Source organism: Spinacia oleracea, chromosome 6, assembly GCF_020520425.1.
Source record: "Spinacia oleracea cultivar Varoflay chromosome 6, BTI_SOV_V1, whole genome shotgun sequence".
Taxonomy (NCBI): Eukaryota; Viridiplantae; Streptophyta; class Magnoliopsida; order Caryophyllales; family Amaranthaceae; genus Spinacia; species Spinacia oleracea.
In genome coordinates, this window is record NC_079492.1 from 32,253,886 (window position 1) to 32,325,974 (window position 72,089).

Consider the following 72,089-nt stretch of genomic DNA (forward strand, 5'->3'; position numbering starts at 1 on the left):
CAGCGCGCAGCTTAGGCCATGGCAGCCTCGTGGGCTGCGGTAGCTCGCATGGGCTTCGTGGGCGTGTGGGCTGTGCGCGGGCATGGCCTGCATGCTTGCGGGTCATGCTCGTGTGTGTGTTTGTGTCCATGCATAATTCCTAAAACTATTAGGATTTGATGTATGATTAAATTCCTATTCCTATTAGGATTATTCTAAGTTTAATAAAATCGTATCCTACTAGGATTCCAGTTCCCTTTCCAAACCTCTATAAATAAGGGCCTAGGGTCATAATTTATACATATGATTAAAGTATTCAAAGGGTAAGTTTTTGAAAGAAAATTCAGCCACACTCTTGCACAATAATAACCGAAATTCCTAAGCACCTTAAGGGCGATTCTAGTTGGTCAATCTTGAGGCAGATACGGACGTACTGTGGACTATCTACGGAGGGACGACACTTGGAGTCCTAAAGACTTGTTCTTGTTCGGTTCGGGCGCAGTTAGGGAAGGCACGCTACAAAATGTATGCATCTATACTATGCTAAATGATTATGTGTAAATAATATGCTTTCCTGGCTTTATGGTTTTTCCGCATGATTTATGTATTGTCATATGTATCATAACCTAACACAATCACCACTGAACCAACAGACAATTGGTATTGTAATTATTTTGTTGTTCTATAGAAATGTATGAAGTATATAACTCCATAAACAAGTTTAATGCTATGTAATCACTAATATAAATATTTATATTTTTAATTTAGTGCAAGCTTAATCTTTGATCATTTTAAACCGTGCAATTGTAGTCCTTTAATAAAATAAAAATGTCAATGGCATATGTGATGCCTCCAAATCTTAAATGAGAACTATTATGTGAATTCCCGCCAAAATCACCCAAATACCTACAAAATTTCAAAATTAAATAAACCAACCCTCATTGATAACTTCCCAAATAAAACCTACTTAAAAAAAATTACGTACACTCATTTTCATCAAACTGATAAAAGTAACCCTCCCCTATACAACTACCATACCCCTTATTCCTACGACATCCAAAATAAAACCTCCTTCCACCATATTCAATTCACTCTTTGTGTCTAAATATTTGGGTTGCTTCTAATCTTCTATGATTTTTCTAACCTCCTTCTTTCTCTCTGTTTAATGTATGTATTATTGCATTCACTTTAAATTTTGGCTTGCTTCAATAGTTTTAAAATTTATTATCCTAAGATATATGTTTACATGTGATGAATTGTAGTTTATGCCTCATGACACCCACCATGAGTCCCTCTCTTTGATGCGCGATCTCCTTCCTCGCTGTCGTACTATTGCCAACGGTCACCAAACACCAGCAAAATGAAGCCTAATATCGACACAACATCGTCATCCTTGAATTTAAGTACCATCAATGTTAGCATGTGGCAGATGATCAGCGTCATGTAGTATAGTTCCTTGGTAATTTGAGAAAAGAAATTCATCAAATTCCCTCATACGGATTACGGAGTACTACCTATAATTTATTTTCTTCTTTTAAATTTGTTGTATAATGTATTATTTCATTATCCCAATGTATACTACTTCAGTAATCGGATTTGTTGATCTTGTAGAGAGAAGGGATATCACGGTAGAATGGGGATGCATTGTGACCTAAACAGTTAGATTTATTGCCTAATACCTATGTCGCCAACGTCCACCATGCATGGTATGATATATTGTTATTATTCTTTTTGTTGAACGCACTCCACTAATCATCCTTCTTCTACCTTAATTAATTTATCTATCATCCTGACCCTCTATTTATGTTACAAATTTTACAATGTATATTTTCTTACATAATTTCATACTTATTGCGACCCTTAGAATAAGGGTAATTTTTTGTTAATATACATGCTGATTCAGGTTTGCCTACTTTCTACAATTACTCTCATTTCACTTTTTTTTTCAGCCTCCATTGTCGATAGTCCATTTTTTGAGCAATTGTTGGGGTAATTGACGAAGAAAGAACTAAACTATTTGACGAGAGTTTTTTTATTTGTTGGATTGGTTATGGAAATATAGAATATATAGATACTTTAATTGTAGTTCTACACCCCTTGTATATTTAGAATAGTATAAATATAACTTTTTACAACACAAGGGATAGATACAGAGATACGAGACATCCAAAAAATGATTAAATAACTTGAGGCTTTTGCCAAAATTAGCATGAAATTTTGCCTTTAGTATCTTCATTAATAGCTTGAGATGAGTATTTTCATACTCCATATTTCTTTTTCTCTTTCATCCAATATTTTCCTTTATTTAATTTTAATACCTTTGTTCTTCTATGTTTTGGGTTCCATACGTCATCTAACCAGCCCACTACGGAGTATTATTTTTTATTTTCATAATCCACGGACAGTATTATCTCAAAAATGCTGTATTTTTTTGCTTTGTATATGAACTCTCAAGTAGTTTAGCGGGTTAACTATTGACTTTTACATTAGAATGTTCAATATCTATGTTTCCTCTCCCGTTTAGTTTGTTAATTATGCTTTATTTTCTTTCTTAGTGGACGCTAATCATCACTTAGCAACCACCTTAATTACCTGTTCAACTTGCAATATTTTCTTCCTGTGTATAAAGGTAAGCTCATTTTAAAATTTACAATTCAAGTCAATAACCATTAAATTTTGTTCCCGTTGATTACGTGTAAAAATGTTTAACCTTGTTTTTTATTCTCGCTATTTCTTTTGTACCCTCTCTATATGTTGTCAATTATGTTACATTGTTACTCATGCTTAAGTTGTAGATGACATCCATGGTGTTTCAATTGCTTTCTTGGTTTCCGCTTGCGTCGAGGAGCCAGTGAAGTTGGTTCGTGAAAAGAGAATTTGATTTGGGTTTTTATGTTTTATTTGTTGTAATGCAAATAAATCTATCAATAAAATAAAATAGGGGGTTCATGGTTGTAAATTGTTGAATGAATCAATAAAACAAGGGTTGTTTGTAAGTGTTCGATTCAAACAATGGTTTAACGTTATACAAAGTATATCTTTATTCAAATGGTCTTGCGCGCACAAGGTGTACAATAAATTTATTGTACACCAAAATAACTTTTACTCATTTTTTTGTAACTTTACCATAATTTTGATTAACTTTTATATTAGGAAAAAAGAAGTTGTTAGATAAATATTTTAAAGGGTTAAATGATTAATTTTATACATTATTAGTGATTTTGAAGAAATAAGTTTTATTAAAATGATTAAAAAAAATCACTTAAAAATAAATAACTTTTACGTATATAAGCTTAACTTTTAAGCATTTTGAGTTAACTTTTATTCTGGTGTACAATATTTATTGTACAACCTTTGTAAATAAAAACTTGTGATCTTTATTTTATTTCTAACTCTACGTGTCTATACACATCCCATGCATTAACACGTATTTTATAAAAGAAATAATTGAATAATAATTTTCAAATACTCTTACATGTAAGGAATTTAGGGATCTAATCTAGTAAATAAAATAAAAATCTCGCTTTCCCAATATTGTTGTTTTTCTCAAAGAAATTAATAGTCGATGAAATTCACAATTGAGGCGTGTTATCGTGTAAACCTAATGATTTTATCTTATAAATACGATGATCACGATTGATGATGATGCTATTCACCTAACATTCCAGTCTATCACTCTTTCCTTCTCCTAAACACAGGGCTGCCGATGCCTTCCTCCGATTCTCACCGCAGCAACAATGGCGATCATTTAGAAGAAGAGGAGGAAGAAGAAGAATATGAAGAAGTCGAAGAAGAAGTCGAAGAAGAAGTCGAAGAAGAAGAGGAGGTTGAAGAATACGAAGAGGTCGAAGAAGAGGTTGAAGAAGAGGTAGAGGAAGAGGTCGAAGAAGAAGTCGAAGAATATGAAGAGGTTGAAGAAGAAGTCGAAGAATACGAAGAGGTTGAAGAAGAAGTCGAAGAAGAGGTCGAAGAAGAAGAGGTTGCGGAAGAAGTAACAATGGCGGAAGCGGACGAAGTTGTCGAGGGGCAGGAAGAGGAAGGGGACGAGGAGGAGGAAGAGGAGGTTGAAGAAGAAGAATACGAGGAGGTTGAGGAATACGAGGAAGTTGAAGAAGAGGTTACGGATGATGATGAGTATGAACCAATAGTGGATGAAGATGCGGAATTGGATGAGGGAGATGCAGCAATTGCAGTAAAAGATGTGAAATTGGGGGAAGGAGATGCAACAATGGCGGAAGAGGGTGTAAAATTGGGGGAAGGAGATGCAACAATGGCGCAAGCCGAGAACGATGGCGATGACGACGAGGGAGCAGCGGAGATGAATGATGTTGCAATGGAAATCGCGCCATCGGATTCGTCTGTCCTGATCGGTGCAGATGATCAGTGTAACGGTTTGTTCTCTCCAATTTCTTTACTTTATTGGGATTTATTATTACCGATTTTAGGTTTGGTGTATTTTAATTCTTTGTGGATCATCTCTAATTTTGCTTTGCATGCATGTTTGATGATGTTCATACATATTTGGTTAAGTAGATGAGTTTTTTGACCTTGAGTGGGTACAATTTGGGATTTTCTGGAGATCTGTTTGGCTGTCGTATTAAGTAAAGGAAGGAGCTTTCGAACCATCTCGTCAAGTAAAGGGTCCTTCTAATGTTTAGAGCAGATTATAGAAGCTACCTGAAGTGTTCTGCTTGGATCTACAATATCATGCTAAATTCTCCAATTTTAGGCATTGATCAATCTAAAGTGACTTCAGGCAGTAGATTCGCTATGAAATTTAAGAACAGATCATGGCATTTATGATTTTCTTGGCTGGTTGTTATAGGAGAAGAAGTTTTGGATAAGTGAAGCGATTGAGTATCTTAGTACCGCGAAGCTATGATGTTTACTTGTTTGGGAAGAGATGCAATTGGACCAAGTTTCCTTAAAATTGAATTTCTGTGATGGAGTTGAGTGATAAGTGGTAATGGCGTTTGGATTCAATTGAGTTTACTTGTTGTTAACAAAGTTAGGAAGATGATTGCACTTGTTTCCTTTTGAAACAACGATGTTGTGAACTAGCGAGGGGATTGGGCGTGAGAAAAAGAATCTAAATTATGTCGACAAGAGTGGCAACTCGTCATGTTGTTTCTTGGTTGTGTGATCGTCATAAATGACACCTTAAGTTTTAACACTTTTAACGGTAAAAAAGTGTCATTGAATTCTATATAGATCTCATATGTTGACGTATTTTGCCTTACCCTTTCAATTTTAGGGCATGTTGGTTTTTTATTTGGGGACACTATGCCTTTGATGTTTAGATTTTGTTCAAATTCCTAAACTTGGAGATTCATTTGGGCACCCGAAGTTAGCCAAAGTTCATTTCTTTGACCTTTGAAGGTTGAATTTGAAATATTGTTTAATTTTATAGCCAAAATTTTACTTTGATGACTTTGAAGAAGTTATCCCTCACAATTACATTTATATGTGGGAATTACAATGATGAAAAAACATAAACTTAAATTCATGGTTTCTCTGCCTTATTTCCCCTCTTTCCCAAATAGCTAACCTCCTTCTTTAGTAGCATAAGTCATCCATTGATTATCGATAATCAGAGAAATTGCAGAAATTGTAAGAGAAACAGGATGTGATGGAGATAGAATAAGTAAATAGAGAAAGTGGGGTGGATTTCACATGGGAGGCTATCAATGGTTATCTATTGTTTGTTTCTAAGGCCTCAATGGTGTATTTTTCTTGTGTTCTAGTTTTGTGCTCTATTTTAGACAAGTGGCAAGTATATTTTCGCTATCTTTTCAAGTGTACTAGAGTGCATTGTGTTCCTATTCATTATATGTCCTGCAACAATCAAGACCATTTGGTTTATATATAGAATTTGATTCAATTTTATAATTTGGATCCGTATTTTCTAATATTATGAAGGCAATGTGTTGGATGTAGTATTCTTAAATTGGTTTATACACTTGAATTACCATAATGATTACGGATTTCTTGGCTATCAATCTATGTCCCATGGTGATAAACCTTTACAAAATGCTTTTTCTTAGCCATGTTTATTTAAAAGGACTTCATGTGTAGGGGTATTGTGGTAAAAATACCTGGACATGTGGCGTGTGTGAAAGGATAGGTATATCATACATGTCCCAGTCTTTGCCATGCCATGATTACCTAATATAGGGAATCATAACTATTTTTTTGTTTTTATGGAGGGATTCACTAATTATAAACCAAGAATATAAAACAAAGAAACTAGAAACTTAAAAGAAATAAAAAAGGAAAAAGATCTTGTGATATACTTATTGTTAATTTAATGATTTTAATCATTTAACTAACGATCTAGAAACTCTCCTATGTTAAAAGATTTTGGACATTAATCTAGTCATAGTGGTAATGATACCTTCACATGTCCTTGAAATATTTGTATTTGACCCACTATGGTCAAAAGTAAAATACAAAGCACTAGAGCTTAACCAAGAAATAGGCGTGGATTGCGGAGACGGACATTAATTCTTTATAAATAAAGAGAAAAAGAAATGAATGAGAAACCGAAAAAATGAAATCAAAAGCCGAATAAGGTGCTATGAAGTATGACATAAATGTTTAATTTGATTATTTAACTAAACATAAGTCTGAAGAAGCACAAAAGAAATCAATCTTAAGATGATGAATACATAAATAGGAAAAAGATGACAACCAAAAAAAGAAATAAAAAGCCAAATAAGATACTATATAATTGTTAATTTAATTATTTAACTAACAACTACTTTTAACAATTAAAAGTTTGAAGAGGAAGAAGATAAATCAATAGGAAATAATGGATCAATCGTGTTATCAAATTATCCAATATCTTTGGGAAATAGAAAAAAATAAGTAATACATTCTTTTCTATTACTTCTTTGACCTCTTTCCATTATACCTTGCGATCAAACCAAAGAATATATGCCACAAAGAAGAAAAAAGAAAAATAGAGACGAGAAAAGAATAAATAGATTTAATCGTAAACCTTAGCCAAGTAGAAACGCATACATAGTTACCTTTCCTATTATATCTTTCTTTTTCTTCTTTATGAGGTTGTTGGAGGATCCAATGCTAATTTCATGTTTGGAATAAGCTATAGTATAACTTTTTGACCTGGATATGGCGGCAAGTTGTTGGCTAATAAGTCGAATTTGTTTTTTTTCAAGTCGAATTTGTTTTTTTTTCAACTCGACCAATTTAACTCAAGAATTTTATGAGTCAAAGTTAAGTAAAACTAAGCATGACTCTAAAAGCTTGTGAATTAGATTGAAAAATATGATGAGTTTGGTGGAATATGTAAGTTATTCACCCAGATTGCCTATAAGATATTTACATTAAAATTTATAAGGATCTCAAAATATTAGAAACTTAGTGTAGGTCGAGAACACATTAAATTAAAGATTAATGCTCGAGCTCACTAAGCTTGCGCCAATTTACAAGATACATGATCTTAGGGCATTAAATCTAGGTTGCATCAACGTGTTGTGACCACTATATCGGGTTTTTACGTAGTTTAGTCAAGAAAATTGTAACTAAAGCTTAATACTTGAGCTCAATAGGCTTGAGTCAATTTACAAGCCCAGGTGAACCTAGGGCATTAAATCTAGGTCGCAACAACGTGTTGTGGCCGCTAAAAAGATTTTCCTTACTTCTATGCTTAGCTAAGTTACGATCTGAGATGAGCTTAGGGAATCACTGTGTTGCGACCGCCCATGATAACCGCTAAGACGCAAACTTACCACATCGAGCATGAAAGCGATTCTGCAACCGTAACGTCTACCACGACTGCCGATTAAGCGTAAAGTTTTAACCTCCACAAGCACATGGTGCACGTGCTCGTGTGTAAATTTCTGAGTAGTCGGAGTGACTCGAGTTAGCTTACCCCAACCTTGACTAGTTATCACCCCTAGTCTTGCCATGGCAAACTAGGCATAACCTTAACCCTTCAAATCTTGAAGGTTGTTCCGATTTCTCTTTGATTTTATACATAATGATCGGATTCTATTCATTTTTTGTTTAGTGTATTATAATCAAAAGCCAAATATTAGTAAATTTGTGGATACACCGTAAATTGAAAAAGACCATTAGTTGCGGTGTAAAGTATGTTTGAAGTCATTGAAACATTGTGAAGATTTCGCGTCTTCGATTCTAAGAAGATCACGAGTTCTCAAGCTTGTGGTTTTGTGAAGAATGGTTCGGACTTTGGTCTTCGAGCATGTGTCGCTCTTACGATTGCACGATTGTATCGTGGATCATTTTTTAGATGAAATTTTTTCGGGAGAGGGATTTTTTTGGAGAAGAACATGCACACAAGTGCACTACAATGATTACTATCATGTTGGCTTGTCTAATTGATTTGGTTTCAAGTGATTTTAATTAGAAGTTCAGAATTGTTTTAGAAGAAGATGATTGCCTCATTCATTTTTCCTCTCGCATTCTTTCTTCATGTAGATGGTAGCCAAGATGAGGTATACTTGAGATCAGGACCTACAAGTGGTGTAAAGTCTGAAGCAAGTGCTCTACATCATACCCATGCTGCAGAAGTCCTCTGCCTTGACAGGAATGCATCACCTGTCCTACAAAATGGGAGTGGAATGGGAATCTCTTCTATTGATGTCGGGTGTTCCAAATCTCCGCAACTGTTCCAACATATAGCTGGCCCTTCTAATAATGGAATTGATGCTGTGGAAGAGAAGCAGGTCCCTGTGGAACAAACAATACTTGTTTCTGCTCCTCATGCTGTCAGTGATCAACTGAATAAGGTGGGGACCACTGATGTTGAGGAGTCTAAGCTACTCTCTAAGGAGGCAGACCTTCGTTCTCCATCAAGGACAGGCAGGGACCAAAGGGACTCAAGGTCTGCAAATTTGATTCTTAACAATAATATCTACTGGTTTTTGCTGTGTTAATTCGTTATCAGAACAGTGGCTATAACTCTCTCCAGTTAATGTGATATTGCTAATACTTCAGTTTTTCCAGATCTTGGTTTCCCCAAGTGAGGCCTAGGAGCTTGTCACCTGGGGCTGAATGTGAGGATGGAAATAAGCGACCTGCAATTATTTGTGAGTATTTTGCTAAAGGTTGGTGCATTAAAGGGAGTTCTTGTAGATTCCTTCATAAAAGAAATCATGAAGAAGATGCGATGCAAGTAGAGGGAAACATACTACTCACCAAAAGTGAGATTCGACCTGATAAAGGTATATTCAAGTCTGTAAGGAGTTTTTGTAGCTAAAACACTCCTGCAATTTGATGCTTCTAATGAGCACTTCTGTATTAGCAGGTTTTGGAGATAATGCTGCAGGAAAGAATAGTCAGAAGGAGCATGGAGAAAGCGTACGTCAGTATAAAGACATAGACAAGATTGCCTTGCTCGAGAGAAAGGGTTCATCTTCCCTTTTTTCTGCTGATTCCCAGAAATCATTTTCTGGTAAAGATGGTTCCAGGTCAATCTCCACCCCAAGGGAGGTGGAGGCAGATATTTTTAAAGATAATCACTCATCTGATAACAATGGCTTGTCAGTTGCTGAAGGCAGTTCAATGCTGCGGGCTGATTTCTTCTCTAGGTTTGGATCTTCAACGAGTGAAGTAGGAGTATCATCTGGCTCAGATTCTATCTTGAGGCTAGTGGAGGAATCGGCTGCTATGCGAAGGCGCTATTCGCTGGATGTTCAGAGTTCTTTGCCATCTTACCGTTTCTCTAGCTGGAAAAACACGTCTTTACTAAGAAACTCTCCCTTATATTCTGGAGCTGATTCAGCAAAATTTTCTGATACAAGTTATACACTTGATGAGCTTCTCTCTTTTAAGTATAAGCCGACTTTTGCTCCATATAACTGGGAGCAATCTGTTCCCTTTCAATCCTCCTATTTTAAACCCCCAGTAAATAGATCTTCAGATGTTCCATATGACCCTTTTCGTGATAGCATTGAGCAATCTGATATTGGACATGAATCCATTAGGCACTCTTCTTGTGGTCAAACTCAAGACGCGAAAAGCGTTTCTGAACAGAATTCTCTTGAGTTGCATAGAAGATTAAAGATTGATACTTGGGATAAGAATTATAGTGGCAATGACAAAGTTGTTCCTGCTGTTGAAGCAGAATCAGCTGCAACTTCAACTAGTGATGCTCAGAATAAGAATTTGACTGAAGAGGAGAATCCCATGGTTCCTGGTAGTGTCAAAGCTATACTTAAAGCAAGCAGAAGCATCAATGAAGGTAACTCTAAGGTATATAACGGAGAACTGAAGGGGGAAAAAGGCAGGCAACCTAATGAATTAGACGATGAAGAATCTAAGGTGATAAGGTACTTTCGTGCTGCTCTTATAGAGTTTGTGAAGGAGTTGATGAAACCAATATGGCATGAAGGCCGCCTGTCCAAGGATGTATATAAAGTAATAGTTCAAAAAGCAGAGGACAAGATTCTGAGCACTTTACAACCGAACCAAGTTCCAAATTCATCAGAGTCCATTAAGCAATATCTGTCTTTTTCTCGCCCTAAAATTTTAAAGCTTATTCAGGTAAGACTTTGGAATTTAGTTAGACATAATCAAGAGATAATGAGTGTCCCAAATCTAACATGCATTTACACCTTTTGCAGGCTTACGTTGACAAATATGGCAAATTTTAGAAGCTAAAGATTGGTCTTGGTTACTGTACAGTTTTCTTATTTGCTGAGAGTTATATATATGAGACTCTTGTGGAGTAGCAATATGTAACCAGAACCATAACTTATTGAATGCTAGTGTAGGTTTTTTTTTTGCCCTCTTTGGTGGCTAATAGGTTTAAGCATCTTCATGCATTAGAATTTCTTTTAGTTTGAGTAGTTACTTATGCTCCCCATAATGTTGAAGTACTTTGGTCTTTTTGGGAAAGGCCAAACTAAATTTATGAAAGCTTGTTTCCATGCATGAAAAATGTTTTGGAATGGAGGAGCATAGTATCCAACGTGCATGCACCATTAATTACTTTTTGCTTGCTTTATTGTTTCTTTTAGAAGGCAAATTCTTGCGAAAACAAACATTTCAAAGGTCATTTTAGCATATTGAGACCGGATTAACGTTTTATGAAGCAACAAATTGGAAGTAGTTAGGACAAGGATGTGAGTTTAGTTCGGGAATAAAAGGGGGGCATAAATTAGGTTCATGATGAATATGAGTTAGTAGAGGAAGAGGAAGAGGAAGAGGAAGAGGAAGAGGAAGAGAGGGAAGAATGATGATTGATGGAGTACGAGCCAACATGTTTCGAATGAGGACAAAATGACAATCATGTTCACCTCAAGAAATAATAATGGACGCGATTGGATGTTGGATATTGGATGATAATAAGAGAGGCGAAACAATACGGGTATGGGCCGACACGTCTCAGATGCGGACATAGAGTTAGAAAAATTTTCAACTCAAAAAATACATAATGGACGCAATTGGATATTCAATGATGATGCTAATGAAGTAGAAAGACGAAATCAATATGGGGTAGAATTACCATACGTAATGTTTTGACATGGTTTGGTTACTCATTTGATAACCTATCTAGAGACATAGGTTTAAAGTCAAAGAATAGCAAAGTGACTTGATTTTGACTAATTGATTACAAGGTTTACAACTCAAATATTAATGATATCATAATACTTGCTCTGTTCATAAATACTCGCAACGTTTGATATTTTTACACTATTCACATATTCCACTTTAACTATTGTTGGTGATTTATATTTCAAATAAAACATAGTAATGTGGGATCTTATTAGATTCGTCTCGATACGTATTTTCAAAATATCAACTTTTTATAATTTTTTGGAGAGAATTTAAGATATTGACGATCTAAATTGTGCATTGGCGTGTGTGAAAGTAACAAACGTTGCGGGTATTTTTGAACGGAGGAAGTATGTTATTCCTAATCTTCATTTCACCTCAAGTACTGATTTCATACTTAGACACTTCATTTGGGGAAAATATCATACAAAAATTTCATGAAATGTCAAACTGACAATTTGACATATACTCATGTCTTATACTTCTAATCGAGCCATTAAAGTAACATTATTCGCAACCATAACTACTTTGAAAGACAAGTAATCAAACTCAACAATTGATATGCTGGTATGCAAAGTTATTTCTTAATTTAAGGATTTTAGCTTAATTCTTTCAAAGACGCATTTTTCACAATAACACTTAAATAAATACAAAATCTTATAATGTCGGGCCAAATGCCCAATCACTCATCTAAGCATGATCTAACACTTAAGAAAGTGTCAAACGATTTGTTTGCTAAGTTTGTATACAATTTATTTTTATGTTTTGGGAAAAAGGAACAAAGGAAAATAATGTGCACCTTATTTCAAAATTCAGGCCATGTTCTCTTCGAAACTTAAAAAAGTAATATTAAGTAAAACAAGTTTTAATAAAATAAAAACGAGTTTAATTAGTAATATTAAGTTAAGTTCAATAAAATTCAATTTTGATCATTAAAAACAAGTTTTAATTAGTAATATTGGTTAATAGTAATTTTAGTTTAGTAATTTTCAGTTCAACACAAATAAGATGAAGAGAATGATGGTCTTAATGCAGTACTTAGTTCGCGAAAGAGGATGTTGATTGGAAAAAGAAAAAAGTTAATCACGAGCACAAATGGAAAACATATGGACAACATGAGTTCTTGGTGTCAAAATGGTTGTGGGATGTAATGGACTAAATCTAAATGGCTCTTTAAACCTCTTCGTTTCCTTTCCATGAAGTAGAAGATGGCTGTCCCTTTGTCGTCCCGTTATTGTTTTTGGGTCAATTGAAAACAAGCTCTTTGCAATTGCAGCGGTAAGGTCGAGTACGTCTGACCCCCTTACCCCGATTCTTGCGGGAGCCTCTTTGAGGCAATGGGGTAATGATAATGATGATGAATGAGTTCTTGGTGTAGGGTTTTGTAGAAAAAATGCGAGTACATTTAACTCACTTCTATTCACTGTTACCTAATTCGCTAGTATGAGACTGGGTACGGGTACGCAATTCGCTACCTAATTTGCTAATTAGACCAAAATTGTACCATTTTCATGTTATAATTCCTTTATTTGGTTCGCGGTTTGTGGGGTGATTAGAGAATTACGTAACACTGCTTCTATCCACCCTTTTCCTAGATTTAGCTTTAAGCAGAGCTGGTCTATATGTTCACTGTATGTTGTTTAAAGGCAATAAAATGAAGATTGTGCTTTTAGTTTGGGGGCGGGGGGAGTGACCTGGGTTTGTTTTTCTACATAAGTCTATTTTATGCTTCTGCAAAAATTTGTGGTCACTGATGTTTTATTTCTCTCTATTAAATGGTTTAGTTGTATGGTTTTCATGTCATTGTTATCTTTTTCCTCGCTAGCAGTATGGCATTGATTTTTTTTTTTTAAATTGTTCAACTAGTTGATTATGATTTGCTATCAATATATGCAGGTAACTCATTTCTTGGATCAAATGTCATCTTCTGTTCAGCTTCATTCTGTCTGGTATTTGTGCATATGAAATATTTTTGGAACAAGGTACATTGCATTTTTCTTTACACCCCTTTCCCCAAAAAATTCTTAGCATATTTCCTCCATCCATGTTTCTCCTTTTATGTAAATCATGCTGTCACTACTGCTAAGTTCATATGCCTTTGATTAGACAGATGATCATGTAGGTCATTGATCCCGATGTCACTTCTATGCTGGTTTTCCTTTTACAGGTTATATTTTTTAGACCTTCGTGTTGTAGATAAACAAAGTATGCCAAGATAACAAAATCTGTGTAAGTTTTGACTATAATCTTCTACAATTTTAAATCTTCAATGTTTGACACAAGTTAATGACAAACATCACTTTCAGTGTCAACACACTTGTCCAGCTCCCAGGTAACATATACTTGCAATTGGGCAATTAGGTTTTGTATCTTCTCTAGGTTTCGTAACTGAGAGCCTTAATATCATACCATACAGTTCTAACTTCTCAGCATTTAAAACAAAATAAATATTGAATCGCTTTTATAACCGGTGCTCTTCATTTGGATTCTCTTTTTTTTTTTTTTTTTGATATTTTCTGATGCTTTCGAACTTTTAGTTATTACAACTTGTATACGGAGTACTTTTATTTGCTTTCAATTAAATCCTTGAGCAAGTCTGCAAGTGACATTTCTGTTGTCTTACTTCTGTAGTTTTGTAGTGTGCTGTAGTTTTGGTGTAGTGTGCTCCAGCTATCATGCTTATGCTTGGCTTATGCTTGTGTGTCTGAGTGGTTCTTGACCAAATTATTTTTTTGCGTATACGACATATGCACTTGTAAAAAATCTTTCTATATTTTCTGTGTCGTTGTTTAATGTTGTGGAGAGGGCTATGACAATATATATTGATGCAGAGATTGTTTTCCTCTAGATATAAGATATTGATGGATTTCTCTCTCTTAAGATATTTGGAGAAGCAATATAATACTCCCTTCATCCCACATTAAAAATGGCACTTATCAACATAGTTTTGGGTGATAAATTGTTGCTTTTCACCTTGTATAACAAAATTTAGAAAAAGTATAAAAATATATTTCAACCCGAATAACAAATTTTATATAGAAGTTACAACTCCCTCTGTCTCTAAATAATAGGCCTCCTTTCTTTTTTGCATTCCCAAAATACTAGCATACTATATAAATTCAGTTTGTTAATACTTGTCCGTATCTCACTTGATAATAACTTTAAGGAAAGGCTACCTTGTGGAATGGTGAACATATTAAAACTTGCATAAAGAAGTATAAATATGATATTTTGACCCATTTCCTTAAAAATCACCTTCAATTGAATATAAAATATTATGGAGGGAAGGGGTATAAGTTTAGGTAAGAGTTAATAAGGTTACATAAGGGCAATTTAGATTTTTACTAGAGAGATTTCCTTCAATATTGTTTGAAGATCCTTAAATTCCCAAAAAATGCTACATTATCACTTATTTCCCACCCTACCGTCCACGTCAGCATTAAAATCGGTCTAATTTTTTTTAATCAATCGGCGCTAAACCGCCAACTAAACTAAAATAGCGGTTGACCCAAGTAAACCGCTATTTCAATTAGCGATTTAACGTTAAATGAACCGCCATTTCACTTGGCGGTTCACTTCCAGGCCCAAATAATCAATCCCTCCCTCTCGTATTGATTTCAAAATACGCAAAAAAAACCCCTCTGCTTCTCTCCCGTGTTACGCTGTGCCTACCTTACACGGTTGCTCCGGTCCGGCGGTGGACAACGTTGAATTTCGCCACACCACTCACCGGTCGTCATCTATTTCTCTCCCCTTGCTGTTGCCTCACACATCTGCCGCCGATCACCTCTTGCTGAACGAAGGTAAAACCTAATTATTATTTTTTTTACTTTAAATTTTATATGTTAGAAATTAATTGTTAATTTAGTAAACATTGATATTATGTTTAGATTTATTTGATGTCGTTATTATGAAGATGATCTTTAGGTTTGTTTTATGGTGTTATTATCAATATTTAATATAGCAAAAATACCATCGATAGTGAATATTTTGTTGTTGTTGTTGTTGTTAATGTATGGCAAACCGGTAATTGAGATAGCTATGTTAACTTTCATATTATTTTAAAAATAAACTTGAAATTTGTGATTGAATTGTAGATGCTAGTATGATAAACCAATTCAATTAGTCTAAAGGACTAGATTATAGAAAACTATTAGTGTCATATTTTGAATGTTGTTTGGTGGTTTTATGGTTAAATATGTTATGTTTAAGAATATGAATAATTCGTGTGTTGATTAATTGTTTGTTGTTTAGAATATGGAGTTGTCAAACTATCCTCTTTATTGTCATTGGGGAGGGAAAATTTTGCAAAGTAGCGGTGTTGTTACATATAAAGGAGGAGGGCGAAAATTTGGGTTTGTCAATTCTCAAATGAGTTATGATGAGGGTTTGAGTAAGGTTTATGATCTTATGATATGTGACTCGAGATATGTGGAGTTGAAGCTACTAATGAGGTATCCAATGATGTCCGGGTCATATGTAGCCATTCCATGATGACAATTCTTTAAAAGCAATGTTAATTGCTGTGTCACAAACACAATCAACCACAATGTAATTGTTCATCGAGCAACTTCCAAAGCAACCCGAAACCCAAACTCACTTGGAATCTTTTCTGAAATGGATTCATGGGCGAGTCAATATTCTTACTGATGAACAATATTCTAGTGAACACATTTCAGAGCTCACTTCTCCAACTCAAACACCACATGTAGAAGCTACAAATGGTGATCCATCTATGATAGCTTTCGATTCTCTAGATCAAATTTGTGTTGATTTTTTTTTGGAGATGAAGTGGTTGGGGTGGATAGTGATGTTGATGAAGATGAAGATACTGAAAACGCTAATGACAAAGCTATAAGAGAAAGCGCTTCATCACAAGTTTTCAACAATGTTGCAGAGTTGGATCCTATGTTGCTTGATTCTTGTAGGACTTGGTCCAACAACGACTTTTTCGATGGTGAATTTGCTATTGGGCAAGAGTTTGATTCGCTGGAGAAACTGAAAGACATACTCAAAGCTTATTCCATAGCTACAAATCATTCATTTAAGGTGTTGGAGGGTGAGCCCACAAAATACATAGTTAAGTGGAAAAGAAAGAGTTCATCTAAATGCTCATGGAGGTTACGTGCAATCAAGCATCCTTGTCTTGTGTCATTCAGAATCGTGAGGTATAATGGGCCTCATGCAAGTAATTGTCTGGGTGACATAAACTCAACCGATCATCATCTACTCTCCTCTGATTTTGTATGCAATGTGATGAGAGATCTTATTAGTGCCGATCCTTCTTTGAAAATCCGTGTTATTGTACAAGCGGTGAAAGACAAGTTTCAGTATACCATCACTTATAAGAGAGCTTGGTCAACGAAACAAATGGCTATTGCAAGTATTTTTTGTGATTGGGAGAAATCTTACAAAGAGTTGTCTAATTACATGCAAGCATTGAAAGAGTCTAATCCAGGAACCGTCGTGGAACCTTGTACGTTGCCTTCTAAAAATCCTTCCTTTCACATTTTTTTGATAGTGTTTTGGGCATTCAAGCCTTCCATCGATGGTTTTAAGCATTGTCGACCCCTAATCACCATAGATGGAATTCATCTATATGGTAAATACAAGGGCACGTTACTCATAGCTATGAGTATAAATGCGAATTTTCAATTGTTCCCTCTCGCTGTTGCTATTGTTGAAAATGAAAATGGTGAAAGTTGGAAATGGTTCATGAAATGCATTCGGCATTTAGTTACTCCAGAGAGAAGGTTTGTGTGTCATTTCTGATAGACATGCAAGAATTTTGCAAACAATGAATGAGGTCAATAGTGGGTGGGAGGAGCCACGTTCCCACTATTGATTTTGTACTTGTTACCTTGCCTTTAATGTCAACACACAGTTCAAGAATGCTTATGTGAAGAAACTTTTCGGAAAAGCCGCAGATGTTCGACAAAGAAAGAAGTTTGATTACTACTTGGGAAGAGTCGGTGAATTGAATGTTGAACCTCGTTAGTACTTGATGGATATTTCTTCTTATCAGTGGTCGATCCACCATGATGGTGGTTTTAGATATGGTGTGAAAACCACAAACATGGCCTAAACCTTTAATGGGTGATGAAAGGTGCTCGTTGTTTGCCAATAGTCGCCCTTGTTAGGATGACGCTTTGCCGAGTGAACTCCTACTTTGTTACAAGACAAGGTTGTGGTAAAAGGAGAATTGAAGAAGGCCATGATTCGTTGAGAAGGCCACAACAACAATTGAAATGAACATGGCAAAATCTGGTGATCACGAGGTCAAAGCCCTTTGATCATGAGATGGGGCTATTTGAGGTTACAACTGGACGAGGAGTCAGGGCTTCGGGTAAAGGTGGTATCGCACACACTGTTAACCTTGTAGCCAGAACTTGCATTTGTGAGAAATTAAAAATCTACAAGTTGCTATGCTCCCATGTGCGTGCGGTTTGTCGTTTTCACAACTTATCTTATGCTGATTTTGTTGATCCTTTCTTTACCACTGTCGAGTATAAGCAAACATAATTGAGGATCTTTCATCTACTTTCTGATGTTCCCTATTGGTCTCCTTATACGGGGGTGAGTATAGTTGCTGACTTTCGTAAACGGCGTGGTTTTGGACGCCCAAAGTCGACTCGATTCCCTAATGATATGGATTCGAGTGCTCTACGCAGTGTCAATGTAAAATCATGTAGCATTTGGCGAAAATAAGAGTATAATAAGAAAACTTGTGCAGCTAGGGGTAGTGTTGGATTATCGGTGTAAATAAACTCTGTTTATGCTCTAAGTTTAATTTTTGTGCATATATTTCTCTTTGTTAAGATTTTATTAATTCTAATAAACTTATTTTTCGGGTCTCATCGAGCAGATGATCCATCTCGGCCCACGTGATACTGCAGTTTTGACGTTGCGGGCGGAGCATAGGAGTGAGGATGTTTAGGGAGGGGGTATGGACAGACTTTTGACGTGTCTGGAGCACGTGTTTGGTTTAGGAGATTGGGTGATACATGATCGAGTTTTGCACTTTGTTAGGCTGGCAGGGTTCTACGGTGTACATAGATTGGTTGGTGGTGGATTAGAGTTAGATAAGTATTTGATCACTGCATTGATCGAGAGATGGAGACAGGAGACACACTTTTCATTTGGTGGTGAGGCTAATGTTACTCTACAGGAGGTAGATGTTTTGTTGGGGCTCAAAGTGGGATGTGGGGCAGATTTAGTCGAGGAGTTGTTAGGGATACGACTAGAGCCTGTTGATGATGCAAAACTTGTTCTCCAGGGCTCATCACTGAAGATGACTTAGTTGATGCCAATTCAGTCAAGGCCCCGCTCATGACGCTGCTGATATTGTTGTTGAGAGACTTAGCCGAGCCTATATTCTTGCACTTATGGGGTCCATTTTGTTTGTTGATAAGAGTGGTGATGTCGTGCAACTCATCTATTTGCCATTGATTCGCGACATGGGTAGAGCTGAGACATACATCTGGGGAGTGCGACCCTTGCTTATTTGTATCGACAGATGTGTCGAGCCTCTCGTAGACGAGCCCGTGACACTGGTGGTCCACTTATACTTATGCAATTATGGTCATGGGAGCATATTCACATTGGTTGTCCGAGGATTCCGAGAGTTTGCGATCCTCCACCTCACGACCCTGAGCATCCTATTTAGGACGACGACGATCCATCTATTCTTGGTACTCAACATGAGCGTGGAGTGGACCCCTTAGTATGCAGGTAACTATTTCGTTAATCAATTCATTTGTTTTCATTTGATTGTTTTATTAACCCTTTACTTGTTTTGTTTTGTTAGTTGGCTTAGGGTTTACTTTTCATCTAGCCATACAACTAGTGGACTCTCTTACTATATGAATGCACTTGACCATAAAAAAGAGACACATATATTAAATATCTTACCTTACTCAAATAATTCGTTGATTTATTAGTTTAGGAATGAATAATCTAAAATAACCTAAATTCACCTAAACCAATCATGTATCACCCAATCTCCTAAACCAAACACGTCCTCCGTACACGTCAAAAGTCTGTTCATACCCCCTCCCCAAACATCCTCACTCCTATGCTCCGCCTGCAACGTCAAAACTGAAGTATCATGTGGGCTGAGATGGATCATCTGCTCGATGAGACCTGATAATAAGTGTATTAGAATTAGTAAAAGCTTAACAAAAAGAAATATATGCACAAAAATTAAACTTAGAACATAAACAGAGTTTATTACACCGATGATCCAACACTACCCCTAGCTGCACAAGTTTTCTTAGTATGCCCTTGTTTTCGACAAATGCTACATGATTTTACATTGACACTGGGTCGAGCACTCGAATCCATCTCATTAGGGAATTGAGTCGACTTTGGGCGTCCCACACCACGCCGTTTACGAGCGTCAGCAACTCTTCTCACCCCCGTATAAGAAGACCAATAAGGAACATCAGGAAGTGGATTAAAGATCCTCGAGTATGTTTGCCTATACTCGACAGTGGTAAAGAAAAGATCAACAAAATCGGCATAAGATAAGTTGCGAAAAAGACAAACCGCAAGCATATGGGAGCATGACAACTTATAGATTATTAATTTCTCACAATTGCAAGTTCTGGCTACAAGGTTAACAGTCCTGACTCCTTGTCCAGTTGTAAACTCAAATAGCCCCATCTCATGATCAAAGGTTTGACCTCCTGATCACCAGATTTTGCCATGTTCATTTCAATTGTTGTTGTAGCTTTCTCAACGAAATCATGGCCTTCTTTAATTCTCCTTTTACCCCAACCTCGCCTTGTAACAAAGTAGGAGTTTCCTCGGTAAAACGTTATCCTAACAAGGGCGGCTATTGGCAAACAACGAGAACCTTTCATCACCCATTAAAAGCTTCAGCCATGTTTGTGGTTTTCACGTCATTTATAAAACCACCATCATGGTGGATCGACCACCTATGAGAAGAAATATCCATCAAGTATTGACATGCTTTAACATTCAATTCACCAATTTTTCCCAAGTAGTAATCAAACTTCTTTCATTGTCGAGCATCTGCGGCTTTTCCGAAAAGGTTCTTCACATAAGCATTCTTAAACTGAGTGTTGACATTAGAGGCAAGGTGACGAGTACAAAATCGATGGTGGCAACGCGGCTCCTCCCACCCACTATTGACCTCATTCATTGTTTGCAAAATTCCTACATGTCTATCAGAAATGACATACAATCCTTCAACATTCAATTCACCGACTCTTCCCAAGTAGTAATCAAACTTCTTTCTTTGTCGAACATCTGCGGCTTTTCCGAAAAGTTTCTTCACATAAGCATTCTTGAACCGTGTGTTGACATTAAAGGCAAGGTAACAAGTACAAAATCGATAGTGGGAACGTGGCTCCTCCCACCCACTATTGACCTCATTCATTGTTTGCAAAATTCTTGCTTGTCTATCAGAAATGACACACAAACCTTCTCTCTGAGTAACTAAATGCCGAATGCATTTCATGAACCATTTTCAACTTTCACCATTTTCATTTTCAACAATAGCAAAAGAAAGAGGGAACAATTGAAAATTCGCATTTGTACTCATGGTTATGAGTAACGTACCCTTGTACTTACCATATAGATGAGTTCCATCTATGGTGATTAGGGGTCGACAATGCTTAAAACCCTCGATGGAAGGCTTGAATAAAACACTCTAAAAAAATGTGAACGGAAGGATCTTCATTAGAAGGCAACGTACACCGTTCCACGACGGTTCCTGTAGACTCTTTTATTGTTTGCATGTAATTAGGCAATCTTTTGTAAGATTTCTCCCAATCACCAAAAATGCTTGCAATTGCCTTTTGTTTCGCTGACCAAGCTCTCTTGTAAGTGATGGTATACTGAAACTTGTCTTTCACCCCTTGCACAATAGTATGGATTTTCAAAGGATCGGCACGAATAAGATCTTTTATCACACTGCATACAAAATCAGAGGAGAAAAGATGATGATCGATTGAGTTTATGTCACCCACACAATTACTTGCATGAGGTCCATTATACCTCACAATTCTGAATGACGCAAGACAAGGATCCTTGATTGCACGTAACCTCCATGAGCATTTGCATGAACTCTTTCTTTTCCACTCAACTACGTATTTTGTGGGCTCAGTCTCCAACATCTTAAATGAATGATTTTTAGCTATGGTATAAGATTTGAGTATGTCATTCAATTGTGCCAACGAATCAAAAGAGTCGTTGTTGGACCAAGTCTTGTAAGAATCAAGCAAAATCAGAAGCAAAATCGGATCCAACTCTGCAACATTGTTGAAAACTTATAATGGAGCGCTGTCTCTTATAGATTTGTCATTAGCATTTGTGTATCTTCATCAACATCACTATCCACCCCAACCATTTCATCTCAAAAAAAATCAACACAAATTTGATCTAGAGAATTTTAAGCTATCATAGATGGATCTCCATTTGTAGCTTCCACATGTGGTGTTTGAGTTGGAGAAGTGAGCTCTGAAATGTGTTCACTAGCATATTGTTCATCAGTAAGCATTCTTGTGAATGAACCCGCTACCCTACTTTGATTTGTCAAGGGCAAGTAGGAAAATTGATTCGTCAATGAATCCATTTCATGAAAGGATTCCAAGTGAGTTTAAGTTTCTGGTTGCTTTGGAAGTTGCTCGATGAACAATTGCATTGTGGTTGATTGTGTTTGTGACATAGCAATCAACATTGCTTTTAAAGAATTGTCATCATCCAAAGGAATGACTACATATGACCCGGACATCACTGGATTAGTAGCTTCAACTCCACATATCTCGAGTCACATCTCATAAGATCATAAACCTTACTCAAAATCTCATCATAACTCATTTGAGAATTGACAAACCCAAATTTTCGCTCTTCTCTTTTATATGTAACATCACCGCTTCTTTGCAAAATTTCCCTCTCCAATGAAAATAAAGAGGATAGTTTGACAACTCCATATTCTAAACAAAAAAAGATTAATCAACACACGAATTGTTCATATTCTTAAACATGACATAATTAACCATAAAAACCACCAAACAACATTCAAATATGACACTAATAGTTTACTATAATCTAGTGTCTTCAACTAATTGAATTGGTTTATCATAATAGCATCTACAATTCAATCACAAATTTCACGCTTATTTTTAAAATATATGAATAGTAACATCGCTAGCGGTTTGACATACATTAACAAAAAAAAAAAATCACCATCTATGGTATTCATTGATATCTCAATTATTCATAATAACAACATGAAACAAACCTAAAGATAATCTTCATAATAACGACATCAAACAAATCCAAACATAATATCAATGCTTAATAAATTAATAATTAATTTCTAACATACTTAATTCAAATTTAAAAAAATAAAAGGTTTTACCTTCGTTCAGCCACCGCAAGAGGTGGTCGGCGGCATACGTGTGAGGCAACAGCAAGGGGAGAGAAATAGATGACGATCGGTGAGTGGTGTGGCGAAATTCAGCGTTGTTCACCGCCGGACCGAAACAACCGTGTGAGACAGGCACATGACAAGGCGGGAGAGGGAGGGATGGATTATTTGGGTCTGGAAGTGAACTGCCAAGTGAAATGACGGTTCGTTTAACGTTATATCGCTAATTGAAATAGCGGTTTACGTGGGTCAATCGCTATTTCAGTTGGCGGTTTAGCGCCGGTTGATTTAAAAAAAAAATTAGACCAGTTTTAACGCTGACGTGGACGGTAGGGTAGGAAATTAGTGATAATGTAGCGTATTTTGGGAATTTAAGGATCTTCAAGCAATATTGAAGGAAATCGCTCTGAAAAGAATGAAAGCTTTAAACAATGTAGTTTTTATTTCTATTATATAAGTGAAGAGGTGAGGTTATTTTAGTAAATCCGCTTTTGGTGTCCCCCTTGGATTATTAAAATACCCTCCACACTTATATAACAAAGAATATAATGATAACCTTTCCAATAAGAAAAGCACTTTAATCAATCTAGCCCCTTAAATAAATTCTTACCATTTTAATCAATCTGTTTATATGCGTTCGGCTCAATCTAACTTATATGTTTCTTATATTCGCACCCATCGCATTTATTTTTTAAATGTTATTTCAGGTTTAAATGTAACAACACAAATCGATTTTTTTATATTCGCACGCATCGCGTGCATATAAGACTGGTATTAACAAATTGTATTAACAGACTACGGGAGCCCAATGGATGAAGTTTTGGCTTTGTACTTTAAAACATTGGGAATGATTTGGTGAAATAAATTACTCATGCTTGATGTCTCCATGTCGCTATGTGCATATAGCATAAAATATTGGAAATGGTTTACTAATAACTGAGGGTTATGTTCACTGTTACCTGATTCGCAAGCATGAGATTGGGTACAGGTTCGCAATTTGCTACCTTGTTTGCTAAAATTAGACTGAAATTGTACCATTATGTTATAATTTGCTTAATCGGTTCATTGTCCGTAGGGTGATTAGAGAATTAGGTAACACTTATGCTTGATGCTTTAGCTACCTTGGGCATTCAAAGAGCCTAGTTTGTCTTTTAATTATTTGAAAAAGAAGCATCTACTAGTCACTCTCTCAGTTGGCTTTTCAAGCTTTCACATTGAGATTTGAGAGGGTGCAGTTTGGAGTGAGATTTAAGACTTGAGTTATCTACTCATCTGATTCCATGCTTATGTGATATGTCCACCATCTGATGGAGCTATACCAATATGAGAATGTGGACTAAAATGACATCCAGTTGGATGGCCGAAGAATTGAATTTGTTAAATTTCTATATTTGTTCTTGAGCATGAATAGTTATCTAGAACTTGTATTTGAAAGAGTATGGACATTTATGGAACAACAACAAATTGTTTCTCAAAATCCCGAGCGATTTCCGAACATAATGTTTAAAGATGTCGAAATTCCCAAAATATGTCCTTTTTTTTTTATAATTCCTAATCTACCGTCCACATCAGCAATTAGACCGACCATTTTTTTAATGACTCAGTTAGCGGTATTGGGTTTGTGCACCGCTAATTCAGTTAGCGGTTAATTGGGGGAGGATTTTAATAAGAAAAAAACAGAGCAATTTCCTTCTTCCTCAAAGGAGACAACTCTATACAATCCCTCACTGCTTCTCACCCACCTGTCCGGCAACAGCCTGCTTACCACCTCCTCTCACCAGCCACCCCTCGCCTCCGATAACAGTCTTTGTCCCGTAGATTCGCCTCTGCACCACCCAATCAATAAATTGAGCCCTATTTTCTTTCTTTTTAAAAGATGTATGATATTGTATGGAATTGCTGGTTTTTGGGGTAAAATTTGTCTATACCAGTAGGGGAGAGAATGTGGGTCAATGAAATTCTTTAAATTTCTACCTTTTTCCCTTATTTTTTCCCCATACAATTAATTGAAAATTGAACATGAAATTGGCTTGAAATCTTAGAATAGAAACTTCAAGATTTTTAATTAGTGGTAGTACTGAAATGAACAAGTAGAAGAATTTAGTAGTAGCTTTTAGGAACTAGACGAAGTTAAGAACAAGTTGGTTTGGCAAATTGACACACCTTTTATTTTTCTCTTTAACACGTATCATGATTTGCTGAGGTTAAATCCAAAATTTCTTAGTTGAATTAGGAGCTGGAGTAAGTGGTAAACCGCCATTTGAGTCGGCAGTTTGTTCTTTAACCGCAGATTCAGTTAGCGGTTTAGTATAGGACTTTGGAAAAAAATCAAAAATTATTGTCGATGTAGACGGTAAAGTGGAAAGTATATATAAAAGAGGCGTATTTTGGGAATTTCGACATCTTTAAGCAATTTTGCCGGAAATTGCTCCAAAATCCCTGGGTTCATTTTGTAGGGCTTACACCTTATGTGGTGACTTACGGGGATGCCAATAGCCCAATAGTCTAGGATAGATTGGTTTGTCGCACTTGTGGAGGTTTTGTGTTCATTTCTTACCCAATAGAAGAAAATATTGTGCATCTTAATATCAACTAGAATTGAGCTAATGGTCTAATATTGACACCCAATTGATTAAGGGGGTTTGATTTCTTACACTAGTTAAAGGTACATGGCTCTTGAGCAAATTAAATGATTCATTGTTTCTTTTTGGTCTTCCACTTTCAAGCACATCTTATTTTTCAAAGTACGAAGTCCAAGGTAAGTTCATAATTTGAACTTGGTTGTTTTTTGTTTGATTATTGGATTTCTATACTGACTATTATTGATTATGCATAGATGCAATTCAGATGCAGATTTTTTTTTACTAACTAGGATATTTTAAAATGCCAGCATAGATGGCAGTTAATCAAATATGTCCTTATGAGCGGCCCCTGGCATTAAGTCTTCCTCGTTCTTCAAAATATTGGTATTTGATTGGTTTGGCTTAAATTTTTAAATGATCTTGTGATGCCTTCGGACATGCATCTCTTTTCTTATTACATTCACCCTCAAGATTAGCCAGCTGAAATGCATGCTGTGTTGTGTATTCCTGATCTAATTTTTCCAAAATAATGTGCTTGCTGCTTCTTAAGTGATGGATATGTTGAGTTTTGGTAGTAAGGGAAGAAGCCTTGTACCCCGTTATTAGACATTAAGCAGAATTTACTATTTCATGGGATGTCCTATATTTGGTGTTATGAGAAACATTAAATTTCATGAGCGGTTGTCTGAGTTGACTCTTGATTTTATCTAAAATGTGATTAATGGAGAATCATGAGACTGGGTCTACTATTCTTTTAGATCCCCTCTCCCCTTGCCTGCTACATGCTAAAGGCGTAGTGTGTTGTTCTTTATCGATGAAGAAAACAGACTTTAGGAAAGTGGTTCAGGTAGCTCAACGGTTAGAGCAAAGGACTGAAAATTCCTGTATTCTTATTCAGCCTAGTTCGTTATCGTTCGAAAATCATGTCTTAGAGGTAGCTGCTCATCTACCTTCTCTAAATGGTAACTTATACTTTAGTCATGCTACCACTTTCAGTTTAGAAAAGCATAGTGAGTATGTCTATGGAGAAAGCATCAACCTTGGTATATCTTTGGTGTAACACTGATAACCATGGTAAATAGCTTTGGACTTTCTCCATTATTGATAGGCTGTTTTCTTGGAAAAAAGTTAGTAAGAGAAGTTACTTTCAGGAAGAAGGTTTTACTCAAAGTAGAGGCTTACTCTGGTTTCTACTATTATGGTATGGGTGACGGACTAATGGTTGGTTCCCTATTGGCTTTTTTATAACAAACTAGATAAATTGGCGGTTGTCTTTTCTTAGATGCATGGTTTGGATGTGGGTATGTATACCTTGGGCTAGCTGGATGAGAACTGTGGAACTTAGCTGGGTACGCGGTAATAACTGTGTAGGACTCTGAGTATTTAACTGAGTTCTGTTACAAATTAGGATTGTGCATCCTAGCTCTGATTTTAAGAGTGAAATATCTCAAGGCAACTTAGCTACCTACATTGAAAGTTCAGATCAACTGCTAGCTTTACTCAGAGGTGGGTTCGGTTTCTCATTCTGTTGCTGATAGAGGTTCACGGTATTGAGGATATTGTCTAATCCATTGATTAATCGAAGTTGGTTGATAAGGTCGGTTTCTTTAAACTTCAAAGTTTTCTCATGTTATTCGATGCTCCATGTGTTTCTGTGTTGGACCATTGAAAACCATGTTTTAGATATGAGATCTTGTTACGGCGTGGCAGTTGTTTAAGGATAAGATGATGTCTAAGTTATTTGATTTGTATTTGCTCATTTTATTTTCTAATATGGTGGATGAACATGAACTTATGCAGCACTTGACAGAAGACAATGTTAAATTGTTAATAGAGACTACCACGGCGAGGCACTCAATGCTTTTAACCACTTCAGTACTTTGTTCATATAAGAGGGGTTTTGGGCAGAAAAGCATGGTAGCTCTACATTTCTCTAAAGTTTGTGTCTTAGCTTTGGAAACTCTGTTATAAAAGTGTAAGTGTAAATTTGAATTTTCTTTTCCTTTTGAAAAATTCATGTTTAGTTACCAGTTTTTTGGATGGAGACACTCAGTAGTATTTCTAAAAACTTCCAGAATCCCTGTGAATTATTGAAAACGCGGGGTATCTAGAGAATTATTGAAACCGCGATAAAGGCTACTCTGTAGGTTAGTACTAGTTGTAAAGACGAGAGATTTGCTCAAGGAAATTCTATCTGAAGAGTTCTGCTGAAGTGAAGACAAAGTTCACATGACAAAGAATTTGCAATAATGCATTCAAGGAAGATAAAACATGCCGAGACAAAGACGTACCACCAACTATGGATCTTGCCTATCTGAACTTTTAACGTCTATTTTATCCTTCGCTAAAAGATTGTCTCATATACCACAAAATAAATGTTCTTATTTGTCCATATACCATAAAATAGATGTTCTTATTTGGTTTATGGTCCTCGCAGTATTTTATTTTTCTCACATGTAATTATTTTATCTAACTAAAATAAAAATTTACCTAACAATTTGCTTTTGAATATGCCAAATTCTTAATAAAGTAAACAAAAATATTTGAAGCAATCTTTTAGGGACGGAGTGAGTAATTCACTTAATCACTGAATCATCAACAAATCACATTATCTCTTTGTCACTTAATCACTGAATCATCACACAAATCACTATCAATTTGAAAGGTTAAATACTGTTAAAACAAAGAAAATATTGTCTTTTGTCAGTGTGTTACGACTTACGAGTTCCATATTATTAAAATGTGGTGTTTTCTTGACAATCTCGTTACATGATACCAGTGAGGAAGATATTTCGTAATATACATATCACCCTATAAAATATCTTTCATCAATTAGTATGAGTTTCAAACTCTTTCACATGTTAACTTTAGCAAAAGCTCATGTTTCTCAATTTATTCACCATGTTCTAAATTTTTAAGCTCATATTCTAAATTAAAGCATGTTCTTAAATTATTCAAACATGTTCTAAATTTTCAACCATATTCTAAAATTTATTCAACCATATTATAAATTTATTCAAGTAATGTAAATATTCTCCATAGATATTTATAAAATTGTACCAAATATCGACCATAGTATTAACATTAGCTAGAGTGGCAAAGCGTCGGTAAAAACAAATTAAAATTAAAAGATCAAAGAAAAATTAAATTGTGTTAATAATATGAATACAAAGGGTCGGCTGAATCAGGTCGTTTATTCCCCTTATCTGTTGGTGCGCTTGTGCTTGGACCGGTGGGCGTGCTTGTGTTTGTTCTTGTATTTGGACTTGTGCTTGTGTTCGGCTAGCAATGGTTTATTCACCGTCCACTCCGGTTCGACCGCGGATGAAACATCTTTCCACGAATGACATACATTAGAGAAGTCAATGAAGCCTTCAATTGATCTCAAGTTCAAAGCAATTTGGCGGAGAAGATTAGGGGACAACATAGACCAATCACCCATCTTGTTTTTATTCACTTCTTATCTCTATGTACTTGAAAATCGCTGCTAATTGTATCACAATCATCAATGATCAATATTTTTTTTATATTTATAGGGTTGCAATCATAATTAGAATCGTATTAGGAAACTAATAAGACTGTAAGTATGTTCTTTTACAAAATTTATCAATCCTAAACTAAAACAAATTCTCCTAATCATATCCTAAACTAAACTAAAACAAATTCTCCTAATCATATCCTAAACCAAAACAAATTCTCCTAATCAAAGGCTTTCTATGACGCAATTGAATTGGCTACTATGACCACACTTCTTGTAGCAATTCATAGCTTCTTATCACCTGTGAACCTATGATAAGGATCACGCTAATCTAAGCTAATATATATCGTAGGAAATCAAATGATTTCGTCCAATAAAAAATAAGATTTTTAATTAATTTTTGAATTGAAAAAATTGAGTGTCACGTAGATAATTAATTAGGTGCCATATATAATTTAATTATTTAATTATTATTATATACAACTCCATCCCACAATAAAAACACTCTAATAATTTAAAAATAAATCTAAGATAAAATTCATCCAAAATCAAACACTAATCTAAAATAAATTCAATCCAAAATCAAACATTAATCCAATATTAGAGCGTCACGTGAGAAATCTAATGGTTTCAGCCAATGGGCGTGTTCGGCAGTAGCGTTTGAGGTAGCGGTTACCGTTTTGACCTAGTCAAGACGCTACTTGTAAAATGTGTGAGTGTTTGGTAAGGTAGCGGTTTAGGTAGCGGTTAGCGGTAGAGGTAGCGTTTGGGTAGCTTTTGTCAAACGTTAAAATTAGTACTCCCTCCATTTCTTTTTGATGTATCCATTTGGAATCTGGTGTAGTTTTTAAGAAAATTGAAATATTGGTTTGTATGGGTATAAGTGTAATGATTGGGTGTAAGAGAAATGATTGGGTGTAAGAGAATATAATAAATAAAGGAGTGAAAAAATAATAAAGAAATAAGGTAAGAGAGAGGAGTGATAATGATGGGTGATAAAGGAGGTGAGAGAGTGGGTATATGGGGAAGGAAAAAGAATTAAATATTATAGATGGGGAAAATTAGGTGGGAATATGGGTAGAATCTTTAGGTATTTTGGTAATTAGATAGAAATGTAAGGGTATTTTAGGATAAAATGTATTTCCAAAAATAGAATAGATTCTAAATGGATACAACAATATGAAACGCTTAAAATGGAAACGGATACAACAAAAAGAAACGGAGGGAGTAGCTTTTAAGGTAGCGGGTAGCTTTTAACAAATTTATAATAAAGTTTTAAATAATATTCTACCTTTTATTTTATTTTAGAAAGTCAACCGCTACTTTTACCGACCACACATATCAGTTAACCGCTACTTTGACAGCTAACCGCTACCCGCTACCATTCACCGCTACCCGCTACTCAACCGCTAATCGCTACCCGCTACCGCTAATTTTGCCGAACAGGGCCAATGAAAAATAAGACCTCGAAATTATTTTTAAAAAAGCTAAGTGCCATGTAGATAAATAATTAGGTGCCACGTAAATTTTTATTAATTAATTATTAATATTTTGCATATACAATTTTAATCCAAAATCAAACACTTTAATAATTAAAAAAAAATCTAAAATGAAATTCAATCCAAAAAAAATAATCTAATATAATATATAAAATATAGCAGTTGGTATATATACTCCGTATGAGTTTTATTTTAATTTAATAATTTAATATAACTCGTGCATCGCACGGGCTAAAATCTAATCTTTAACTATTGCAATGGAAACTGTATCTTGTTTGTTAATAGGTTTTGTATAGTCTATAAATACATTAGTAGTTTAGAATGTACTTTGTAATCTTTTACATATTTATGCAAAGGTTAACCGATGTCAAGAAAAAAAAATGCTCATATTCCTATGAAACAAGCCTCATAGAAATACACTCTTAGAAGTAGTAGTTATTAGTTCATCGTTATCAATTATTAAAGTAAGTTATATATATACTCATTTTCTTTAAATTTTAACACTTTTAAAGTTTAGTTACCTCTGTTGCCTTCTAATTAAGACATACATATTATAATTTATAAACGTATTGAAAATTGTGATTTTAGTAATAATCCAATATTGTTTATAATTTGGAATCGAATTGACCTAACTCGATATGAACCGGGCCAATATGATTTGAATCTGTTACAACCTGTCGTGTTCCAACCCGAACCGACCTGACGCGACCCTACTATAACCCGACCCGATATGACTCGAGACTGTTACAACACGGTTAAACCCGTTTACAACCCGACTCAATCAGACCTGACCTGATTATTCCCCAACCTAATATGAATCTGACCTGATATTTACCCAAACCGATATAAACCCGTGTCTACCATCCCGAACCGAATCGAGCCGTTAATTTTTCAACCCGACCCGATGTGATCCGATAGCCAAATAAACTCGTTTCAACCATAACCGATCAACCTAACCCAAACCATTTGTCTGAATTGACACCCCTACTAATTATAAGTGAGGGATCTCAAATCATTTTACCAAAAGTCCAAAACTACTTACTGCAAAGATCATATAGTAACGCTTGCGTTGATATTGTTATACTTATATGCTATATAGTTACGCTAATAGTCATACAATAATTTTTAATAAAGAAGCGACAATCAAAATTTTGGATAAATTAAGCAAAAAATTGATGGGATTAGATTAGATTCCATTATCAAGCTAGGGGCATACTTGTCATTCTCAAAGACCGTTGGGTCCCACAAACACTAGAACAGGACAATAATTATACTCAATAATCAGTAGGAGACAAGTGGAGGGTCATCCGATAACTTTTCTCTGATCCATTCATGGATATTTTATAGTGGGTCCCACTCACTTGCTCATCATCCTTATCCTTAACATTTTTTTTTACTAATTGCACTCCTTCACTCTCTAGTCTAGTCTCTCCTGCTCAATATTTAGCAGTACGGATTACCTCGTTTTGAATTGGATAGGGTTTTCGGGCCGTGTTATTTTAGATCGAATGAACTAAATTAGACTAAATTAAATTATACAAATATTAATAAATGGTACAACGAGGCTATTTCTAATTTTTTTTATAGGTAACTTTTAATATTTTATAATAAGTTATTATATGTCCGTCTATGATGATATTTGTTGATTACTTCCCTATATCAGAAATATTGAAATAAATTAACGCAAAATTATAAAATGGATGGAGTATTATCAACATTAAATTTATTGACTCCCAAAATTAATAAAGCTTTGTCAGCCAAAAATAATTAAATTAGGCATTTTTACAATACAACCACTTCATATTACTCCCTCCGTATTTATTTAAGAGATACACTTGGTCGGGCACAGGTATTAAGAAAAAAAATTGAATGAAATAAAATAATAAAGTAAGTGGAATTAGGTAGATATTTTAATAAGTAAACAAGTGGGGAACATGTCATTTTGGTGGGGTGGGAGGTGGGGTGAGTTTATGAAATTATTTGTTTAATAGGATGGTGGGTCATATGGTAGATTATATGTATTATTTAATTAGATAGTGGGGTTGATAGTTACTAAAAATGGCAAGTGTATCTCTTAAATAAATACGGCCGGAAAAGGCAAGTGTATCCCTTAAATAAATACGGAGGGAGTAGTTAGTAAGGTCCTATTCAATTCAACTTATTTTGTCTGAATTTATGTTATCTGGAAAAAAAAACGTATTTTGTATAAAATAAACTTATATGTGTGTAAAAATATCTGAAAATAACTTATTTTTTCTGCACTTACATTACCTAAACTTATTTTTTCTAAAATAAGTCGAATAGAACAGAGCAATACAATGCTAAATAGTTCTTATGTTCTTGAATATTGCAACATTTTGACTTTTACACTTCATTATTTACACACTCCTCTTTGACCACTTATATATTATGATTTATGTTTTTCAAAAAATAGAGGTATATGAGACCTTGTTATATTTGTCTCTATATAAACTTTTAATAATTTTACTTATACATATTTAGATACTAACTAGTGTGTGCCACGGGTGATGCCCCCGGTTACAATATTGGAAAATGTATGAAATTTTTACGCATTGTTTATATGTGTTGCAAATGCGAGTTTGACATTTTTATAATAACTTTCCTGAGATCGTTTATTTTATTTAGATGTGATATATTGTATGTAGTACGTATCAATTTTAAGTAATAGTGTTCTTCCCTTTTTGGGTTGTTAATATTTGTAAGTCATTTCTAATATCTAATAAATGTTTGGTGTATATGTTAAGATCCACATATGCTAACACAATTGTTGATTAATTAATGAAAAACGTGTTCGATCTATTATATGTAGAAAATGGACAAATTAAAAATGCGATTATTCAAAACCATTTTCAATAATGGTAACAAAATTAAATTTTCTTGCAATCACTATGTGGTGAAATTAGAAAATTAATAACATAAACTATGTGAAAAAATGTATAAATATACTTACACTAATCCTATCCCACCCTAAATATATTTAAATAGAGTAAAAAGGCATAAATAATAGTATAGCTAAGATGGTAAGTTTTCAACTATATTTCTTGTTAGTTCCATGCTTGAACCCTTTTTTTTTTTTGATTCAGAGGAGGAACAAGTCCTAAAATAAAGAAAATTACAAGAAATAAAATATTAAAAATAGAATATTAGGGAATTATGGAGGTATTAAACGAGGAAATGCCAATCCCCTCATATCCTCTTCCATAATTCTCCTTAAAGCTACTGGAATATTTCTCAAAATCACAAGCCTTTCTTCCTGAGTGACACCATTGTTAGCGAGCCAATCTGCTGCTCTATTCCCTTCGCGGTATATGTGGGTAATTCAGACTTTCCATTGAGGATTCTCAATCATTTCCCTGCAGTAGTTCAGCTTATGGGTGAAAGCTCTGTTTTCTTTTCTGTTGCTTTGCAGTGCTTGTATACATGCCAGGCTATCTAGTTGCACTTCGAGTTGCTGAATGTGCATATTGTTTGCTAAATCTAGTCCTCTCATTAGAGCAAGGACTTCTGCTTTGAAGGCCACGCAATGACCAAAGTTAGCTGAAAACCAACAATGTAATTCCCACCATGGTCACGGATTAGCCTCCACCTCCTGCTGGGCCAGGAACACCTTTGGCTGCACCATCACAATTCAAAATTTACCAACCTGATTTAGGAGGTTGCCATTTGATATGAGCTTCAATCCTCTCCTGTCCCCCACTGCTCATCTCATCAGTAATTGCAGCTAGGCTTCTTCGTACTTCATTAAAACGCACCTGGAGGAATCCACTGATGTCTACTGGCAGTTCTGAATGCCTTCCAAAAATACAGCAGTTTCTCCACCTCCAGAGCCACCAAGTTGTAACAGCAAAGAGTGTTGGCCAATATTCGAGCAGAGTTGTTACATTATTATCAACATTAAACACAATCCATTCCTTCACATTACCTTGCCAGAAACGCTGATAAGTTGTGAGTCCTCCCATTTTCTTCCACACTAATCTAGCTGCGGGGCAGTCTCTTAGAATATTAGATTCACCACATGTGTAACATTTTGGGTTGTCAGTCATATTCCGTTTAAATCTATTGGAGTTACCAAGTATACGGTCGTGGCAAGACAGCCATAACAAGGCACGCACACGCTGTTGAGCAGGAGTTTTCCACACCATGTCCCAACTATGATCATCCATTACATCTGTATCATATCTCATGATAATAATAACAGACTTAATCGAGAATTTGCCACCTTTCCAGTACACTAGATCCCCCAAACTTGGGTCCTCTTTCAGCTCATATGCTTGGATCAATTTTAATATGTTAGGCTGTAGAAAGGGAGAGAAGCTGTCCCATTTCCAGCCAGCTCCGTGCTCCCACATTTCTTCCATAGTGGCTCCTGCAATATCCATAGGCAATTCCTAGTCACCAAATCACTCAAGGGAACATCAGTTACCCATTTATGATCCCAAAAGAGGGTTTGTGAGCCTGTACCAACTGCCATCTTCATCCCCTCGCAGAATACTTTAGCATTCTCAGTAATGCCCTTCCATACATGTGAACCATCCTTTTTGCTTTCGAACATGTCAATATCATAACGACCGTTGCAGTATTTGGCACGCAGAACACGGGACCATAGAGCATGAGGTTCAGTCAGTAGTCTCCATCCCAATTTCGTCAAGAAGGCAGCGTTTGATTGACGAGATTATTGTATGCCAATTCCTCCATGCTCCTTGGGTTTCTGCAGTGTTTCCCAAGCCAAGAGATGGACTGCTCGTTTGTCCTCATCCCCTCCCCATATAAATCTTCTAGTTTTCTTATCGATTTCATCACAAATTGATCGGGGGATTTTAGAGGTTTGCATTGAGTAACAGGCAATAGTAGACAAGGTTGATTTTGCTAATGTTACCCTTCCAGCTAACTAAAGATACCTTGTCTTCCATCCTGCCAATCCACGGTCGATTTTCTCACAAAGGTGGCTAAAAGTATCCCTTGTTACTCTACTGGTGATGGTTGGCATACCTAAGTACATGTCGAAGTCTGTCGTGCTCTCCATTCCAAGAGCTAGATTGATGGAAGTTTGTGTGTCTTGACTGACGTTCTTTGAGTAGTAGACTCTAGATTTTGGCAGACTGACCTTCTGTTCCAGATGCATGACAAAATCTATTCAAGCAGCTTTGAATAACCGTGGCTTGGTCAGTGTCTGCTTCAGCAAAGAGAACAATGTCATCTGCGAAAAAGAGATTGGAGAGGAGGGGGCCATTTCTACTCGCATGTATGGGTTTCCACGCCCCATTGACGATAGCCTCCTCTATGATTTGGTACAATCGTTCCATGCACATAACAAACAAATAAGGTGATAGGGGTCCCCTTGCCTTATTCCTCTTGTGGGTTTGAAGGAGTTGGAGGGATCACCATTCCATAATACTTGAAGCGATGCAGAGGAGACACACTCCATGATTACGTTGATCAATAAGATAGGTAGATACATTTGCATCAAGGTGTCCCTATAAAGGACCAACGCAAACGGTCATACGCTTTTTTGAAGTCTATCTTAATTGCCATATACCCTTTCCCACCTTGCTTTCTCTTCATTGTGTGAAGCACTTCTTGCACAATTACAATATTGTCGGTTATTTGCCTGCCCGGGACAAACCTTGCTTGGGTATTAGAGATGAGTGTAGGAAGCAGTGGTTTTATTCGATTGATAATCACCTTCGTAATTATTTTGTACGCCACATTGCATAATCCAATCGGTCTAAACTGAGATGGGAGTTCAGGTTGATCAATTTTGGGAATAAGTACTATGTGTGTGTCATTCAGATGCGCGGGTAGGCCTTTGCCTTCGAGAACTGGTAGGATCATTTCATAGACTTTATTTGCCACAATATCCCAATTCTTTTGGTAGAAGATGGCTTGGAAACCATCAGGCCCTGGGGCCTTGAGGGCACCCAAAATTTTGACCACTTCATCAATCTCTAATTTCGTAAATGGTAAAGATAAACGATCCCAATCACGTTTAGATAACTCAGGGAATACATTATACGGTACATCAAAATAATCTGGTTCACCCTCCTCCATGAATAATGTTGTAAAGTAATCCACATTTGTTGTTTAACTAGGCCTGTATCATGAATCCACTCTCCATTTGCATCCTTGATTGCAATAATTTTGTTTCGCCACCTTCGAACAATCGTGCTCAGGTGAAAAAAGGTAGTGTTTCTATCACCATTTTTAATCCATTCCACCCTGGATTTCTGATACCACAAAGTTTCTTCCTGGGCAAGGACCATCTTCCATGTCAATATAGCCAAAATACATCTTTCATGTCATTGTTGATGTGACGCCTTGTCATATTTAGAGAAGGTGACATATGACGGCGTGACATGATTTGCCTTGAAGATTTAAGAATAGTATAGATGATTTCTTCGAACTTTAGAAAACATATTTTTTTATTACGCAATATTTACGAAAAGGAGTATATAATATTTGGGTCAAACTTTTAAATGTTTGACGACAAATAATCACGAACCTATAAAAAATAACATGACAAATTACGTGAGAACTTGTTAAATTGAGTTTAATTTAATATTTAACACACGTAGAATTTATTTAGAGACGAATGGAACAAGCATCAAATATCAATATGGGATATTTAGGGAGAAAAGTTTTTACATTAAAAGCTAGTAAATTTAGAAGTGACAAGTGGCAATATATATGTAGGTGTGGAAATAGCAAATTACCCATTTGTAAATATCCAATTTAAGATATTTTGACCACCAAACTTTGTCTATATAAACAAGCCACTCTATCCCTCAAACAAAATACACACAAACAAGCCACTCTCTCTTAATTTAAGTAAAATTTAGATCAAAATAAAAATAAAAAATGGTGCTCCTAGAAAAACTATGGGACGATGTGGTCTCTGGTCCTCACTCTCAGCGTGGCCATGAGAAGAAGCTCAAGCAACTCCAAACCCAAAACCTACTAACCAACCCAATCGGTACATATTATTTATTATTTATTTATTTATTATTTGTTATCATACGGTTGATATATGTATGTATATATGTGTTGATCATTATCTTGGGTGATGTTATTGTAGACGGAGATGCGGCGAAATGTCAGCGGTCGTTGTCGATGCCGGGGGCGACGGTGGCAAGTCCCGGAACACCGACGTCACCGGTAACACCGACGACGCCGAGCTCGGCACGTAGTAATGATAACGTGTGGAGGAGTGTGTTTCACCCAGGGAGCAACCTCAACACTAGGACTATTGGAAATCAAATCTTTGATAACCCTTCCCACTCTTCCTCTCCTACTGTTTATGACTGGTAACGTTGCCTTAATTTGCTTTATTATATTTATATTACTCCTCCGTACTAGTATATTTTTGTTACTACTTGTCACACATGACAAAATTATATTTTGTTTGGTAAAATTTAATTAATAACATGTAAAAAAAAATCTAACTAATTAACCTGATTAACTAATTACTTCAAATCTTAAAGATCTGCTTAGTAATCGTTTGGTTTGGCTAATTAAGCTAAGATTTACCTTTGAGATATAAAACAAAAAAAGTTATGACACGGATCGGACAAATTGGATGGACAAATTGGATAACATTACAAAGGATCCCTTGGAAGATGGATGATTGATTGTGGACAACATATTATCCCTTGGGAATTGGGATGATGGATGATACTAATTGATCATTGATAATGATAAACTAATTGCACCAAAAAAAGAAAAAACCAAAGAAGGATAAACTAACCTATTATTTATGGTTAACAAAGAAACGTTAACACAATCAAGAATGAAATACAAAAACTTATATATGATGGTAGTGTAAGACCAACTTCAATTCTTACCAATAGTTATATCCAATAGTCGGTTTAATCAAATAGTTACACTTTATTATTGTATATTTTGTGATATCGACGGTCTTGTATGCGAGACCTGAGACCTTTATAAGACGGTCTCATGGTTGATCTACAGTGGCCGACCCATGTTGGGGCCAAGGGGGCACGTGCCACCCCAAAAAAAAAAAAAAAAAAAAAAAAACTTAAATTTACTATAAGCAGCAATAAAAACTACACGAAATATACACATCAACCTCCCTTTTAAGATACATAAACTACTCTTGTTGTAGTGGTCAGCTTACCAAATCATAGTTATGGCCGCTTGTTTTGAGGGATCTAGGTTCGAATCCTTTCAAGGCGGTCTCTTCTCTTTTTTAAAAAAAATTTCTACATAAATTAAAGAATTTGTTCTCATCTTTATATTCAGTTGGACTATATACTTTATAAAAAGTTTCACTCCGACTAGAACAAAATAAAATCTATCAATTACTATTCTATGATAATAACATTTCCTAAAGAATGTCGTTTTGATTCTTATATTTTTTTTAACTTATAGTGAGATCTTTATATAAAAACAAATCGAATTGCTTAAAGGCTCATTTTTGTTTCTTCGCAAATTTTATTTGTCAGCCTCTTCTTTTTTGAAATTTATTCCCCTTAAAAAACGTTGTTTTGATTCTTATATATATATATTTTTTAAACTTATGGTGATATACTTATAAAAAAAATTCTCAACCAATTTGAACTTTTCAATCTCCATCTATATCGATACACAATTAACACCGTGAAAAATATCTTCGTCTTGTAACTACAAGTTACCTACTTTTCGTAACTTACTCTATTCCAAAACCTACCACAACTTTTTTTTTTTTGCACGGAGTATATATATTCTATAACTACGAAGTACTTGTCTACTTTTGTGCCACCCCTGACCCAAAATCCTGGGTTCGCCACTGTTGATCTACTACGTACCCTAAACTACAAAAACTGTATGATTAATGATTTTCCTACTTTTCGTGTTCAATTGTGTTTTTTTGGGTACGAGATCCACAAAGGGGAAATTGTCTAGATAAGATTAGATCTCACATCATGCTTACCAACTACCAAGTACTAACCACATTATGTTAATAATGATAGAATAATGATAGAACAAAACTAGTTAACCTCCATTTTGTCATTTGATGATTTTGATCGATGTCCCTAGTAGACCGGATCGTTTAAAACAAGTGTGCGGTAAAATAAAAATGAGCCGGAAAATTCTAATACAACGGTTGTACGTCACCTCTAAGTGATGATTTTTTAATTTTTTTTTTGTCTTCTCGTGGGTGAATTGAAATGCAATGGTTACACCACGTTATCGGTTGCACTAGATATTTCAATCGAATATAATTTGTTCTAACAATTCTATAATGATATTGATATCGCAGGCTGTACAGTAAGGAAACGAGGAGCAAGCATGTCTGAAATTGAATGACCTGATGACAGAGTTCTAGCTACTTAGTTGCCTTATGCTGTTGTTCGTCATTCATGATGATATTCATGAAATGTAAATATATAAGTATGTAGTTTATGCTGTTGTCATCGTCTTCAGACGTGAGTTTTGCTGTTAGTGTGGTTTTCGGGGCTAGATTTCTTTTTTGTTCTATGCTGCCTTTGTTTAGCTATGTACGTTATTTTCTGACGTTGCTGCTTGTATTGAACGTATCAACTATAAAATCGACGTTTGTTGATCAGATTCCAAGTCTACTGGTGTTGTCAATCAATTCTACAAGCTTCTGAATTGCTTTCCTGAGATTTTACAGCTTCTGGTTATGGATGACAAAAATTACAAATTTCATAAGTTCTGATATTTCTGTTACAGAACAGTTTCCAGATATCACTCAAATATACATTTCTGGTCTAAATCAACTATAAAATTGACGTTCGTTGATCAGATTCAGGGTGTACTTGTATTGTCAATTCTACATGCTTTTGAATTGTTTTCCAGACATTTTACAGATTTAAAGTGATAGAATTGCAACTTGCAAGGGTTAGGGGATATGAGTCTTCTTGGAATTGAGGAGAATATGGCGTTGGATAGGATATAGTGGAAGAAGAGAATATATACATTGATGACTTCATTTGACTTACACAACTTTCATTTTGACTTTTTTTTTGTACGTATTTTAAACTTCACTTTATTTTTATCATCTCTTGTAATATTTTTTCTGTAATATATTTATATTTCTCTTATCTTACTTTCATTAATTTCACTTTATCCCTCTTCCTTGTTTATCCTTTCAACTTACCGCTCATTTCTAGGAAAACATTTTGGGAGTTATTGTTGTTGTTGTTTTACAGCTTCATGCTGCTTTTCTGGTTATGGATGACACAAGTTATAAATTTTGTAAGTTTTGATACTTCTGTTACAGGACAGTTTCTAGACATCACTCAGATTTCCATTTCTGGTCTAATTTGATGATTCTGGAGTTCATGCCACCTTTAAACACAAATGAGAGCGAAAATCATCATTTGACAGTCCACACCTCCACATTCGACTTTTTGAAATGAAATTTTATGCGCTAATCTCCGATGGTGAAATCCATAAGTTTGTTTATAAGATCATGTGGTTATCCACTTCCTTTTAAATTGCACAGAATTCATGTTAATGCCGATGCAATGTGTAACACCATACTGTAAGCAGAGTATCAAATTACTGTCTGCTTCTCGTAAGAGCTGCTATTCCATCAGAAACTATAAAACTTCATGAATATAAAACTCAAACACACACTTTGAAAAAACTTCAAATATACAACCAACGAGTTTAACAATGCTTTTTGGCCAGAAAGAACATCCCTCCTCTAGGTCAAAGAAGCTTATTATAGCTTAATACAGCTGATACAACACACGATTTTCACTTTTCTTTACCTACAAAGAGTAACAAGATGTTTCCAATTGGCAATTGTTCTTACATTATGGGCGAACCAGAGTCAGGAAAGCAAGTGACTAATATGATTGAAGATTATCACATTCATCTCACATTCCCAATTCTGGTTCGCCCATGCAAGGACAATCGACCAATGACAGCTGTGTCAATTTTCTGCAATTTCCTCACATGAAAGCTTTGACGTTTCTGTAGGATCCAAATACCACTTAGTACCTGTCATAACTTGCTTGGAATAGTATCTCGAGAAAGCTTTTGCATAGTGCTAAGATGAGGTGAGTTCCCTAACAGGTCCTGTTTCTGATTCATGAATTTTGCAAATCGGGAGCCCTTGCTTTGTTTTCCCGTATCTTTTTGCAAAGAGGGATCTGGATCAGGTGAAATTGATGGCATCATTGCCCACACTGAAGTAAGATCCTTGTTCGCTCTATCCAGTTGCTCAAGGAGTGAGGGATTCTCCATGTCTGTGGAAAGGGAGACATGCATGTTATCAGGAATGTTCTTATTGAAAACTTAAAGCTCAATAATAACCTCTATATATGTGGAGCTTGCAAGAAGATGAGTTAGAAAAGAAAATTGTTACACTTTATAAATCAAGAAACTCCAGTAAAAAGCTGTCAATTAATGCAGAAAAATGATGCCCAATCCAGTAAATTGAAGGAGACAGCCATACTTGTTTTCAGTATGGATGAAGAAAAGGACTTTTCATTGAGTTATTACTGCCACTACAAAGCAAAAAACTATGGAGCATCAATCAATATAGCAATAATTTTATCCATAAACCCCCTGTGGAGGGTAACGATTTCTATTCTGAATGCCTTATCAACATCGGGAAAGTTAAATTCTGTACTACATGCAAGCCACAAATCACGATTACCTTTAGCGAATATGAAAACTGGTTCCAGAGCTGCGGATGGTATGCTGAAATTCATGTGTGGTATAACTGTTCCTCCACCATGCTTTGCATTGCTGTACACAAATATCTCAGATCAACAAGGACACCATACCAAAACAATTGAGCAATCACCGCAAAGTGCATTCCAACTCGGGGACTATGTATCAAGAACAACAGACATCATAGTACATGGAAGAATTCTCCAGCAAGCAAATGTTAAAACTCACACACAAGTCCAAAAAGAAAAAGAAAAAAAGTCTTCCCATTTTAAATTTAGTATCTAATTATCAATTACTAGTTTATGAGAAATTAATTGATCATTTCAACAACATTAAGTAATAAAGTAAAATTGGACAACATAAAATAGATTTACTTGTGATATTAAGAAAACGTGAAATTGAAATATATGCAATATTATAAAATTTAAAGTTGTCTAAATTAAACAAATCCTTCAAATTAACCACATTTTCCCCCTTTATTTTATGTTTGAACTAAACAATTAGACATGTCAATAGTTATAGGGGTCGGAGTAGTTAATTATAGACGAATCCGTAGTTAAGTAAGGATGTTTATTTGTTTAACTACGAATCATATGTCAATAGCTATAGGGATCGGAGTAAAGTAAAAAAAATGACAGCTTTTGAGAAGATTAAAAGTAAGGATATATATTTATTATATCTGCACATTATTCTTCTAAAAATAAAATTATACGGACTAGATGAAAATATTATAAAGAAGATTAATTAAATATAGAATGAAAATATTCTAGTCAAATATACTCAAAAACTTTCCGTAAAATAATAGGATTAACATAAATAGAAAAGAAAAAAGGAAAAAAAATTAGGTGGGAAAACTTTTAACCAGGAGTTGACACGTGTCATTTCTGGTGTCTTTTTAAAATATAATACCTCCGTATCAAAATGATATTTACACTTTCCGTTTTAGTTCGTTTCAAAATGTTCTTTACACTTTGCTTTATTCTATTTTTGGACATGAAACTTTACTATCTTACCCCTATTACCCAACATCATTTATCACTTTCTCTTATTTTACATCATTTATAACTTTCTCTTATTTTATTCATTTTTTCTTACATCCACCCACATTCAAGTACGGGCTTGTGTTAGGCCCGGTGAGTTTATCACATACCTTGTCACGAGGGCAATCATGCGACCGGATGAATTGACCACGGCACCCCCACTACCACCAGGATGCACTGCGGCTGTGGTCTCCAGCATCACCGGGATCTCTTCTGCAGGACTTCCCTGCAAAGCTGATAGGTCTAGCAAAGGTTTTTTTGCCTTCACAACTTTAGCAACCACACCAGATGAGATTGTTGGTAACAAATCTGGACAAAGAGTTTTAAAGCATGCATAAGATGGAGGTCTGGACAGTAGGTAAAAAAAGGGGAAACAAGTACATTCATTGACCAAATTACACAAGACTACCCCATCTTTGCCACAAAAGAAAATGAAGAAAACCTTTTGGGGAAAATTGGAAGAATGGGGAAGCAAGGCTTTTATATGAAAGACAGACACCAAATCCTGTACCAAAGGGTGCTAGTCATAAATAAATGATATACAAGGCTACAAAGAACAGTATTTTCTGAATTTGACTTGGACAGGTCAATATTCAGTAATCACAATAACAATGGTACAAAAGGCTTTAGAAATGAGATGATAAAGAAAATTTCTGATACAAGTAATTAAAATTTGATTATCCCATTGATTGAAATGGTTCACATCGAATTAGAGGGCACTCAAGAAACATGAAAAATCTTGGCACTCTTTGGCACAACTTGGATGTTCTTATAGATATTGGTTGTTTTAGTTCCTACAGTTAGCTATTTGATTAAGCAAATGGGGGAAAGAACGTATTTGGTAAACAAATAACTGGATATTGGTAGCACATAGGATAACATATGAAAACCCTATAGAAAACACACCATGCATTTCAAGGTGTATCACAAAGCAAGCAAAGAAACAGTATATAGACTTACCACATCGAGGCCCTAGCAATCCATGTCCAATTACAAATGCCTTTGATCCTGGAGAAGGGCAAGGAAGGTCCACATGGATAGGCCTTAGCTGGTTTGGAACAGATTCAAGCTGAAGCAAGGAGATGTCTAGAGGTCCTTTAGAAATATATACTACTTTAGCATTACACCAAAGCCACGAGTTCATAAGATCAATGCGGACACTTATCTCACTATGAACTTGGTGGTTTGGGTTAAGTCCATGGTTTTTATGCTGATAGTTGAGAGGATGCAAAGAATTTGACTGGACAACTGTGTTCTTCTTCTCCCCTGCATGCCTAAGAGGCATGGAATCCTCTAACAGAAAAAATGTATTTTTAATTCTGGTTTCATCAAAGCCACTATGTATAGGAGTTCTGCCAAATCTCCATGGCTCCAATAAGTGAGCGTTTGTGAGTATCAAGCCTTGCTCGTTAAGAAGAACGCCAGATGCCCATACTCCATTGTTCAAGGTAATGAGACAAACAGAAGGCATTGCATGTTCCACAGTCAATGGTACAGAGGAGAAGCTCGCAGGATGCTTCTCAATTAAATTAAGAGAAGATCTACAATTCACACAATTCAATGTAGATGTCCTTGTGCTACAGAAGTCTTCAGCGAATTGAATTCGCTCTGCCCTTTCAGACACCCACTGAAACAAACCATTGCAAGCACCTTCTATTGCTTTCCATGGAATTATTACCTGTAATCCAATGGTAGCTCCTTATCTCAAGAACTCGTGAAGTTTCGCAACTAGAATTCAATTTGCAGAAGTTGAGTTACCGTACCTGAATTTCAGCACCCCCAGCTTGCCTTAAAGGTCTATTAAGTATGCCAACCAGGCATCCATTTTGACCAAAGATTGGACTCCCTTCCATACCTATTACATTAATAGAAGCTGAATCGATGCCTTGGAACAGTAAATACAAAAGGTAATCACCAACAAGGCAGAAAGCACAAACCCGGAAGACACCGAATATCAGCCATCAATAATGAACAATCCACTGATGTTGATGGATAGCAATTGGAAACAGAACCCACTGATATGCTGATCCATGCAGAAAAATGCATCATCCAGTCAGAAACCATAATGCGGAGAAAAAAAGAGCACATGATAGATATGGAGCTCTCTTCTTGGTATTTTACACTCAGTACTCGTAGAATTTTAGTTTCTACGCAGCAAAATACCAAGAGCAAGTGTTCTCCAACTGACAAATGGTAAAGAAGAGCCAAGCAAGTTTGAACAAGTGCAAAGACAATCAGTATGTTAATCGGACACATGTACGAGTATTGGATACAGGTACATTTCCAAAATTCTAAGTGTAACACAAGTCAAGGCTTTGGATATGGGAGCAGGAACATGGCATTCATGAAACATGTTGCTAAACTTACACTTTTTCCATGTGCTTTTTACATACAAACATACTAGATACTAAACACATATTTTACATTGACTTGTTTGCTAATTGATAGTTCTTGTATATTTAGATATCAAGACCGTTTTTTAGCATAAGTCGCACATTATTCATGATATGAGAATAAATGAAAGGTTGGAGAAAGTTGAAATGTCGAGTAAGGATTCCATACACTTGGTGGAAAATCGAATACAATAAAATTCAAAGTAACATAGGTACAGCCTCTACCACATCCAGCTGAAGAATGACAAAAGCAACAAAGAACAACAAAAGATTTGTGGATAGTGCATTCCCATTCAACCCTTCTTAGATCACAACAAAAAATATAAAGATAATGCAACTTAAATCAGAGCGGTCAAGAAAACAACACCCCAGTAGATTCCCTTGTATGCTCCAAGAAGGCAAGAAGAATTAAAAAGGATAACATAGGTGTCAAATTCTACCTATTAAAGAAGTGCAGCGGAGACAGTGCTCCAAAGGGGGAACCCACTGAAACGAGAAAATCTCCTCTCTTATTCGAATTTGACATCTTGATCTCTGGCCTCTCCTAAAAAAAAGTAATCCACCCTGTCATTCCCATGAAGATGTAATTCAAACATATAAGGCAACACAGAAATTAAATAGTTGGGACATTGATACTTCACCTTATCAAGTAACGAGGGTACTTGAAGAAAAGCAATTCTAGTAGCAACCTTAGCCATCAGATCCACATCCCTCAGTCCCTCAATTGAATATGAAGTGTCACTCTTTTCCTGAAAATAACTGGTTCAGTATCAGTCTAGAAAGACGAAGAGTTTAGGGAGAACTCCTACATAGTATCAAAGGATTTATCAAACCAAAAGAATAGCATTTTCACCAAACAAACAAACATATTAACTTCAGAGTTTAGGGAGAACTCCCTACATAGTATCAAAGGATATCAAGCTAAAAGAATAACATTTTCACCGTACTATCAGATGGCTGAGATCTATAATTGACAGTGACAGGAGCAGTCATTAGACTCATTACAACTTTAATTCTTTAATCTGAGACAGACTATAATCAATTCTTGCACTAGCAAAAAGAAAAGATCCTCGCATTAAGAAAAATGCAATCCCCATATCCCCTTGCACTCTTGCAGATGATACAGAAAATTAAGGTATATTATCTAGGTTAGCAGTTGGCACCATCATGTTAACTGATTTTAATGTTCTAGATACTTCCACAGCAAATTAAGCAATATTGACTATGTTTCACTTATCCACATAAATCTGATAGTCTGCTTCCAGATGGTATTTTTCATAGAATGTAACCGAATCAAGCCAGAAACATGCTACTGAACAAACATCACATACATACTGGCACTGTACATCAAAACTTTCACCAACAAAGGGATAATCCTTATGATCAATAGGTGGTGAAATTAATCTTTTAAAATGAAAGCGATAGCTAAGCTTCACCAGTTAACACTACCAAACTATATATTGTAAGGAAAACCATGAGACAAGAGAATAACACAATTACATACTGATTACATGTGCCTTATTGCATAATGAATTATGGAAGGGCTAATGAGTTCCATACTACAGATTAACTTTCATAAAAGTACACCTTCAATTCTTCAAACACTAAACCTAAGGAAGTTAACAGGCTCTACGTCATAATCAGCTTAAATAGAGACAAATACAGCAGCGTAACTGTGACACCAACCTGAGCTTGCACAGAACCTTTAAACTTTTGAGAACTGTCCCTGCGAGCTGCCAAGGACCAGCCTATCTCCCAACTATGCTCCAATGATCCAGAAGAAGCTTCAATAAGTGATTGGATTGCAGATGAAGCAGCAGGGACATCCACCTTCAGAGGTTCATGGCAGAGCGTACTAAGAATTTACCATCAAAAAACCTTGATAACTATTCAAGACAAGGAAGCTGACAATGAAAATAGCAACGGAAAAACATAAGGCTCACCCCGATCTTATACACTGCTTATGAAAGGAATTATGAGGCTATGAGCTAAGGAACTGGAAAGGAGCACATTACATGATTACATTTAGAACAAACAGAGCTTCAATCAAAATTAACCGAACAAAAAAAACAAAATTTCAATAAACAGGGCATCTAAAGCATCAAATACTTTATCTAATAACCTGCTGTGATTCTACTGCATTTAATCATTAAAATTCTGTTCATATACTACGTACAAAGTATTTCTTAGATTATCATTACCATACAAAATGGGATAAAAATTCCAAATAATCTATCTTGATAAGAATTTTTCCCCCCCGTAGAACAACCCCTTGCATAAAAACATGAACTAGCTTCAATCACCATTGTGAAATTTAAATTTCGAAAACCTGCTCATCTAAAGAATCATAATTTTTTTGCCTAATAACCATAGAACAACCATTTAATCATATAAATGTTGCTCATATGTCAAAAAATTATCAAGACAACAAATGGGATTAAATACTGAAAGCAGTATGCCATATTATGAAGCGTGAGCCCAAACCCACAGAATTAAAAAACCTACCAGTCTTAAAACTTCAGCACCAAACCACTTCGGATGATCATCAGCAAACGCCTCCTGATTTTTCTCCATTCCTACATTCACCTATGGATAACACATCCGACATTAATAAACGAAACCAATACACCCCAACCACATCACAATAATGAGGAGAACTACCTCGACCATAACATCGATTCGAGCTCCAGGAATCAACTCAGGATTACCCTAATAACATAATCACAAGCAGTATAACCATTAAAACCCAACATAATAAACAAACAACACAACATGGGCAATGGAATTGAACCTGGGTGTTGATCAATTTGGAATTTTGTGACAGAAAAGGCTCAACAATTGACGCAACAGTAACAATTACAGCACCCTTTGCATGATTTTCACTGCTAACAAGATTATGAGGCAACAGTAACCCTGAAGCTGAAAGGGTAGTTTTGCCAGAACTGTATGACAACAAAAAATAGATTGAATTGTGGTTTAAAAAAGTTAGAGAAACAGAAGTTGGAATTCAATTCAATAAAACAATACTTGTGCGATAATAACCGATCAACCCGTGATTTTGGCATAGTTCATAAATTTCGAAATACAATTTTAAGCTGCATATATCAAAACCGGACAAACGAAACCCCAAATTAGCAGGAATTTTGAAGTTTGGGACTTACTGATATTGATGAAATGCATGATTTCTCATCTTTAGACCTTTTGGGTCCTAAAAATTATTCAAGCGTAGAAATTCAGCCAAAAATAATTAAAAATAATCATGAAAATTGAAGAGGGAGAAAATAGAGAGAGATAGCTTACAGGGCCGTTGATTCTGACCATGGCGGAAAACTTTCGAGCAAATTCAACCATTTCAGGGAGTTCCATGATTATGTTGGCAGAAGAAATATTATTGGAAGGTTTTGACAAATCCAGAAAACCGTCTGATTTTATCAGGGGAAAAGGCTAGGGATACACTTGGTGTGCAAAGGTATCTTGCACACCACCTATTAAATTATGCCACCTCACAAATCCCACTAAAAAAGGAGAGGGAAAAGCTTTGTGGAAAAAAAAAATTGGGCGGCAATTATTTTCAGTGATTTGCGCCATTTTGTTCTCTTGAGCGGGATGTATTTGCGCCAAAATACCCATTTTTATTTTTGCGCCAAAATATTTCTTCAACTCAACTTTCATCTTTCACCTCCATTTATAAAAAGAGGAACTGCAAAGCAAAAAATATTTCTGGTTTTTATTTCTAAAGTGAATGCAAATTATGTGATTATTTTTTCCCACTCTGAATTTCTATTTATCTTTATATTTTCCGCCATTTTTGAAGCTTGTAACTATCTCAATGAATTTCTAATTCTAAAGTACTGCAAATGACATTTTCGATGCAGCTTAACGTTTGCCATTAAAGAAACTTCCATGGTTTAATAATGCATATAACCTGTTTGATGAAATTACTAAGAGAGTTTCATTTAGTTTCATTAAGATTTAATTAGTTTCAGTTACGATATACTGGGTGTAAGAAGGTGTAGAAGAGAACTAGATATGTAATGTGTTATTATTCGACTTTTCGAAACTGGAAATGATGTATTGGAAGTGACAATGGCTGCTTTGTTTAGTTAAGTGACAATGGGATGTTGAAGCTACATGAAATCGTATGAGTTATGTCTATGATGCTATAAATTGAATAAAAGATACTCATAAATGTATTTTGATTTAGAATTTGAATAAAATATACTCTCTCACATAAAACCAGAAGTAAAAAAAACCAGATAGAAAAAAAACCAGATAGAAAAAAAAAGAGGAATTTTTTTTCCACCATTCAGTAGGATCGAACACGGGTTTACCATAGTGTAAAGATGATTAAGCAACCAATTTAGCAGGGGGTATCAGCACAACATAGTAAGCTATCAAATTTTTTATATAGAGGAATAACAAATTAAATGAAGTTAATAAGAAGTTTAATTGTGTATAGATTTTATTATACTTGTAATGCTCCCACAAATTCACACAAGAACTCCTCAAATATAAAATTATTATTAACAAAATAAATCAAAATAAAAATAAAACTATTTTCTCCCAATTACCCTTTTTGTGCATTACGAATCGGACTTGGGTTCATAATTCAACATATCTATAACATGTGGTGAATACTCAAGTGGCGAAATTAATTCATTTGTCAAGCCTTCACGACTTATTTTATTATTGAATTGTATTATAGGAAAAGGTGTGGTCATAATAATCCTATTGTATAAAAACGCTTATAAAATTTTCTAAAGTAATGTCATCGTAACAGATGATTTTGCAATGATAAATAAAATACGATAACAACTAAAACCATCTACTTTAAGATGAATTATGATGTCGTGGAATCTTTACAATTTTAAGTACATCAACAAACAAATAAAATCATACTCTCCATCTAAATAGATGAAAAGAATTTATGTTTAAACTATAGACGTGTGGATACCCGCTTGTCATGATGGTCACTGCAACCCTGACATGCGTGCAACATGAGCAATTTTTTTTAAAAAAAATCGATCAGTACATTAGTTTATGGGATCATTCTTTTTAAAAAAATCCGTATTTGAAGTGTCAAATAAATTTGTATTGCAAATTAGACGTGCTGATACCCCTTTGTCATATTGGTTACTTGAACGCTTCCTAAACTTCATAAAACATCAGGGTTCGAATCCTAACAAGACTTTAGGATTTTGTTTTTTTTTGTAATATCACATGTTTTATGGGATCAATATTTACATAAAGAAATCAAATATATTTTTTATGTTTTTTCCCTATCTAAATATTGTTTGATCCTTTTAAAACAAAAAAGATTTTACGTAAAATATACCCCTCCAAATTAGGAATTTTTTTTTTATATCATATATTTATGGGATCAATATTTGCATGACGAAATCTTTTTTTTTTTTTTGACAGCACATGACGAAATCAAAATCGATAAACCACAATCATTATGGCTTTTATTTATCATATGTACTACAAACCCTTTCCAAGAAACTAAAATCATGTTGTATTTTTTTTAAATCGATCAATACATTAGTTTATGGGATCATTCTTTTTAAAAAGAATCTGTATTTGAAGTGTCAAATAAATTTGTATTGCAAATTAGACGTGCTGATACCCCTTTGTCATATTGGTTACTTGAACGCTTCCTAAACTTCATAAAACACTAGGGTTCGGATCCTAACAAGACCTTAGGATTTTGTTTTTTTTTTTTAATATCACATGTTTTATGGGATCAATATTTACATAAAGAAATCAAATACATTTTTATGTTTTTTTCCCTATCTAAATATTGTTTGATCCTTTTAAAACAAAAAAGATTTTACGTAAAATATACCCCTCCAAAAAATTCGTGCAACTTTGATCAAAATTAAAATAGTTTCAAACGTGCATATAATTATTATCACTGCCAGTGCCCCCCGCTTATAAATAAAATTCATAATAAAATTTCAAATTAGGAATTTTTTTTTATATCACATATTTATGGGATCAAAATTTACATGACAAAATCTTTTTTTTTTTGACAGCACATGACGAAATCAAAATCGATAAACCACAATCATTATGGCTTTTATTTATCCTATGTACTACAAACCCTTTCCAAGAAACTAAAATCATGTTGTATTTTTTTTAAATCGATCGGTACATTAGTTTATGGGATCATTCTTTTTAAAAGAATCCGTATTTGAAGTGTCAAATAAATTTGTATTGCAAATTAGACGTGCTGATACCCCTTTGTCATATTGGTTACTTGAACGCTTCCTAAACTTCATAAAACACCGGGTTTCGAATCCTAATAAGACCTTAGGATTTTGTTTTTTTTTAATATCACATGTCTTATGGGATCAATATTTACATAAAGAAATCAAATATATTTTTTTCCTATCTAAATATTGTTTGAACCTTTTAAAACAAAATAGATTTCCATAACACTGAATTAATACTTCGTATCTATTTCTTTATGATTTTCTGAAAATTTGAAATGATCCCGTAAAAATTATAGTCATAATAATGAAATTTATTTGGCTTTACAAGGATTCGAGAACCCTAAAAGTCGCCATCGTTTCCGCCGCCGACAAAGGCCACCATTCATTCGGCCAAATTAATGAACAAGAACAGCAAGAAGAACAACAAGAACAGCCTAAAGCCGGAAAAACTCTTAAATCCCAATTTAACTAGAATCCCACAGTAACTAAAATCCCAAAATAACTAAAATCAGAATAACATATTAAATTATTTCAATGAAACAAATTAAAAATACAGAAAACCTTAAAATCCCAAATTAACTACGAAGAACACGAACAACCACAAGGAAAAGCAAGATAAACCACCACCGCCGCCGCTTTTCCGCCGCCGGTAAAAGTCATCCGCCAATTAATTGAAACCAAGAACATGCATAAGAACAAGAACAATTAATTTATTCGTTGGCGGTCTACGGTGCTTCCCCTCTTCACGAGCCCGGGAAAAAACCAGCGGAAAATACCCTATAACATCCATAAGAACAAGACCAATGTAAAAAATGATAAACCAGAAAAAAACTTGAATCCATTGAAAAAAAATGAAGAACAACAAGGAAGAACAAGAGATGGAGAGAAACGTGAAAGGGAAGATTGTAAAAAATGTTTTCTCTCTCCTCTTTTTTTTTTTTTTTTTTTTTGGAATTAATTATTATTTATTGGAAAGGTAAAAGATATTTGAATTTCAAAATTAAAAATTTAAAACTGAGTTTGAAATTCAAATTGAAAATTTCATTTGAAGGGAATCTTAAAAAAAATGAGTTGGCATCATTTTATAGGTGGTGTGTAAGATGCTAGTGTACACCAAGTGTACCTCTAGCATCATCCTTTATCAGGTGAATGTAAATTGGGTGTCTGCTTTTGTTTCCGTGAAAGTGCATAAAACAAGTCAATATTATTTTTTTTAAAAAAATTAATCCTAAATTATTCAAGGCGCTTCCCTTAAAATAATTTTTTTTTTTTTTTTTTTTTTAAAAAAAAAGTGTTTTATGCGCGGATTTTTTGACTGCATGTATTCTGATAGTAGAGAGCTAAACCCCGCCCCATTAATACTCAACCGCCCTATTAAATATCTCAAATACCCCTCCTTATATTTGACCCATTCAATTTTTACTAACTTTTACGATTTTACCCCATCTCCCCTCTTTTACAGTATTTACCCTCCCTCAACCATCAACTCCAAACAGAATCCGGTTGGTCCAAACCCAGATTCCGGCTAAAAATCTGGCGGTTCCCAAGATTTTCGGCCCATCCTTCTCCTTTCCCTGCAAATTCGACAATCTACACCTAAATTCCGACAGAATCAATCGCATGCTAGAGGGTGAGCAAGATCAATCCGACAAGAAGAGGGGCAGGAAGTGTGCGACAATAATGGACCCACCGGAGTAATCCAGTGGTGGTGGTTCGGAAAGAATGGCAGCGAATGGAGGCAAGGCTCCGGAGAATCTATACATAATATTAGCATGTTGATAGTTGAATATCAACTTCGATAACTTTGAGAGATTCATGGCAAGTAGAAGATTTTACTACCCGATAACCCACCATTAATGAGCAAAAACAAAACACAAGTTCTCACTCTTTATCTTCAATTTAAACAATTTATAAGTCATAAAGGCACAAATTATCAAATTATAAAATTAAAGGAAACCCATAAAAGATTCGTCCTTTAATTTTATGAAAATGGACTAAATAACTTGGACATTTTGATAATTTAATGGTTGTAGAGTTTGATGTTTCTATTTGACGAATGTGCTTTCACACTTCAATGGACAATAGTATATGATTGACTTGCTTTTGGTTGTTAATATTTTCCACAAATTATGCTAAATTACTACTTTCAGTCAATTTGTGATGGATATATATACTAATTGTTGTAACTTTTGTACGATACAAGACATATAATAAGGCTTATTGGTAAACTAATTAACTTTGGACCTAGACAAGACTTAGACTTTCTTGTTTTGAGTTTGGACCATGGTGGAGACTTCTTCACTTTGAGCTTGGATCACGGTTGAAGCTTAAAGTGAAGAAATCTCTACCATGATCCAAGCTCAAAACGAAGAAGTCCCTTTGTTAAAATAAAATAAAAAAATTAATTCGGTTTATAATAAATAACAATAAAAATTTATTCGATTAATAGTATTTTTTTTCTTTCCAAAAATGTAAATCCATATTAAGTAATACCGAATTAATTATAACATACCCTACAGACGGGGTAGAATAAATGATGCAACGAGGCACAAATACTTGGGTCAAAATATGCTAGACATTACGTATAATAGCATAATAATCATCCCTTGCATGTGAAACAACCATACATGCATAATAATACTTGAACAACATGCTTGACATTAAATTCAACGATTATAAATAATCACAACATGCTTGTTCACATAGAATTCATAAATTCAATAATAATCCATGACATGTTTGCTCACAACATCAAATATAAATCAAATAATAATCCATGTCACATGATTCACAATAAAAAGTATCACAAAAGTCCTCAGGTAAATGGTGGTCACCCTAGACATGTACATACCTCGAATATCTAAGTACGGGGGCCACTTTGTGAATTACGACTCAAGATTAGAAATCACCTCCTATCATTAAAATAATAAAAATCAATTATTATTCATGCTCACTAAATTTTCAGCAACTTTTATAAATTCTAAAACCCTTGAATTGGTTATTAATTAATTGTCCATTAGTGATGAAGGAAATAATGCCCTGAAGGAAATAATGCCCTTGGTCCAAGTATGCATTCTATGTTAAGTCTAATAAATGCGGTTCAGTATTAATTAACAAGTTAATAATTCAGTGAGATCAAGTGAGCTGAATGCCTAGATAGAGGCCGCTTCAGTTCAAGTGGAATTAATGATATTAATCCACAGCTTACTCTTGACTGAACCCGTAGGGTCACACAAATAGTACGTAAACGGATCAAGTATTTAATGGCATTAAATACTCCATCTATGAATATTCGGAACCGACGGATCTTGGTTTCAGTGGGAGCTAAGATCGTCACAGGCAAGAAATGAATACTCCGGAAACGATGATATTGCCGGAAACGGAAATATGGATCGTATCGGAAATATGAATATTATCCAAGTCGTAGATGTTGCCGGAAACGGAAACATGGTACGTATCGGAAAATATTATTGGAAATGGAAATATTACCAGAATCGGAAATATTGCCGGAAACGGAAATATTGTCAGAATCGGAAATATTACCGGAATCGGAAAATAATTCCGGAAACGGAAATATTAAATATTTGTTCGAAACGGAAATTAATTCCGGAATCGGAAATATTAAATATTGTTCGTATCGGAAATAGATTCCGGAAATGGAAATTTAATCGGAAGCGTATCGTACGAATTAGCATCGGACGAGGCCTGCCGGACGAAGGCCCAGCACGAAGCCGGGCCATCGCCCAGCAAGCACGCACGCCACAAGCCCAGCGCGCACCAAGGCCACGGATGCGTGGGCCGCGCTGCGTGGGCTGCTGCTCGCATGCGCATGGGCAGCCCTTGTGGCTGCCGTGTGTGTGTGTGAGTTTGTGCTCATACATGATTCCTAAATCTACAAAGAGTTAGTGTGTGATTAAATTCCTATTCCTAATTAGATAAATTAATTAAATAGAATTCATGTAGGATTCTAATTTCAATTAATTCGTATCCTACTAGGATTGCGATTCCTTTTCCATAACTCTATAAATAAAGGCCTAGGGGTCATTATTTACATACAAGTTTCAAGTATTCAAAACTAAGATTTTTAAGCAGAAAAATCAGCCAATATTCTTGCCTACCTAACCGAAAATATTAGAACCTTAAGGGCGATTCTAGTTGGTCAATCTTAAGGCGGATCCGGACGTGCTGTGGACTATCTACGGAGGGACGACATTTGGAGTCCTAAAGACTTGTTCTTGTTCGGTTCGGGCGCAGCTAGGGAAGGCACGCAACAAAGAGTATGCATCTAAACTATGCTAAATGATTATGTGTAAATAATATGTTTCCTGGCTTTATGGTTTTTTCCGCATGATTTATGAACTGTCATATGAATCATAACCTAACAGTGGTATCACGAGCCCCTTATTATTTTCATAATCTAAATTGCATGAACATGGTTAAATATTACAAATTTGCAAGAATTAAAAGGGGTGATTAATTTTCGTAATTGATAATTAATTGCAAATTGCGTTTATTTAATTATACGTACGCAGTTTTTCGGCAGTTTCTTCATTACTCATCCGAATTGAGTGATTTTTGTGTCAATTCCGCATGTAAAAGGCATTCTAAAATTTTGACAAAAAAAAGTATTTTTCTGCCGAACCCAGAATTCTCAAATTCGAAGCCTAACTATGACTTTTCGAAGGTTTTAGTTTTTCGAATGCAAAATTTCGTAAATTTAAGATGTTAAATTAAATATTTGCGATTCTTGTTGATAAATCTTGAATTTTTGATTGACCTACTGCATATGTTTAACAAGTTTGAATGCCTAGTCTTGTTAATTATGCAATCTAATTTGTAATTATGATTAATTTGTTGAAAATTAGAATAATTTAGAATTAATTTGATTTTCATAATTAATTGTAATTTAATTAGAAACCTATGATTAAAAACCACCATAAAAATTGTAAATTTACGATAAATTTTAAATTTTTATGACCTAGACTTGAATCCATAACAATCGGAAATCAATTGGATAATAAATTTTCGATTTTTCGCCCTAAAATTATGAAATTAATATTATTTATTAATTTGTCATTAATTTTAAATATAAATTTTAAATTTTTATGCGATTCGTTCATAAAACTTGCACGCACGAAGCAATGGACGCTTCGTGTTACCCTTAAGGGGTGTTGTATAATGCGGGCATGCGACGACGAGCAAGGGAGCTCGTCGCCCGTGCGGCACGAATGCAATGAGCAAGGGCGTAGTGCACGAGCACAAGGCAGCAGCCCTGCCTTGTGTCGTGTGCCACGAGCTATGAACGAATGGGCATGGGCGAAGGGCGAAGCCAAGGCAGTCGCGTGTGGGCAGCAAGCGAGCTGCGCCACAACGCGCGCTGCCTCGCACAAGAGCGCGCAGCCTCGCGCGCAGCGAGCGCAAGCTCGCGTGCCACGAGCGCAAGCTCGCGTGCCACGAGCGCTGCGCCCAGCATTACTCGCGCGCACAGCGCGCGATGTCGCCCGCCCAGCGAGCGATGTCGCGCCCCAGCGAGCGATGGCTCGCGCGCACAGCGCGCGATGTCGCCCGCCCAGCGAGCGATGTCGCGCCCCAGCGAGCGATGGCTCGCGCGCACAGCGAGCAAGCTCGCGCGCCCAGCGAGCGATGTCGCGAGCGCGCACTGCGAGCGATAGCTCGCGTGCGATGGGCGCTGTGCGGAGGCTTGCGATAGGACAGCAGCAGCTATGCGACGAGCGCATGGGCTGCGCGCACATGGCCAGCAATGGCTGTGTGCGTGCGGCCCATGGGCGTGCAACGCGTAGGGTGTTTGCGTTACGATTAGATCGTTTTGAATGTTTAATTTGAAAATTTCAGTTCACGTAATTTTAATTAATTTTAAAATTAAAATTTGAATTAATTTCTTGGATTTTAATTTTGAATATTATAATTATAATAAATGGTATTTATTCTAATTATTTTACTAAAATTAAAATCATGAATTAATTTAAATGCGAATGAAATTAAATTAAATTTTTGGATTCAATTATAAATTTATATGAGCTTTAAATTTTAATTAAATTTGTATGTTTCCGGTTAGACTAGAAATACAATTTTATGTTTAAAATTAGTAAAGCATATGAATTTATTGGTTTGAGTGGGAGCGCTTTTTAGTCATAAACTCTTGATTAGGTCTACAAATCCTTAAGGTTAAAACAACTTGATTAGAATTAATAAGGACTGAATAATTGGTAGATTATTGGTGCCCTTGATTAATTGCTGCAAATGTTTACGTGATGCATAATGTGTTTTACTAACTAGCTATGTGGGCCATTCATGATAATGAATGGGTGAATGGTATATATTGTATATGTACTGTTTTGCAGGTTATGAAGTGACTAGTATGGCCCAAATAGGATAGAAAATATGGTCTGCGTACCATTAATTTTAATGTAATTGGTCTAAAGTACCAAAGTTGTTTTTCAATTCAAATATGGTCTGCGTACCATCAAATAGTTGTAATTAGTTATAGCTTATCCTATTTGAAGAAAATGGTGCCTCCCACGGAGATTTTCAAGACGGACTTTGAAGTCAAAGCTTCAAGATGAAGTCGGGCCATACTAGATCACAAATATCTTATGCATGTTTTAAGTTATTTATTGTTTTAAATATGTCTTAAGATGCATGAGATTAAAAGCTTGATTATGTTGCATGATTAAGGATTTTAGTTCACTTAAAATCTAACCAACATAGTAAGAGCCTTAAGTTCCAAACTTAAAAATTGAGTTAAAAGGTGCCATGCCAAAATATACACTTGCTTGGATATCCTTTACATCAATCTAGTAATAGTTTTCGCTCAGCGAGGTGTTACTTATTGGTCCTAAAGGGGCAAGGTACACAAATAATTGTGAGTACATGTTAGTTTTGGTAAAACTCAACGATATAAGTAAGGAGTCCTTTTATGTCGTGGCAAATTCGATAGGTTTACCTAATAAGTTCTTAGACGTACCTATCAACCAAGAATAGTTTCTAGACTATTAGCAAAAGGCTTTTGCTTACCTAAGATGTTCTAGGATTAAGTCGACAAACTGTGCTTAGTTCTTCAATGATTTTAGGATCTTGGAATCATTTTATTCACACCTGCCGGAACACATAACTTGAATAAAATGCTTAATAAACATTGAATTATGCATGAATGCTAGAATTTAAGTTTATTAAGAGAAACTGTGAATGGTTATTTATTTGTTTATTCTTTTCAATTGTAGTTTTTAATATGGCAAACAACAATTCATTCAACATTCGATCAATTCTCGAAAAGGAGAAGTTGAACGGGAAAAACTTCCTTGACTGGCAAAGGAACTTGCAAATAGTTCTTATGCAGGAAGAAAAGGAGTATGTCCTAGATGAGGCGATGCCCGAAGCTCCAGGCGACGGGGTCACTCAGGCAGCCCTCAATCGTTGGATTGATGCCAACAAGGATGTGAAATGTCTAATGCTCGCCACCATGAGTGCGGATCTGCAGAAAACGTTCATCAACTCAGATGCTTTCACAATCATCAGTGAGTTGAAGAACATGTTCCAAGATCTGGCTCGAGTCGAAAGATTCGAGACTCATAGGCAAATTCTTGAGACCAAGCTTAAGAAAGGCGAGCCCGTAAGTCCACATGTTCTCAAAATGATTGGACTCATTGAGAATATGAGTCGGCTGGATCAGCAATTTTCTCAGGAAATGGCTATAGACACCATCCTCCATTCTCTTCATAGCGAGTATGATCAGTTCAAACTGAACTACAGTATGAATAGTCTGGACAAAACGCTCACTGAGCTTCACGGTATGCTGAAGACCGCTGAAAAGACGCTCAAAAGTGATAAGCAGGATGTGCTTATGGTGCGTGGGGGCAAGTTCAAGAAATCTGGAAAGAAGAGGAATGCTAAGAAAGGTGGCAACAAGGCCAGCCCAACTAAGCAAACTGGCGCCAAATCTGCAAAGAGGAAGGTCAGTCAACCCACTTCTGAATCCGAATGCTTCTACTGCAAGAAGAAGGGGCATTGGAAGAGAGATTGCTTGAAGCTAAAGGAAGATCAGAAGAACGGAACAGTCGTTCCATCTTCAGGTATTTTCGTTATAGACTGTATACTTGCTAATTCAACTTCTTGGGTATTAGATACAGGTTGTGGCTCACACTTATGTTCCAATCCACAGGGACTAAGAAGAAGTAGAAAGTTAAGCAAGGGTGAAGTCGACCTACGAGTGGGAAATGGAGCACGGATTGCTGCATTAGCTGTAGGAACTTACTATTTGTCGTTGCCCTCCGGGCTAGTTTTGGAACTGGAAGAATGTTTCCATGTTCCAAGTCTTACTAAAAACATCATTTCAGTTTCTTGCTTAGATGCTAAGGGATTTTCCTTTATAATAAAAGACAATAGTTGTTCGTTTTATTTTAAAGAGATGTTTTATGGATCTGCTAGATTAGTCAATGGACTTTATTTATTAGATCACGACAAACAAGTATATAACATAAATACCAAAAAGGCCAAAAAGGATGATTCAGATCTCACCTATCTGTGGCATTGTCGATTAGGCCATATAAACTTGAAACGCTTAGAAAGACTTCAAAGGGAAGGAATTCTAGAACCATTTGACTTAGAGGATTATGGTAAATGCGAATCATGTTTACTTGGCAAAATGACAAAGCAACCTTTCTCTAAAGTTGGAGAAAGAGCAAATGAACTATTGGGTTTAATCCATACAGATGTATGTGGACCAATGAGTACAAATGCTAGAGGTGGTTTCAGCTACTTTATCACTTTCACTGATGACTTCAGTAGGTATGGTTATGTCTACCTAATGAAGCATAAGTCTGAATCCTTTGACAAATTCAAGGAATTTCAGAGTGAAGTAGAGAATCAATTAGGCAAGAAGATCAAGGCACTGCGGTCTGATAGAGGCGGTGAATATCTGAGCTATGAATTTGATGACCATCTGAAAGAATGTGGAATTCTATCAGAATTGACTCCTCCTGGAACACCACAATGGAACGGTGTGTCAGAACGGAGGAACAGAACTTTGCTAGACATGGTCAGGTCAATGATGGGTCAGGCCGAACTTCCATTAGAATTTTGGGGACATGCACTAAATACAGCTGCACTCACTATAAATAGAGCTCCGTCTAAAGCTGTCGAAAAGACTCCATACGAATTATGGTTTGGAAAGCCTCCAAATGTGTCTTTTCTTAAGATTTGGGGATGTGAAGTATACGTCAAACGATTAATTTCAGACAAACTTCATCCAAAATCTGACAAATGTATCCTTGTGGGCTATCCAAAGGAAACAAAGGGGTATTACTTCTACAATACATCTGAGAACAAAGTGTTTGTTGCTCGAGATGGTGTCTTTTTGGAGAAGGATCATATTTCCAAAATGACAAGTGGGAGAAAAGTAGACCTCGAAGAAATTCGAGTCGAACAACAAACTCTAGAGAATGCTCAAGATGACATTCAGGATGAAACTCAGAGATCTTTAGAAGAATCTGGTGAGAATCATGGTCAATCTAGAAATGTTACCCCGCGTAGATCGCAAAGATATAGATCTCAACCGGAAAGGTACTTAGGTATTTTGACGAACGAGAGCTATGACGTTCTATTACTTGAAAGTGATGAACCTGCGACTTACAAGCAAGCTATGACGAGCCCTAGCTCCAAGCAATGGCAAGAAGCCATGCAATCTGAATTAGACTCCATGTCTGAAAACCAAGTATGGGATTTGGTCGATTTGCCAGATGGCTACCAAGCCATTGGAAGCAAATGGGTTTTCAAACTGAAAAAGGACAAGGATGGGAAACTTGAAGTTTTCAAAGCTAGATTGGTTGCAAAAGGTTACAGGCAAGTCCACGGTGTGGATTACGATGAAACCTTTTCACCAGTTGCAATGCTAAAGTCTATTCGAATAATGTTAGCAATCGCTGCATATTACGATTACGAAATATGGCAGATGGATGTCAAAACTGCTTTCTTAAACGGCGTTTTAACAGAAACTGTGTTTATGACACAGCCTGAAGGTTTTGAGGATCCAAAGAATGCTAAAAAGGTATGCAAGCTAAAGAAGTCAATCTACGGATTGAAGCAGGCATCCAGGAGCTGGAATATACGTTTTGATGAAGCAGTCAGTGACTTTGGTTTCATCAAAAACGCAGACGAATCTTGTGTATACAAGAAGGTCAGTGGGAGCAAAATTGCTTTCCTAGTATTATATGTCGACGACATATTGCTTATCGGAAATGACATTCCTATGTTGAACTCTGTCAAGATTTGGCTTGGGAAATGTTTTTCGATGAAGGATCTAGGAGAAGCACAGTACATATTGGGCATCAAGATTTACAGAGATAGATCTAAAAAGATGATTGGACTTAGTCAAAGCACTTATATCAATAAGGTGCTTGATAGGTTCAAGATGGCGGACTCCAAGCGAGGCTACCTACCCATGTCTCATGGAATGACTCTAAGCAAGACTCAGTGCCCAAAAACACTTGATGAGCGTAGACGAATGAATGGGATTCCATATGCATCATTGATTGGTTCAATAATGTATGCTATGATATGTACACGCCCGGATGTTGCGTACGCACTCAGTGCTACGAGCAGATACCAGTCAGACCCAGGAGAGGCGCATTGGACTGCTGCCAAGAACATTCTGAAGTACCTGAAAAGGCACAAAGATGACTTCCTGGTCTATGGTGGAGATGATGAATTAATTGTTAAAGGCTATACGGACGCAAGTTTCCAAACCGACAAAGATGATTTCAGATCACAGTCTGGGTTTGTCTTCTGCCTCAACGGAGGAGCAGTAAGCTGGAAAAGTGCTAAGCAAAGCACCATTGCGGATTCTACAACTGAAGCGGAGTACATTGCTGCACATGAAGCAGCAAAGGAAGCTATATGGCTAAGGAAGTGTTAGGTTATGATACATATGACATTACATAGATCATGCGGAAACAACCATTAACCCAGGACAACATATTATTTACACATAATCATATAGCATAATTTAGATGCATACTCTTTGTTGCGTGCCCTCCCTAGCTGCGCCCGAACCGAACAAGAACAAGTCTTTTAGGACTCCAAGTGTCGTCCCTCCGTAGATAGTCCACAGCACGTCCGGATCCGCCTTAAGATTGACCAACTAGAATCGCCCTTAAGGTACTAGAAAATTTCGGCACTTTATGAGCAAGATGTGTTTTAATTTTCTCTCAAAAAACTCACTTTTGAATACTTTGAAACTTATGTATAAATTATGACCCCTAGGCCTTTATTTATAGAGTTATGGAAAAGGAATCGTAATCCTAGTAGGATACGAATTAATTGAAATTAGAATCCTACATGAATTCTATTTAATTAATTTATCCAATTAGGAATAGAAATTTAATCATACACTGACTCTTGTAGATTCAGGAATCACGCATGAGCACAAACTCACACACACACGGCAGCCACAAGGGCTGCCCATGCGCGTGCGAGCAGCAGCCCACGCAGCACGGCCCACGCATCCGTGGCCCTTGGCGCGCGCTGGGCCTGCCTTGCGGTAGGCCTGGGCGCTGCCTTGGCTGGGCTTGTGGCGCGCATGCTTGCTGGGCGATGGCCCCGGCTTCGTGCTGGGCCTTCGTCCGGCAAGCCTCGTCCGATGCTAATTCGTACGATACGCTTCCGATTAAATTTCCATTTCCGGAATCTATTTCCGATTACGAACAATATTTAATATTTCCGATTCCGGAATTAATTTCCGTTTCGAACAAATATTTAATATTTCCGTTTCCGGAATTATTTTCCGATTCCGGTAATATTTCCGATTCTGACAATATTTCCGTTTCCGGCAATATTTCCGATTCTGGTAATATTTCCATTTCCAATAATATTTTCCGATACGTACCATGTTTCCGTTTCCGGCAACATCTACGACTTGGATAATATTCATATTTCCGACACGATCCATATTTCCGTTTCCGGCAATATCATCGTTTCCGGAGTATTCATTTCTTGCCTGTGACGATCTTAGCTGCCACTGAAACCAAGATCCGTCGTTTCCGAATATTCATAGATGGAGTATTTAATGCCATTAAATACTTGATCCGTTTACGTACTATTTGTGTGACCCTACGGGTTCAGTCAAGAGTAAGCTGTGGATTAATATCATTAATTCCACTTGAACTGAAGCGGCCTCTAGCTAGGCATTCAGCTCACTTGATCTCACTGAATTATTAACTTGTTAATTAATACTGAACCGCATTTATTAGACTTAACATAGAATGCATACTTGGACCAAGGGCATTATTTCCTTCAGTCTCCCACTTGTCCTTAGGGACAAGTGTGCATTTCCTAATTCCTTTGTCGCTCGATGCTTGCTCTTGAACATAAGGTAAGAGTTGTCATCCTTATTATGTCCAGAGGTGTTCCTCGGTTTCAGAGTTCAACTGATCAAATAAACAGATAATCATAGCCTATGATTCATCCGAGCACGGCCATGCATTTCACAGTTTCTAGCTCTCCGAGTGGCCTTGTACAACTTTTAAGCATCTCTTCCCGATTTATGGGAGGACAATCCCAATCTTGCGATCTTGAGATTAGACTTCGTTTGATAGGTGATTACCTGAGCGTTGCCTTTATAGCCTCCTTTTACGGTGCGACGGTTGGTCAACGTCAAAGCAACCAGTTCTCAAACAAGTAATCTCAAATCACTCAGGTATTGAGGATTTAGTGTCTAATAATTTAATGAAATTTACTTATGACAGACTTTCATCTCTTACAGTAAAGTTTCATAGGTCTTGTCCGATACTAGTCTTCCCAAAGTAAGTATCTATGCAAATGATTATGACATTGCCATGTCCACATAGTTCAAGAAACAGAACTACTAGTCATCTTGCATTCTAATCGTCTAACGTTTTCTATGCGTCCAATTTTATAGAAAACTCCGATTAGGGACCATTTTCAACCTTTGACATTCAAGTTCACTTGATAGACATTTCTTAGTCACAGGACTGGTCCTGACAGTCTATCTTGAATATATCGTCAAGTTGAAGGGACTCATCATTTAATAAACCACAAATTAAATGGAAAAAATGAATTCCTTTCATTTATTGTGAATGATTAACCAATAATGTTTTACAAAGATTTAAACTCTAAAACTTTAAAACATTAAACAGAGACATCAAAGCCATTCTCCAATATGCTTGATTCCCATAGCTGCAGTGTGCGAGTTGTGCTTCGCTTGCGGCAGAGGTTTAGTTAATGGATCTGATATGTTGTCATCAGTTCCAATTTTGCTTATCTCGACTTCTTTTCTTTCAACGAACTCTCGTAGAAGGTGAAATCTACGAAGTACATGCTTGACTCTCTGGTGGTGTCTAGGCTCTTTTGCCTGTGCAATAGCTCCGTTATTATCACAATACAGGGCTATTGGTCCTTTAATGGAGGGGACTACACCAAGTTCTCCTATGAACTTCCTTAGCCATATAGCTTCCTTTGCTGCTTCATGTGCAGCAATGTACTCCGCTTCAGTTGTAGAATCCGCAATGGTGCTTTGCTTAGCACTTTTCCAGCTTACTGCTCCTCCGTTGAGGCAGAAGACAAACCCAGACTGTGATCTGAAATCATCTTTGTCGGTTTGGAAACTTGCGTCCGTATAGCCTTTAACAATTAATTCATCATCTCCACCATAGACCAGGAAGTCATCTTTGTGCCTTTTCAGGTACTTCAGAATGTTCTTGGCAGCAGTCCAATGCGCCTCTCCTGGGTCTGACTGGTATCTGCTCGTAGCACTGAGTGCGTACGCAACATCCGGGCGTGTACATATCATAGCATACATTATTGAACCAATCAATGATGCATATGGAATCCCATTCATTCGTCTACGCTCATCAAGTGTTTTTGGGCACTGAGTCTTGCTTAGAGTCATTCCATGAGACATGGGTAGGTAGCCTCGCTTGGAGTCTGCCATCTTGAACCTATCAAGCACCTTATTGATATAAGTGCTTTGACTAAGTCCAATCATCTTTTTAGATCTATCTCTGTAAATCTTGATGCCCAATATGTACTGTGCTTCTCCTAGATCCTTCATCGAAAAACATTTCCCAAGCCAAATCTTGACAGAGTTCAACATAGGAATGTCATTTCCGATAAGCAATATGTCGTCGACATATAATACTAGGAAAGCAATTTTGCTCCCACTGACCTTCTTGTATACACAAGATTCGTCCGCGTTCTTGATGAAACCAAAGTCACTGACTGCTTCATCAAAACGTATATTCCAGCTCCTGGATGCCTGCTTCAATCCGTAGATTGACTTCTTTAGCTTGCATACCTTTTTAGCATTCTTTGGATCCTCAAAACCTTCAGGCTGTGTCATAAACACAGTTTCTGTTAAAACGCCGTTTAAGAAAGCAGTTTTGACATCCATCTGCCATATTTCGTAATCGTAATATGCAGCGATTGCTAACATTATTCGAATAGACTTTAGCATTGCAACTGGTGAAAAGGTTTCATCGTAATCCACACCGTGGACTTGCCTGTAACCTTTTGCAACCAATCTAGCTTTGAAAACTTCAAGTTTCCCATCCTTGTCCTTTTTCAGTTTGAAAACCCATTTGCTTCCAATGGCTTGGTAGCCATCTGGCAAATCGACCAAATCCCATACTTGGTTTTCAGACATGGAGTCTAATTCAGATTGCATGGCTTCTTGCCACTGCTTGGAGCTAGGGCTCGTCATAGCTTGTTTGTAAGTCGCAGGTTCATCACTTTCAAGTAATAGAACGTCATAGCTCTCGTTCGTCAAAATACCTAAGTACCTTTCCGGTTGAGATCTATATCTTTGCGATCTACGCGGGGTAACATTTCTAGATTGACCATGATTCTCACCAGATTCTTCTAAAGATCTCTGAGTTTCATCCTGAATGTCATCTTGAGCATTCTCTAGAGTTTGTTGTTCGACTCGAATTTCTTCGAGGTCTACTTTTCTCCCACTTGTCATTTTGGAAATATGATCCTTCTCCAAAAAGACACCATCTCGAGCAACAAACACTTTGTTCTCAGATGTATTGTAGAAGTAATACCCCTTTGTTTCCTTTGGATAGCCCACAAGGATACATTTGTCAGATTTTGGATGAAGTTTGTCTGAAATTAATCGTTTGACGTAAACTTCACATCCCCAAATCTTAAGAAAAGACACATTTGGAGGCTTTCCAAACCATAATTCGTATGGAGTCTTTTCGACAGCTTTAGACGGAGCTCTATTTATAGTGAGTGCAGCTGTATTTAGTGCATGTCCCCAAAATTCTAATGGAAGTTCGGCCTGACCCATCATTGACCTGACCATGTCTAGCAAGGTTCTGTTCCTCCGTTCTGACACACCGTTCCATTGTGGTGTTCCAGGAGGAGTCAATTCTGATAGAATTCCACATTCTTTCAGATGGTCATCAAATTCATAGCTCAGATATTCACCGCCTCTATCAGACCGCAGTGCCTTAATCTTCTTGCCTAATTGATTCTCTACTTCACTCTGAAATTCCTTGAATTTGTCAAAGGATTCAGACTTATGCTTCATTAGGTAGACATAACCATACCTACTGAAGTCATCAGTGAAAGTGATAAAGTAGCTGAAACCACCTCTAGCATTTGTACTCATTGGTCCACATACATCTGTATGGATTAAACCCAATAGTTCATTTGCTCTTTCTCCAACTTTGGAGAAAGGTTGCTTTGTCATTTTGCCAAGTAAACATGATTCGCATTTACCATAATCCTCTAAGTCAAATGGTTCTAGAATTCCTTCCCTTTGAAGTCTTTCTAAGCGTTTCAAGTTTATATGGGCTAATCGACAATGCCACAGATAGGTGAGATCTGAATCATCCTTTTTGGCCTTTTTGGTATTTATGTTATATACTTGTTTGTCGTGATCTAATAAATAAAGTCCATTGACTAATCTAGCAGATCCATAAAACATCTCTTTAAAATAAAACGAACAACTATTGTCTTTTATTATAAAGGAGAATCCCTTAGCATCTAAGCAAGAAACTGAAATGATGTTTTTAGTAAGACTTGGAACATGGAAACATTCTTCCAGTTCCAAAACTAGCCCGGAGGGCAACGACAAATAGTAAGTTCCTACAGCTAATGCAGCAATCCGTGCTCCATTTCCCACTCGTAGGTCGACTTCACCCTTGCTTAACTTTCTACTTCTTCTTAGTCCCTGTGGATTGGAACATAAGTGTGAGCCACAACCTGTATCTAATACCCAAGAAGTTGAATTAGCAAGTATACAGTCTATAACGAAAATACCTGAAGATGGAACGACTGTTCCGTTCTTCTGATCTTCCTTTAGCTTCAAGCAATCTCTTTTCCAATGCCCCTTCTTCTTGCAGTAGAAGCATTCGGATTCAGAAGTGGGTTGACTGACCTTCCTCTTTGCAGATTTGGCGCCAGTTTGCTTAGTTGGGCTGGCCTTGTTGCCACCTTTCTTAGCATTCCTCTTCTTTCCAGATTTCTTGAACTTGCCCCCACGCACCATAAGCACATCCTGCTTATCACTTTTGAGCGTCTTTTCAGCGGTCTTCAGCATACCGTGAAGCTCAGTGAGCGTTTTGTCCAGACTATTCATACTGTAGTTCAGTTTAAACTGATCATACCCGCTATGAAGAGAATGGAGGATGGTGTCTATAGCCATTTCCTGAGAAAATTGCTGATCCAGCCGACTCATATTCTCAATGAGTCCAATCATTTTGAGAACATGTGGACTTACGGGCTCGCCTTTCTTAAGCTTGGTCTCAAGAATTTGCCTATGAGTCTCGAATCTTTCGACTCGAGCCAGATCTTGGAACATGTTCTTCAACTCACTGATGATTGTGAAAGCATCTGAGTTGATGAACGTTTTCTGCAGATCCGCACTCATGGTGGCGAGCATTAGACATTTCACATCCTTGTTGGCATCAATCCAACGATTGAGGGCAGCCTGAGTGACCCCGTCGCCAGGAGCTTCGGGCATCGCCTCATCTAGGACATACTCCTTTTCTTCCTGCATAAGAACTATTTGCAAGTTCCTTTGCCAGTCAAGGAAGTTTTTCCCGTTCAACTTCTCCTTTTCGAGAATTGATCGAATGTTGAATGAATTGTTGTTTGCCATATTAAAAACTACAATTGAAAAGAATAAACAAATAAATAACCATTCACAGTTTCTCTTAATAAACTTAAATTCTAGCATACATGCATAATTCAATGTTTATTAAGCATTTTATTCAAGTTATGTGTTCCGGCAGGTGTGAATAAAATGATTCCAAGATCCTAAAATCATTGAAGAACTAAGCACAGTTTGTCGACTTAATCCTAGAACATCTTAGGTAAGCAAAAGCCTTTTGCTAATAGTCTAGAAACTATTCTTGGTTGATAGGTACGTCTAAGAACTTATTAGGTAAACCTATCGAATTTGCCACGACATAAAAGGACTCCTTACTTATATCGTTGAGTTTCACCAAAACTAACATGTACTCACAATTATTTGTGTACCTTGCCCCTTTAGGACCAATAAGTAACACCTCGCTGAGCGAAAACTATTACTAGATTGATGTAAAGGATATCCAAGCAAGTGTATATTTTGGCATGGCACCTTTTAACTCAATTTTTAAGTTTGGAACTTAAGGCTCTTACTATGTTGGTTAGATTTTAAGTGAACTAAAATCCTTAATCATGCAACATAATCAAGCTTTTGATCTCATGCATTTTAAGACATATTTAAAAACAATAAATAACTTAAAACATGCATAAGATATTTGTGATCTAGTATGGCCCGACTTCATCTTGAAGCTTTGACTTCAAAGTCCGTCTTGAAAATCTCCGTGGGAGGCACCATTTTCTTCAAATAGGATAAGCTATAACTAATTACAACTATTTGATGGCACGCAGACCATATTTGAATTGAAAAACAACTTTGGTACTTTAGACCAATTACATTCAAATTAATGGTACGCAGACCATATTTTCTATCCTATTTGGGCCATACTAGTCACTTCATAACCTGCAAAACAGTACATATACAATATATACCATTCACCCATTCATTATCATGAATGGCCCACATAGCTGGTTAGTAAAACACATTATGCATCACGTAAACATTTGCAGCAATTAATCAAGGGCACCAATAATCTACCAATTATTCAGTCCTTATTAATTCTAATCAAGTTGTTTTAATCTTAAGGATTTGTAGACCTAATCAAGAGTTTATGACTAAAAAGCGCTCCCACTTAAACCAATAAATTCATATGCTTTACTAATTTTAAACATAAAATTGTATTTCTAGTCTAACCGGAAACATACAAATTTAATTAAAATTTAAAGCTCATATAAATTTATAATTGAATCCAAAAATTTAATTTAATTTCAGTCGCATTTAAATTAATTCATGATTTTAATTTTAGTAAAATAATTAGAATAAATTCCATTTATTATAATTATAATATTCAAAATTAAAATCCAAGAAATTAATTCAAATTATTAATTTTAAAATTAATTAAAATTACGTGAACTGAAATTTTCAAATTAAACATTCAAAACGATCTAATCGTAACGCAAACACCCTACGCGTTGCACGCCCATGGGCCGTACGCACACAGCCATTGCTGGCCATGTGCGCGCAGCCCATGCGCTCGTCGCATAGCTGCTGCTGTCCTACCGCAAGCCTCCGCACAGCGCCCCATCGCACGCGAGCTATCGCTCGCAGTGCGCGCGCGCGAGATCGCTCGCTGGGCGCGCTGGCTCGCTCGCTGTGCGCGCGAGCCATCGCTCGCTGGGGCGCGACATCGCTCGCTGGGCGGGCGACATCGCGCGCTGTGCGCGCGAGTAGTGCTGGGCGCAGCGCTCGTGGCACGCGAGCTTGCGCTCGCTGCGCGCGAGGCTGCGCGCACTTGTGCGAGGCAGCGCGCGTTGTGGCGCAGCTCGCTTGCTGCCCACACGCGACTGCCTTGGCTCGCCCCTCGCCCATGCCCATTCGTTCATTGCTCGTGGCACACGACACAAGGCAGGGCTGCTGCCTTGTGCTCGTGCACTACGCCCTTGCTCATTGCATTCGTGCCGCACGGGCGACGAGCTCCCTTGCTCGTCGTCACATGCCCGCATTATACAACACCCCTTAAGGGTAACACGAAGCGTCCATTGCTTCGTGCGTGCAAGTTATTTGAACGAATCGCATAAAAATTTAAAATTTATATTTAAAATTAATGACAAATTAATAAATAATATTAATTTCATAATTTTAGGGCGAAAAAATCGAAAATTTATTATCCAATTGATTTCCGATTGATATGGATTCAAGTCTAGGTCATAAAAATTTAAAATTTATCGTAAATTCACAATTTTTATGGTGGTTTTTAATCATAGGTTTCTAATTAAATTACAATTAATTATGAAAATCAAATTAATTCTAAATTATTCTAATTTTCAACAAATTAATCATAATTACAAATTAGATTGCATAATTAACAAGACTAGGCATTCAAACTTGTTAAACATATGCAGTAGGTCAATAAAAAATTCAAGATTTATCAACAAGAATCGCAAATATTTAATTTAACATCTTAAATTTACGAAATTTTGCATTCGAAAAACTAAAACCTTCGAAAAGTCATAGTTAGGCTTCGAATTTGAGAATTCTGGGTTCGGCAGAAAATTACTATTTTTGTCAAAATTTTAGAATGCCTTTTACATGCGGAATTGACACAAAAATCACTCAATTCGGATGAGTAACGAAGAAACTGCCGAAAAACTGCGTACGTATAATTAAATAAACGCAATTTGCAATTAATTAACAATTACGAAAATTAATCACCCCTTTTAATTCTTGCAAATTTGTAATATTTAACCATGTTCATGCAATTTAGATTATGAAAATAATAAGGGGCTCTGATACCACTGTTAGGTTATGATACATATGACATTACATAGATCATGCGGAAACAACCATTAACCCAGGACAACATATTATTTACACATAATCATATAGCATAATTTAGATGCATACTCTTTGTTGCGTGCCCTCCCTAGCTGCGCCCGAACCGAACAAGAACAAGTCTTTTAGGACTCCAAGTGTCGTCCCTCCGTAGATAGTCCACAGCACGTCCGGATCCGCCTTAAGATTGACCAACTAGAATCGCCCTTAAGGTACTAGAAAATTTCGGCACTTTATGAGCAAGATGTGTTTTAATTTTCTCTCAAAAAACTCACTTTTGAATACTTTGAAACTTATGTATAAATTATGACCCCTAGGCCTTTATTTATAGAGT

General features: G+C 36.2%; 5 protein-coding genes across 10 annotated transcripts; 3 read left to right on the top strand and 2 right to left on the bottom strand.

Moving 5' to 3' along the window:
- Positions 1 to 3,553: 3,553 nt before the first annotated feature.
- Positions 3,554 to 27,444, top strand: LOC110804986 (protein FRIGIDA-ESSENTIAL 1). 6 transcript variants are annotated; one of them, XR_008924301.1, is made up of 7 exons: positions 3,554 to 4,370; positions 8,446 to 8,851; positions 8,965 to 9,191; positions 9,275 to 10,512; positions 13,423 to 13,508; positions 13,694 to 13,755; positions 27,307 to 27,382. XR_008924301.1 is itself a non-coding variant. In XM_056833340.1 (6 exons), exons 1-5 carry the CDS (start codon positions 3,686 to 3,688, stop codon positions 13,489 to 13,491), a joined length of 2,625 nt encoding a protein of 874 aa, XP_056689318.1. In that variant the 5' UTR covers positions 3,554 to 3,685; the 3' UTR covers positions 13,492 to 13,508; positions 27,307 to 27,444. The 6 variants fall into 6 exon arrangements, 3 of the variants coding, with proteins under 3 accessions (XP_056689318.1, XP_056689319.1, XP_021866274.2); XR_008924302.1 differs by having other exon boundaries at positions 3,557 to 4,370; positions 8,974 to 9,191; XR_008924303.1 differs by lacking the exon at positions 13,694 to 13,755 and adding an exon at positions 10,593 to 10,738 and having other exon boundaries at positions 3,557 to 4,370; positions 27,307 to 27,321.
- On the top strand, positions 15,784 to 18,826 carry LOC130463054 (uncharacterized). The gene is made up of 4 exons (XM_056832074.1): positions 15,784 to 15,980; positions 16,192 to 16,250; positions 16,319 to 17,279; positions 18,556 to 18,826. The coding sequence occupies exons 1-4, from the start codon at positions 15,784 to 15,786 to the stop codon at positions 18,824 to 18,826; spliced, it is 1,488 nt and encodes a 495-aa protein (XP_056688052.1).
- On the bottom strand, positions 20,549 to 21,668 carry LOC130463055 (uncharacterized). Its single transcript, XM_056832075.1, has 2 exons — positions 21,248 to 21,668; positions 20,549 to 20,988 (listed from the first exon to the last, which is right to left on the bottom strand). Exons 1-2 carry the CDS (start codon positions 21,666 to 21,668, stop codon positions 20,549 to 20,551), a joined length of 861 nt encoding a protein of 286 aa, XP_056688053.1.
- Positions 27,445 to 37,285: 9,841 nt separating the features above from the next.
- Positions 37,286 to 40,066, top strand: LOC110804984 (auxin-repressed 12.5 kDa protein). Its single transcript, XM_022010578.2, has 3 exons — positions 37,286 to 37,474; positions 37,577 to 37,805; positions 39,761 to 40,066. Exons 1-3 carry the CDS (start codon positions 37,360 to 37,362, stop codon positions 39,795 to 39,797), a joined length of 381 nt encoding a protein of 126 aa, XP_021866270.1. The 5' UTR covers positions 37,286 to 37,359; the 3' UTR covers positions 39,798 to 40,066.
- Positions 40,067 to 41,083: 1,017 nt separating this feature from the next.
- Positions 41,084 to 49,017, bottom strand: LOC110779883 (glyoxysomal processing protease, glyoxysomal). The gene is made up of 14 exons (XM_021984340.2): positions 48,884 to 49,017; positions 48,745 to 48,791; positions 48,375 to 48,525; positions 48,245 to 48,292; positions 48,089 to 48,169; positions 47,270 to 47,413; positions 46,225 to 46,332; positions 46,024 to 46,127; positions 45,128 to 45,213; positions 44,954 to 45,045; positions 44,151 to 44,868; positions 43,301 to 43,499; positions 42,134 to 42,225; positions 41,084 to 41,720 (listed from the first exon to the last, which is right to left on the bottom strand). Exons 1-14 carry the CDS (start codon positions 48,947 to 48,949, stop codon positions 41,476 to 41,478), a joined length of 2,181 nt encoding a protein of 726 aa, XP_021840032.1. The 5' UTR covers positions 48,950 to 49,017; the 3' UTR covers positions 41,084 to 41,475.
- Between the last annotated feature and the right edge of the window lie 23,072 nt (positions 49,018 to 72,089).

Excerpts from the sequence above, each read along its gene's own strand:
- LOC130463055 (XM_056832075.1), bottom strand. The coding sequence starts at position 21,668 with ATGTTGGAGACTGAGCCCACAAAATACGTAGTTGAGTGGAAAAGAAAG. Across the intron at positions 20,989-21,247 it reads AGGAACCGTCGTGGAACGGT|TTACTCAGAGAGAAGGTTTG; the intron begins GTACGTTGCCTT and ends TTCGGCATTTAG.
- LOC110804984 (XM_022010578.2), top strand. The coding sequence starts at position 37,360 with ATGGTGCTCCTAGAAAAACTATGGGACGATGTGGTCTCTGGTCCTCAC. Across the intron at positions 37,475-37,576 it reads CCTACTAACCAACCCAATCG|ACGGAGATGCGGCGAAATGT; the intron begins GTACATATTATT and ends ATGTTATTGTAG. Across the intron at positions 37,806-39,760 it reads TCTCCTACTGTTTATGACTG|GCTGTACAGTAAGGAAACGA; the intron begins GTAACGTTGCCT and ends TTGATATCGCAG.
- LOC110804986 (XM_056833340.1), top strand. The coding sequence starts at position 3,686 with ATGCCTTCCTCCGATTCTCACCGCAGCAACAATGGCGATCATTTAGAA. Across the intron at positions 8,852-8,964 it reads AGGGACCAAAGGGACTCAAG|TTTTTCCAGATCTTGGTTTC; the intron begins GTCTGCAAATTT and ends CTAATACTTCAG. Across the intron at positions 10,513-13,422 it reads AAATTTTAAAGCTTATTCAG|GTAACTCATTTCTTGGATCA; the intron begins GTAAGACTTTGG and ends CAATATATGCAG.
- LOC110779883 (XM_021984340.2), bottom strand. The coding sequence starts at position 48,949 with ATGGAACTCCCTGAAATGGTTGAATTTGCTCGAAAGTTTTCCGCCATG. Across the intron at positions 48,170-48,244 it reads GAATCGATGTTATGGTCGAG|GTGAATGTAGGAATGGAGAA; the intron begins GTAGTTCTCCTC and ends TGTTATCCATAG. Across the intron at positions 41,721-42,133 it reads AGTTTTCATATTCGCTAAAG|ACATGGAGAATCCCTCACTC; the intron begins GTAATCGTGATT and ends CCCTTTCCACAG.
- LOC130463054 (XM_056832074.1), top strand. The coding sequence starts at position 15,784 with ATGGAGTTGTCAAACTATCCTCTTTATTGTCATTGGGGAGGGAAAATT. Across the intron at positions 15,981-16,191 it reads GAGTTGAAGCTACTAATGAG|TGAACACATTTCAGAGCTCA; the intron begins GTATCCAATGAT and ends ACAATATTCTAG. Across the intron at positions 17,280-18,555 it reads TTAGTTACTCCAGAGAGAAG|GCTGGCAGGGTTCTACGGTG; the intron begins GTTTGTGTGTCA and ends GCACTTTGTTAG.